Source organism: Gopherus evgoodei, chromosome 7 (genome assembly GCF_007399415.2).
Source record: "Gopherus evgoodei ecotype Sinaloan lineage chromosome 7, rGopEvg1_v1.p, whole genome shotgun sequence".
NCBI classification, from domain to species: Eukaryota; Metazoa; Chordata; order Testudines; family Testudinidae; genus Gopherus; species Gopherus evgoodei.
The window spans coordinates 67,956,760-68,027,850 of record NC_044328.1 but is presented as its reverse complement, the minus strand read 5'-3'; the positions used below and the strand labels follow the sequence as shown (position 1 = coordinate 68,027,850).

Sequence of the window (71,091 nt, the reverse complement as noted above, 5' to 3'; positions counted from 1 at the left end):
GGAACTGCCAGATCTTGTTGTGGACCAGCAAGGTGGGGGACCAGGAGACCATGGAATAACTGTGACATTGGGTATGTTGGGTTATTTTATGTTATGGAGTCAGGGCAGTGGAATAAGCACCAGATGGGGGTGGAGATGTCCCAGTGCACCAGCACAGCAGAGGTAACTGGCATGGCTTCCCACCCCATCTCTGCCAGTGGGCAGCAAGTGATGCCCTGTCACAGGCCAGCAGTGTGCTCCCCTCACGCCAGTGGCCCCAGGTCTCTCAGCAGAGAAATGCTGTCTTCTCGCAGCTCAGCTAGTACCCACTCTGCCTCTTGAAGTGAGGAGCCAGGACTCCTTCAGCTCCTATCTGGAAGGAGCTGCCGTTTCTGCATGCAGGCCAGGGCGATGCAGCCTGCAGTGACAGTCATTTCATACTTGTGCAGGACTTTCATCAGGTCAGAGCAAGGCCTTGTCCAGCTACCTGCCAACACCACAGTCGCTAGCAAGGCTCAGGCCAGTCCCTGCAGCCGCTGTCACACACTCCTGCCACAGGGCCGAAGGGGGACTCTCCAGCTGGCCTCGGTGCTGGCCCGACGCATCAGGAGATTCATCTCGGTAGCAAAGCAAATCTGATGAACCAAGCCAGCTTCCTATGCTTGTCTATGGGCACAGACCCCAGGTACTTTGCCTCAAGGGCACCAGCCGTGCTGTATGAGCGAGGAGGCCAGGCACCAGCCACGTCTGTCCATGCTGAGGGGAATGATGAGCTGTATAAGGCAGGAGTACTGCCAGTGTTCAGATGAGCATGTGCTGGGGCAGAGCCAAGCCTCACTGTGACAAGTGCTGGTTTGGTATTAAGTAGAGGGACGGTAGGCGACTGGCATATTCCCATGATCTCAGCCTGGCACAGAGCCTACAGTCACTCCACAGTGGTGGTGAATGGCCCTGCTCCCACCGCTTGCTGCTAAGTTGAGGTGAGGAGCTAGCGTGCCCCCTGCATCCTCCCTGGACTGCAGCACATGAAGTGAGAGGGTCCCAATGCATTGGCTGCACCCATCTTCTCTCTGTGCCCCTCCCCAATACTCCTGTCCCCTGTCCCCATGACTCATTATCCCAATGAGCTCTCTGAACCCCATGACTCCTTAGAACTCCCTTGCTCCCTTCTCTCTGTGCCCTCCAATGGGCAGCCACCCTATCCTGCACCCCCAGACACACACCTCCTTTCGTGGGGCATGGCAGCTTTGCAGGCCCCTGCCTGCTCCTGCTCCAAGCACATACTGAGCCGCAGCCCCAGAAGTCGTCCCCTAGCAAGGCCTGCAGAATGCTTGCTGTGGGAAACTGGGACCTAAATCTGCGGCACAGGGAACGGGGTGGAGGTGATTACTAAAGGGCCCAGAGCAGGGAGGTTCAGGTGGCACTGGGCATCACAGACCTTTGGACAAATATCCGAGCCAAACCTCCAGCTGTACAGTAGTTAGCCCTCATCCTGCCTCCCATTCTCCTGGGATGGGCACTCATTTTGGAGGGGAGGAACCTGCTTTTGAACCACTTGCTGCTGAAAGCCAAAATACCTGGCCATTTGCAAGTCTGATTACAAACAGGGCTTGATGTTCCTGTCAGTTAGGTGCTTTTGAAAATGTTCCTCTTGATCTCCTCAGAAGAGGATCCTCTCGTGCTTGGTGTCAGGGATCTGTGTCCCTTCCAGAGATTTGCATTATTTGGGGTGTCATTATTTCCACTGGGCAATGAGATGACTTTCTGGTCTCTGAGCTCATTGGCAGCTGGGCTTTTGTGGGAAAAAGAAATGATGCACAAGTAAAGATCAAGGCCCTGATCCAGCAAAGGAATGACTCCACTGTTGTTCTAACATGATGAACTCCAATTGTGTTGATGTCTTCGCTCAGCACAGCCACCTGGGGCCAGAGTTCAGAAGGTCCCAAGAGGGACATTTCTGGGCAGGGACTGCAAGAACTCGCCAACCCACATGGGATCTCGTGGTGGGTAACAACTGACCGCAGAGGACACCGCTCCAAAAATCTGTCTGCTGAATGAGTTTCCTCTTGCCTTGAGAGCCCGTCGTGGCTCAAAGTCTCACTCATAAACACCACTGTGCTGTGAAAATACCCATCAGGGGTTTGGTGGGAGATGGAAAGCTCTTAAGGGAGATGGGAAGCGCTCTCTCTTACTGTCTAGAATGGTCTAAGTACACTTAATCCTGCCTCAGGATAGAGGAGAGGACTAGGTGACCTCTTGAGTCCCTTCCAACCCTACATTTTGATGATTCCACTAGGAAGGTACCTTGCATTCGTGACTTGCTAGGGAACTCAGGTTCGCCCTACACAGAGAAAATTTCTGTTTCTTTTGGTGTCTCTTTGTGGTCTCCTATCTATCCACTGAAACCCTGGCTGCAAAGCCTGGAGTCTTCTGTAGTGCAGACTATGTGAGGAGTGCATAAAACCTAAGTGGTACCATGTCCCAGATAATGGATGGACTTGATTCTGTGCACTCCTAAAACCTTAAAGAACAGGCACCTAATAGGCTTAGAAATGGCAGTGTTAATTCTAGTGCTTAACTGATGCTGTTGGTTTTGTTTTCCTCAATCAACAAACCTCACTGCTTTGCTGAGCTGCTATTGCCTCTGTGAGTGGTGAGGAGATGTTTGCCCTGAATATTCCGGTGTTGTGGAGACAGGCTCATGTGCACGGGCTACATAATTTCACTATCTCCCAATGTCAAGCAACATGACCCACTATTACTGGGCTCCATGTCTGTGGGACTGTCATGATTTTACTCTGCACCACATGGTTACACTGGTAGGTGTCTGCTGTTTGCAGGGGCTACAGCCATTTGGTGGGGCAGGGTCAGTGCAGCCTGTTGCTGAGCACAGTCGCGCTGTGTTGTGTTTCAGAACCACATTTTCAGCTACCACAGCTATCTCTGCACCTCATACTGGTGGACTCAGCCATCTGGCTAGCAGACAATGCCATTTGTGACACAGGTACTGTAATGTCACACTGGAAACCAGTTTCTAACCAACTTTGATACTGGTATAAGAATGAGGAGGAATATTTTTGTTTAATTTGTAAGGGCTTGTCTACACTACCATGTGGGGTTGATCTAAGATGCGCAACTTCAGCTACGTGAATAGCGTAGCTGAAGTTGATGTTATTAGATTTACTTACCGTGGTGTCTTCACTGTGATAAGTTGACAGCTGACGCTCTCCCATTGACTCCGCTTGCACTTCTCATTCTGGGAAGTACCAGAGTAGATGGGAGAGTGCTCAGTGGTCATTTTATCGTGTCTATATTCGATGCAATAAATTGACCCTCCACTGGATCAATCGCTGCCTGCTGATCTGGCCGGTAGTGTAGACCAGCCCTAAATCAGGGTATGATGAGGTGGACTAGGCCCAGAGACCCCCTGCTGGAGGCCTCAGGGTCCTGCCATACCCATCCCAGGAAAGGAGCAGTAGAGGAGTCTTCCAGGCAGCCTAGAGTGGCTGTAGGGGAAGCAGCCAATCAGAGCCCAAGAGGACCATATAAAAAGGAGCCGCAGTGCAGTGCATAGGTGGTTCTTTGCTGGAGCTAGTGGAGTGCAGGTGATGCTCCTGGCTGACCAAAGGGAACTGCATTACCAGGGACAGCTCAGTTCTGGCAGGGAGTGGGGGTATGGGAAAGAAGACCTCCTGGCTGGCTGCTGGGCTTGACACATAAGAGCCCTGAGGTAAGGGAGAAACATTGAAGAAGGCTCAGGCTGTGGGGAAGTGGCTCAGGGAACTGAAATAAGTTTGTTAAAAGGACATGGTGGCACATAGTTGCTATTCTTAGGGCCCTTGGGCTGGGACCCCCATAGGCCACTGGGGAAGTGTCCTATAATTGGACAGCAATAAACCCCTAGAAGGGGATCTGAACTAATCAGTGGACCAGCTGAAGAGATGGGGCCAGAAGGGCTCAGAGAGGGCAAAACCATTGCCTCCATCGAGGAAGCCCTGGGGGGAAGGCCTGATACCAGGGCAGGGAGTGGGACTGTTTAAAGACTGCAGACACACCCAACCAGAAGAGGCACTTGCCGTTACACAGGTTCCCAGGCTGGTGTCTCTCTGGGCCAAGTACATTGATGGTTCAAGTAACACATGGGGCATGATTCTCATTTGCACCATGGCCCCTTACTGCTCTGGCTGTGTAATGGGGCCTTTCAGTAGGTGTATGTTACCTTTTCATGCACTGTAAGGCCCAGTGAAGAGGCTTCAATGTAAATGAGAATCTCCCCCACTGGATGTTAGTGGGGGGAGTAGGGAAGGTGTGTTTCTCATACATTCAGTGGGTGAGCAAGGGGCAAGGGCCAGGAAAAGCAGCTACCAGTGGGCTGTTATCCAGCAGCCATCCTGCCCACTTTCCTGGTTTGGAGAACTCCCCTCCAATTTCAGCTTCCCAGACTCTGGCATGGGCAGGATGCTGCTGCCCCTTCACACACACTGATGTGGACCTGGGACTACATTTGTGCTTTCTGCATGCAGTGCCCCTGGCTCCCCACTCTCTGCAGGACCCTCTGCAAAACTGCCTCTGGTTTCTCACTCCTCTTCATCTGCTGTTGGCCTTTGGCTAGGAAATTCTAACAGCACAGAAGCTGCCCTTGTTTGCAGTATAGTGTCAGAGGGGCTTTGTCTCACAGGACAGCAAGTGCCAACTGGCTGGCAAAGAACACTAGGCCCAAACCAAAGCGCTGTTGCTAAAAATGCTAGAGTGGATTGAAAGCTGAACCCAGATCACAACTTCACATGTGGCTCCTACCACTCCAGTGGGTGGAACCAAGCACTTGGACCTGAACCCTGGGGACATTTCATTCTGGGTTCAAACTTTGCAGCTTGCCTTCATCTACAGTGACCAGCCATCTCTAATTGGGCAGGACAGTCCCAAAATGTACATTTCAGTCCCAGTCCCAGGCTGAATGACTCCAGGGCAGCATTTGTCCTGGATTCCCTGTGGTGCTCCTCTGCATCTGCCCAAGGTGGTGCCAGCCTCTTCCTGGTGGGGGACTGAGGCAGGCCCTAGCCCCCCTCGCATGAGGCCCTACCCCATGCTCCTTCTCTTCCCCCCAAGGAAGGCCCCGCCCCTGGCCATGCCAGAAGTCACAGCCAAGCAATAGTAAGAGCCACGCAGGGAGCCTGGGCTGCTATGAGGAGCTGTGGATCCTCCACCTGCCCTGGGCAGCAAGCCCCGGGGGGCAGGGAGGTGAGTGAGGCTCATAGCTGCTCTGACGTGCTGGAGCATAGATGGTAATATTACAAGTGAATTCAGCAAGGGGGGTCTTGCCCACATGCTCAGGGTCTAGCCAATCACCATATTTGGCACTAGGAAGGAATTTCCCCCAGGTCTGACTGATAAAGACCCTGCGGGGTTTTCACCTTTCTCTGCAGCATGGCTCACTTGCGGGTTTGCACTAGAGTAAATGGTGGATTCTCTGTAACTTGAAATCTTTACATCAAGACTTCATTAACTCAGCCAGAAGTTAGAAGCCTACTAGAGGAGTGGGTGGGCAAGGTTCTGTGGCCTGTGATATGCAGGAGGTCAGACAAGATGATCATGATAGTCTCTTCTGGCCTGACAGTCTATGAGAGCAAGAACTAAGGTCATTCTGCTTCTCACAGCTGCCTTGAGCCCTGCTCGCAAGGCAGTGCAGGCAGGGGCCCTGTGACTCTCAGCACTCTCACACACGCTTGGTAATTCAGAGTGACAGAGGTGTTAAGGAGCGCATTAAGCATTCAGTGGTGCACTGCTTGCACAACATGCTTCAGCAGAAATATTTGAGCTGAACTACAAATGCACCATGGATGTCAGCATTGGCTGTGGGGCCATCAGAGCTGGAAAGGGGTGACCAATGTTGCCTTCCCACATGAACCAGGGGATGTATCAGTGTAGGATCTTATTAGGGTTTGGCACAGAGGATGTTATTATAGCCACTACATCACCTTGAGCCAGCTAGATGGAGAATGAATTGCAGATCCTCCTGAGCTATTGTGTGGGTTTGAAGGGAAGTTCCTGCAAAGCGGTGCCCATGCCTATTGCAAGCACATGGAAGGGCCGTGATCATGGAGCGCAACAGACAGAACTGAGAGGAGTTTGGTGCAGACCTACCTGGGATGTGCTGTCGACTCGCAGAAGAACAGCCAAGCCAATGCCAATGAGGAGCCTGGAAGGAGAAGGTTAATTTTGAAAAACAAATCCATTGGTGCTGCACCTGCCGTATGGCTGTGTCTGTCTGTGTGCTCCATTGGCTTCCACTAAACAGGTTCAGAAGTTCTAGGGCTATTGCTATTTCAAGCAGAGCTCCCCAGGATGGCTGGCACCAGTAATATATAACTCTCCACGTGTGTCTGGGGAGACTGCCTGTCACTAAGAGAGGTTCGCTATATGCGCAACTCCAAAGTGAAGGTTGTGTTGAGTTTCCATTTTAAACCGGGGCTGACCCTCTTTGTGTGTATAGTCTGGGAGGGAAGATGGACTCTAAATAACTTTGCCGTAACTCTAGTAAGTGAAGAGTTGCTATTCCTCTGAAATGGACCCTTTGGGAAAACTGTCCTGGTGCGTCAGCCCACTTTTGTGTCACGCTAGCTAAAAAGCATAGACATGCCCCCTCCTTCCCTTAATGTGTGAACTGCTCAGACACAGGGCCACCATCCTGAGGGAAGTTTAGCGTGAACACTCAGGGGAGCAGTTAGTGGAGAGTACCACTGGGGACAACCCAGGGGACAGAGGCAGGAGCTTAGCAGTGGCAACTGAAGGTACAACAGTGTAAAATTGTTGCTGCTGCCCCAAGGGAGGTGGGGTCAGAGGGGCAGGGTGGAGGCTGGCTGCCCTATGCAATACCACTAACCACATGGCTGGCAAGAGATCACATTGCTGCTGCTGCTGTTAAAGGCTCTGGGCCACCCAACAGCTTGACAGAGGGAGTCCGGAGGCTGAGGGAGACTCTGGCCATGAGCTCCATGCCATGGAAGGTGGCAGTTTCTAATGAGAGCTTTCTGTCTGAAAGAGGGGAGAGGAAGCCTTTGCCATGGGCGTGGCTGTGTGTGTGCTCACACCTGCCCTTTGTAACTGCAGACGCAATGGGACGCCAGTCACCAGATCAAAGTGCTAAAGCAGCTGGCTGGGTAAGGGTGGAGGCACGCCCACGGCTCAGGTATGCAGCTTCTGTCTCTGCTGTAGGAATGGCTGCAGGGCCTGCCAATGGCTGCATAGCCCGGCTGCCAGACAGGAACATTGGATGGCAAATAGCGCTTGCCAGGACCTTGCCACTGGTTGCCTTGCAGATTCAGGGACACTCATCTGGCCAGGTGCTAATGGCCCTCACCACTGTTAGGGAGATGGGCCTGAGCAGCAAAGTACCTGCAGTTCAGGGCCCCTCTCCAATTACCACCAAGGGAACCACCTGTCCATGTGCCATCAAGGCAGGCAGACTGACCATGCTGTTCCCTGCTGGGGCTGGGTGGGAGGGGTTGGGGGTGGGCAGAGAAGCACATTCCCACTGAGCCTGGCTCCAAATGCTGCATGGGACTGAGCCCGGGGGGAGGGATGGTGACACAGCAATAGAGGCTCTGAGTCTCCAGGACACCAGGCACCAGCAGCTCTGGAAATCGGCAGGTAACGAAGTGCTGCTCAGCTGTCAGTATCAGCTCATACCATCTTCCCTCCACAGATTGAGACACCTCCCCAGGGGGGCAGGTCTGGTGTGAGTGGTCTTGGCTCCCTGGGATGAGCCCCCTCCCCCCACAGGAGAGCCAAGCCCCCTGAGGGAGCAACTTCCCTGTCCCAACATGGGTCCGGTGTCACAGACCCAGAGAGGTTAGGACCAGAAGGGCCCATTCTGATCACCCTGTGTGAGCTCCTGCAAGATAGGGCTGGCTGCAGGCGTCATGGGGTGGGCTTGTGGGAGGACTGCTGTCACCCAGGCATGGTACCACCCTGTTGTGGAACCCAGCTCTAAGCAGGGCTACAGGCAAGGCAGGTGTGGAGCTGGGAGGCCCTGGATTAACTCTAGTGGAGCTGGGGGGGAAGGCACTGAATTAAGGTGGGGCTGGGAGTGCCTGGGCTGGTGGCTGGGCAGGCATGGGCACAGCTGGACTCAGGGACACCTTGACACCATCCACAGGGCTGTACCCCACTGAGTGTCAGTCGATCTCAGGTGAGGGGCTGAGATCGCATCCTCCGCTGCACGGGGGGAACTGGCGATGTTGTGACCATCACTCACACTGGGGTGGAGGGCAGGGGGTCAACAAGCAGGAGACTCCAACCTTCCTGATTTCATCATTAATAAATAAATCTCCTGATTTTGGAGTCTGGCTTGTGATTTCTGAGTACTTGGGCGGTGGGGAGGCTGCTATGGCCATGGGGGAATTATGGCTCATGGGGTCAAGACCCCCCAGACCCGGATGCCACCCAGTAAGGAAGGGAAGGGTCTTACCAGGCCATGTCTGTTTTCCCTACAGCAGCATGGGCAGAGAACTCCGGTGGCTGGGGCTGATGTGCGGTGGCCACTTCCTGCCTTTTATGGTGCTGAGGCCTGTGCAGACTGTCCAGAGTCCAGGAGCTGATTACAGACCCTGATCTGCGTGTGCTGAGCTCCCTTTCCTCCCAGGAAGGGTATGGGGGCTGGAGGTGCAGAAGCCTCTTCGCAGGCACATAGCACCTTGCAGGATCTGGCCTGCTACCTTTGCCCCTTAGGCTGGGCTCTGCATAGGGGCCCAATCTGATCCCCATGGATATTCTCCCTGCCCTACCTTCTTGACACCCTGAGCAGCTGTTCGCCCCTTCGCTCACAGCCACTCCTTTGCAGAGTCAGCAATGCAGCACAAAGCAGTCCAAGGCAAATCTCCCAGCTAGGGAGGGTAGTGGCTGGCTCCCAAGGAGGCAGCTGTCTCTTCAGAGAGCTCCAGCTGAAATGGAAGGGCCGGAAGGGCCCACTCTGACTGTCAGACCAGCCTGGGCACAGGGAGCTCCCTCCCATGCACAGCTCCCACTCAGAACAGGACACTGGCCTGGGGATCTGCTGCCTGGCTCTAAGAGCAGAGCTGGGCCTGGGCACCTGGCTATGTACGTGAAGATGGGAGGGAGATGCAGTTTTGCTTCCATTAATTTTTCCACAATTAATTTGCATCTGTTCTTGAAGAGCAATTTCTCATCTTACAAGAAGTGAAGTGTAGATTTTTCTGGCTGTCCAGTTAGCATTCCACACACTGCAGGGCAAGATGGAGCACTGGTTTGAAGGGGTAACGGTCACATTGTCATGGAATAATCTGATCCAGGGGCAGGATCTGGGGATCAGGATGGGGAGGATAGAAGATGTGTGGGAGAGGAAAGGGGGCAGAAGCAGAGGAGAAGGGGAGGGGCAGGCGCCTGGGGGAGGGGATAGCAGCAGGAGTGAGGATGGGGCACGTGCTGGGGAGATAGGAACAGAAGGGAACTGGGGCAAAAGGGAAAGAATAGCATGTGATCATATAATTACAGGCTGTTCTCATAATGCATCTGCACAAGGGGGCAGAGTTAAGGTTGCAGCGCTGAGCATGGGGCATGGCTGCTCCAGGTGATAGCATGGACTGGGACTGCGGAGGCGGGATTCGATGACCGGTCAAGGCCGCTCTTTGTTTCCTCTACTCATTTCTCCCCTCGCCCTCGCCATGTGAGCATGGCTTTGCTGGTTGACATGGGCAGTCTTGGGGGGATGATCTAACATTCTTGGGGAGGGCCTCTCGTCACCATGGGACCACACATTCAAATGGACATTAGAATCCAACAAGCTACAGAGTTGGAGATGGTAAGGCCAGAGGGGACAGTTCTGCCCATCCAATCTGAGCTCCGGCCTAGCACAGGCCAGAGAGCTCCCTGACTCTGCATGGGCGGGAATACATCACGTTTGGCCCATACATGATGCTGCTCAGCTACAGCTCTCCAAGGCGGGGAGCTTTTCAGCAGTGGCCACTAGGGGGGTGTTCCCTGTCTCTGGGCCTGTAGCCCAGTATCTCGGCCCAGGCACAAAGTGGATGCTACTGAGAACTTTGGCTTCAGTGACTTGTTGTCCAAGATCACACGGTGAGTCAGCAGGACTGAAGACTAGGGCAGGGAATCCTGGTGTCCCGGCTCTCACACTGACGTGCTCCCTGCTGTGACCGCTGCAAGGCAGCTGTCCTGTGATATTTCTGCCTGCTGGGACAAATCCTGTGCAAAAGCTCATGACATCCGGCACCACTGAACCCTGGCACCAACTCTTGTGCTGACAGCAAGTCAAATCATCACATTTAACCCTAATATGGCTACAGAGCCCTCTCCCCCTTGCCCTCCCATCTCGCCTTGTCATTCCAACACCTCAGGGTTAATTCTTGGGCACAAGTGCCCCTTGCAGGGGAGCTCCTGCAGGGTAGGGATAGCTGGCATTTGAGGAAGCAGCACTTTTCCTTATATGAAGATGACCTCACCCAAGCCTTCTCTCATAACAAGCTGCTTTTGAGATTTTCAGCCAGAGCTGGGTCAGGGACTAGAGGGTTTGGATCCAGAATGGTGGTTCTCCCCCTTATGGAGATACTGTTAGATCCATTCCAAATGTTGCTGCTAACTTCACCTGAGCCATTAGCTGCAGGCAGCATTTGCAAAGAGGTGGACTCCGGGGTGAGTTACCATGTTCAGGTTCATGTGCCCCTGGGGAGCCCCAGGCGTGGAGAGGTCAGGTGATAAGCTCAAGGTCATGTGGTGAATCAGGGTCGGAGATGGGAACTGAACGCAGAGCCCCCAGTGCCCAGCTAGCCCTATGCGGGGGCTGGAATTTCCATCCAGTGGAAAATTTCACACTTCCACATTTAGCAACAAAACATTGGCAATATGAAATTTTCCATGGAGGAGGAATTTTCGAAGAAGGCAGGTATTTTGGTCAAGCGCAGTACGGTGCGGTGGGGTGTGACAGAGCATAGTGGTGTGTAACTAGTGCGATGGAGTGCAGCGACCTGATATCGTGTATGGTATCAGAGGGTGGGATAGAGCGCAATAGGGTGTGAGAGGGTGTGATGAGGTGCACAGATTCTTGATTATTCCAACAACAGAAAGCTGCGGATCGACAGTGTTGGAGGTTTGGCCCAGCCAGCTCTTTGTTATGGATTGCTTTCTTGCTGAAAAGCCCTGGTTTTCCAGCCCAGAAGCAGAGACAAGGCAACCAATTAGACATCAAGAGAGGGAATGATGGACAATCACAGCAAGCGACTAGCCAGCTATTCCTGAGTGACTGTTAGCCTGATAGTCATCCAACTGAGCTGAATGAATGGACTGCCAGCAAATAGGCCTGGCTAGCACATGATCTGGGACCCCCAGGCCAGACAGAATCCTTCAGGTAGTTTGCTCATTTGCCAGCTCCTCTCGAGAGGCACAGGCAGAACCAACACAGCCGTTTTAGCTGGTTGTTAGCCATGCTGAGCAGGGACTGCTCAGCACTAGGAATGAGCCCTAGCTTGGGATCTGAGGCTGAGATGAACAACATCTCCGCTTTTGTGGCCTGCCTTGCTGCATGTCGCACATGTCGCATTGGGCGTTCAATGAGCTCGCCGTTTGATTGCTCTGCACTGGCTTCCTACATAGAGAGCAACACTGATTGTCAATAACATTCCCCAGCCAGGATTCCATCTTTCTAGTTACAAGATGCCCCTATGCATACTTTATGAGCTGCGCTAACCAAAGGGGATAAAGGCATTAACTTGAAAGCTCAAGAACTTGATCAAAGAATATCATATGCCTGTGACCGTACTTCAAACACGGCCTAACCCCAGGGTAGCTGCACATAAATATGTTCACAGAAATCCCAGTTCCTGTTTACTGCACATTTCAATATTTATATTTAGCTACTAACAGCCGTAACGTTTGAGGATTTAAAAATACTTTGCATTCTGGAGAGATGAATGACTGTAATAGAGTTGCAGTTATGAAATGCTATTGGTATTTTTATCTATTCTAGAGGCATCATAAGTGGCTCCATAGTTAAGGTTGAATTGAGATTTGCACTTGAAGCAGGAGATAACTGTCTTTATTTTGTGCAACAAATACAGTGTATTTCCCCCAAATTCACAGCACATAATCGGAGAGTAAAGACTACATTTTCTAAGGCTACTCAAGTGAATCTGTTAATTAGTTTCTGAGTAAAAATTAAATAAAAAGGGCCCTTTAAGACTTATTTTTGGGTTCTTTTTAACAGTCCCTAAAGAGGCAAAAATTCACCATCTATCAGGAACAGCCAGGCCAGGATTCTACAAAGATCTATGAACGCAGTTAATTTTACACTCTGTGATAGTCCCATTGATTTCAGTAGGACAGCTCATGGGGTGAAGTCCTGCCCCACTGAAGTCGCTGACAAAATTCCCGTGGTTTGTGGTGTGTAAAGTTAAGCACATGCATAAGTCTTTGCAGGAGCAGATACACAGTCATTGCTGGCACAAGCCATAAGTTTCCTTTGAAGAAAATAGGCTGTGATTAAAACTGGTTGGAAAACAACATTTGTAATGAAAAATGTTGAAATTTCACATTTATTTCCATTCCACTAGGTAGGAAGCACTTAGAGGAGAGGAAAGTGATCAGGAATAGTCAGCGTGGATTCACCAAGGACAAGTCATGCCTGACTAACCTAATTGCCTTCTATGAGGAGATAACTGGGTCTGTGGATGAGGGGAAAGCAGTGGATGTGCTATTCATTGACTTTAGCAAAGCTTTTGATACAGTCTCCCACAGTATTTTTGCCAGCAAGTTAAAGAAGTATGGGCTGGATGATTGGACTATAAGGTGGCTAGAAAGCTGGCTAGGTCGTCGGCTCAACGGGTAGTGATCAACGGCTCTATGTCTAGTTGGCAGTTGGTTTCAAGTGGAGTGCCCCAAGGTTCGGTCCTGGGGCTGGTTTTGATCAATATCTTCATTAATGATCTGGAGGATGGCGCGGACTGCACTCTCAGCAAGTTTGCAGATGACACTAAACTGGGAGGAGTGGTAGATATGCTGGAGGGTAGGGATAGGGTACAGAGGGACCTAGACAAATTAGAGAACTGGGCCAAAAGAAACCTGATGAGGTTCAACAAGGACAAGTGCAGAGTCCTGCACTTAGAACAGAAGAATCCCATTCACTGTTACAGACTAGGGACAGAATGGCTAGGAAGCAGTTCTGCAGAAAAGGACCTAGGGGTTACAGTGGACGAGAAGCTGGATATGATTCAACAGTGTGCCCTTGTTGCCAAGAAGGCTAACAGCATTTTGGGCTGTATAAGTAGGGGCATTGCCAGCAGATCAAGGGATGTGATCATTCCCCTCTATTCAACATTGATGAGACCTCATCTAGAGTACTGTGTTCAGTTTTGGGCCCCACACTACAGGAAGGACGTGGAAAAATTGGAAGGAGTCCAGCGGAGGGCAACAAAAATGATTAGGGGGCTGGAGCACATGACTTATGAGGAGAGGCTGAGGGAACTGGGATTATTTAGTCTGCAGAAGAGAAGAATGATGGGGGATTTGATAGCTGCTTTCAACTACCTGAAAGAGGTTTCCAAAGAGGATGGACCTAGACTGTTCTCAGTAGTACATGATGACAGAACAAGGAGTAATGGTCTCAAGTTGCAGTGCGGGAGGTTTAGGTTGGTTATTAGGAAAAACTTTTTCACTCAGAGAGTGGTGAAGCACTGGAACATGTTACCTAGGAAGGTGGTGGAATCTCCTTCCTTAGAGGTTTTTAAGGTCATGCTTGACAAAGCCCTGGCTGGGATGATTTAGTTAGGAATTGGTCCTGCTTTGAGCAGGGGGTTGGACTAGACGATCTCCTGAGGTCCCTTCCAACCCTGATATTCTATGAAACAGAGCTGGACTTTGTTTTTTGAAAAAATTGTAGTGAATTTTTTAATATAAAATTATTTATTGAAATAACAAAAACAACAAGGAGTCTGTGCAGCTTAAAGACAAAAGATATATTTGGGCATAAAGCTGTCATGGGGAAAAAAACCCACTTCTTCAGATGCATGGAGTGAAAATTACAGATACAGGCATAAATATTGATAATTATGATATTTTATGATAATTTATGATAAATGAGATTTATGCCTTAGCTGTAATTTCACTCCATGAAGCTAAAAAGTGGGTTTTTTTACCCACAAGAGCTTATGCCCAAATAAATCTGTTAGTCTTTAAGGTGTCACTGGACTCCTCGTTGTTTTTGTGGATACAGAACTAACATGGCTAACCCCTCTGATTATTGAAAAAAACGTTTACCGGAAAAATGTGGCTTTCAATAATAAGACATGTCAATAACCATGTAGAGAATGTTTTTGTAAAAAAATTCAATAAAAATATAATGAAAAATTATTTTTTTAAAAAGCCATTTGCAGGTAAGCAATTCCCAATAGTCTGTTGTAACCAAGCCAATCTGTGTAATGATTCTTGTATGTGGTTGTTGGATTATAATCAGGGCCAGGTCATAGTTCAGGTCATTCTTAAGCAGTGTCATTGCTTGTGACATCAGAAGTCACTCAGCCAAACCTCGCAGTTCTTCTCTAGTTAATTTACATGCTCTCCCTTTCACTCGCTTGTATGCTGCAGGGGGATGTGGGAAGGAGAAGCCCTGTGACAAACCAAAGTACCCAAAGTTCCAAACTCATCTAGGAGCTACTGAACTCACTGGCACAGGACAACAGCCCTCTCTGCAATCACTTTAATGTCAGCTACACTTTCACAGCATTGTGATCAATGTAATGATGATTTCACAGTGCAAATGGAACCAGACATCATGGGTTAAACATTCATATGCCCATTGGCATAACATGTAAAATGTGGAGCAACGAAAATGTGAAAAAAATCTGGCCTTTATGATTTTGCAGATCACTCCTCCCTCCCCACGTGTAGAGCCAGGGGCCAGCTGCAAACCAGCCACAGCAACCACCAGCTTTATCTGGCCCAAAGTCACAGCAACAGCTATGTGTTTTCAGCACACGCTCCACGGTCTCGCCTTGGCCAGTAACATTTCCAGTGTTCCTTTCACAATTCCTTAGTGCCTCTAAGGCCCACACCTATTTTTCCTATTTAACACAATTTTCCCTCTCTGTGTCTCAGCCCACTGTAATGCATGTACACGCTTATTGTTCCTGCAGACTGGGAGCATCTGATTTGACTCTGTTTGGATAAGGACAAAAAAAATGGATGAACAGAATGGAATGCTGACATTTCAATATCAGAGGCTGGCTAGCAACCCCTGTCCTTAGCTACAAGGGCCTGTCAGGGCAGTTTACTCATGCACATCTTTAGTTTAGAGTGTGCATTTGTTTCTCTTTATCATTACTTTACCCAGTGTCCTTCCATGAGAACATTTAGAACATTAACCCTTTGAGCATGTAGGAGGCCACATTACAATGACATGGAACTTCCAGTCTGAATATCATAATGACACAATGAATACCAGGTTGCTTTTCAACTCCAGCATTAATTATTTCATTTAGAATGATCAATTTTCAAATGAAATGTCTGAAATAACATCAAGCTTCCATGCACAAACTCTCCCAGTGCCTGACCTCTTGCATCAAACAACGTCCACTGCCCATGTACTAGGGGAGAGTTGGTGTCCTGCTGGGCTGTGGTCTCACCAGGTCAGCTCCCAGTGCACCATTGCATCCAACCTGGCCCCCCTAGTCCAGCCATGTTGCCTAGATATGAAGCCCCAGCTTACACATGGTGCTGATCCAGATGTGGTATTTGTCTTTTGTGCTTTCTCATCATATCTCCCAGGATGTTACTTTCCATCTGGTTTCTAGTCCTGTTTGCTTATGGCACGACTGGAAGGGTGCTCCAATATTACAGCGCTGAGGAGAATGGAGACTAGACTAGCCTGTGATAAACGGAGCATGTAGTTTTGCGAATAAACATACTGAATTTAGTTCAGATCTGGAAAGTCCCCCAAATTGTACCAAAAGTTCATTTTTTGTGTTGTTGCTCTTGCTCCTGTTTCAAACAGAATTGAGGAAGCAGATGCAATATCACGTGAGCTGGGTAACCGATTGTACGACAGCAAATCTAACGGGATACTCCAGTGTTGACCCGTTTACAAACAGTTACTGTCTGGTGAAAGTGACTGGAATGAAACTTCCTGGGGAATCCTCACAAATGATGAGGCTGGTGCAGAAACCAGGCCGTCTCCTGAATCATTTGGAGCCAAGAAAAGGACTCCTGTCAGGTGGGTTATTTTTGAAACATGTATGGGATCAGCTCCATTTCTGTGCTTCCTTTGCCTGTGGTTTGTCCATGTGTTATGCTGTGATTGTGGGGTTCACCATCCCTGTCTAGAGCTTTTGTGGTAGAGGAAAGCTGGGGTGTCCAAAAAAATTCAGTAGGAGTTGGATACCTACCTACCCCCTGACCTCCCAACAGTTCCAGATGTCAAAGGACCATCTTGCTTAGACCCTCACAGCTCCTCTGTCCCAGCTGAAGTAGAACATTTCCTGCATTCTGGCCTGGATTAACCAATCCACACTCAGTGCACTTGCACGAGGCCCATGTTTCAGGGAGCCTGCGACCACCAGATTTGGGTGGGAGGTGGTGTGATGGCCAATCCTGAGTGGTGCTGTGACCCCATATGCCAGGTCACAATGCCACTCACTCAGATTTGGTCTGGCTACCCCTCCGTCTGGGGTGGGTGATGGGAGCAAGTGGAGCTGCTGGGTCGGCCATAGAAGAAAATTATCTTGAATGTATATGTATCAGAGTTATCAATGTCTTAGAAACAACCGCCATTGATGCTGTATGCAAAGGGACCTCCATGGTGTCAATTTACAATGCTTAGTTTACATGGCTGATCAAAAGACAGGTGAATATACACCTGTTTGTTCTGTATCTGGAGATAACTTGTTACATAATATCTGTACATACCTGTCACAACATTAATGGCCAGCATGAACCCAGCTTTCATTTGAGACCTCAACCACATTCTGTGGTGAGCCAGCATGTACAGACAGAGATCAGGGCATTCCTGTAACCCCCTTGCCAGCAAGCACTGAGAGCTTCTCAGGGTCACATACAGGGACAGGTCTGAGCCAGACACACAGCCCTGAACAGCCCCAATGTTGTGTGTGTGAGAGTGGGCACAGGCATATGTGCCTGTGTATATAAGCAGGTATTTGCATAATGTGTGTGTGCTCGTGTGTGTGCTCGTATGTGGTGTGTGTGTGTAGGTGTATATCTACTCCACCAGGTCCCAACCCAGGGCCCTAACAGTGGCAGATGGTTCCACCACTGAGTCAGCGGGGATCCCACCAAACACACTGACTCGTTTTCTGGCAGCGCAACCAGACTGAAAGCCTGTTTCCCTGGGCTACCTCATCTGGGAGCAGGGCTCCTTAGTCCAAGGGTCTGCCATCTCCTTAGGGTACACTGCTGTGGCAGTCCTGGCAACTCCTCTCCATGGACAGTCTCCTCCGGGGGCAGAGTGTTGCACAGCGCAATTTTGTCTCCAGAGTTCTGCAGCAGGCTAGAGATGTCTACTTTCTTCCCATGCTCCAACTCGACTGAGCTGCAGGGCCTGCCTTTTATACTTCTTGCCATGCCCCTCTGCTTTCGCATAGGGGGGCAGGGCTGGTTTGGCTCCACCCATCAGGGGAAGTGGCATGGTCCCTCCCTGTCAGGCTCAGATGGAGGCCACTCTGCCTCACTACAAGAGGTCTTGGTTTTAAAAAAAATAGCATTTATTTTAAAGCTGAAAGTTTATTGATTAAACATAATAAAATTAAAAGAGGTTTTATACTGAAATAGAATAAAAAATCATTAATAGGTTTAATGAAATTTGTTTTGCATAATCGCTTTGTTTTATTTTGGAGGCAAAATATTAAGGTTTTTATGTTATAAAAACTTTTGTGATGAACAGAAAGAGTTAATTTTCCTGCCAGTCCTGATGTCTCTTGTTTCTAACACCCAGATTGACACAAGGTGGAAGAGAATACAGATAGAGAATGGGGGCATCAGGGCTTCCGGGGATGTTGTTGGTAGTGCTGAGCTGTTACAACAATGGACACTCTGGCTGGTGGGTCAACTACGACACCTACTGCTTGGACCCTGGTTCGTGTTCCAACCAGGGATGTTCTTGGGTTGGTTTTCTGGGTTTTTTTTAAGACAGGGCAGGACTGTGGTCCTCTAAGCTGGCTGTGCTGATGCAGTGCAGTTGATTTGAGGAGATGCTGAAAAGGCGAGAGAGTGAGAGAGAGGCTGGGAGGAAGGAAGGTGGGGGGCAGAAAGTAACCCAAGGGAAGGGAGGCAGAACAGGCTCTTAGTGTCTCTGCAGTGCTGGCACTTAGGGTCTCCCAGTGGGTGCGAACTGAATGCCATGATCATATGATGACTCTTACAGCTTGCAGGTGAAAAACCAAGTTCCTTGAAGAAGAGCAAGGCCTGTTGGCATTCCTGTCTGGAAGAAAGTCCTCTAGACTGTTGCTCCTTCTGTCTGGAGTCAAGGAAGATGAAGTGAGAGAAGATGAGCTGGGATGCACTGGGAAGGTGAGAAAAGATGTTTTTTCACAGTCTCCTTATTAAGAACCCCCAATGGGGACCAACCACATAGTTCATCCCCTGGCTAGGTCCAGTACCGCTGGTTGGAAAATGGATGTTGTTTAGTAGAACATTTTGACAAAAATGAAAAAAAAACCTGTTTGTCAAAATTGCTCATGGAAAATATTTGTCTCTCATATGGTGGGACCAACATAGCTACCTCAACCCTGCAAACAACATGGGAAACATTAGCTTTTCAGCAAAAAAATGAATACCTATGTTTTTATTTGCAAATACCACTGCAGTGGCTCATGGGAGTTGTAGTTCCTGCTTTCTCCTCTGTGGGCTAGGCTCCCCAGCCAGACTACATCTCCCATATGGCACAGTGATCTCTGCTCATGGTTTGTCACCGGAGTGCATCATGGAAGTGCGGTAGCCATGGTGCATAGTGCCATGTTCTTGTACTTCTCACTGCTCAGGTGTGTGCTGTGGCTCATGCTCAGCATTTCTGAGCTCATGCTGTGTGGCATTATGACACACTTTCCACGATACAGAACAGTCTCCTAGCACGCGATGCCTAGAGGTGCCTTGCTGTGTCTTGCACCAGCCATCCAGAATGACTCCCTAAGAGAGGGTCATTTTAGGGTTCATGGTTGAGCTGGTTTCATTCTGTTTCAGGGATGGGCAGCACTTGGGTCAGATCAAATCAGATAGGGCTAAGGAATCTGAATTAAAAACATTTATAACTGGACACTCACACTGCATGTTTTGGGGGGTGTTAGTGTGTGGGGGTGACAGGCCAGGGGTGGGAGATGAAGGTAGAGAGAAAGTACTAAGGTGGAGAGAAAATGGTCTAGTGCATGATGGGCAAAGGAGAGATTCATAGACGCTAAGGCCAGAAGGATCCATTCTGATCACTCAGGGTATGTCTACACTGCAATTACACACCCATGGCTGGCCCGTGATAGCTTACTCGGGCTTGCAGGGCTCAGGCTAAGGGGCTGTGTAGCTGTGATGCAGATGTTCTGGCTCGAGGTGGAGCCCAGGCTCTAGGACCCTGTGAGGTGGGAAGGTCCCAGAGCTCAGGCTGCAGCCCAAGCCCAAATAGCTACGCCACAATTAAATAGCCCAAGCCCTGTGAGCCAGAGTCAGCTGGAAGGGCTAGCCATGGGTGTCTAGTTGCAGTGAAGACATATCCTTAGTCTCACCTCCTGACTAGGACAGGCCAGAAGGCCCCACCCATGGACACCTGCATCCCATCCAAGCACTAATGGCTGAGCTAAAGCAGGCATTTTAGTGAGCCACCCCATCTAAGCGCTGTCAAACATATTGCTAGCTAGATGACGCTAAGGTTAGCAGCATCCATTCAGTGAGCTCTGCTGAGGGTTGGAAGCCCTCCCAGCCCTGCTCTCTGCCTTGCTTCCACCCTGAGCAGTGAGCAGGGTTACTGCTTTGGCTGAAGAGGTAGCAGTGTGTGCTGGGGTGATGAAGAGCTGGGTGTGAGCCCCTTGGATGGCACAGGGAGGGGCAGTGAGAGGGGGATGGGGCTAGGGGGCTATGGAATTTCTTGGGGATTTCAGTTTAGTTTTATTTTACAAATCTAGGAAATTCCTCCCAAAGAACTATGTTAAAAACATTGTTAAGGTTGCCAAGTCCGGCCCCAACCACTGCTTCCAGGGAGGTCTGGCTGCTCTGCAGCCCCCAGTTCAGCCCCTGATTGAGAGCCCTGGGGGGCTTCATTTGCCTCATTTCTGGCATAGGTTCAATTTTCTTATGAGCCCAGGAATAAAGGGGTGACACACAGCGTGCTGGGAAGAGACAGAGCTGTATGCCGTGGCCCCAGTCACACAGCAGGGTCAATCCCTCCATCCCAGGACCAACGAGGCCCATCTCTGTGGGCCCCAGGTGCACAGTCAGCTCCCTGGGGAGCTGCGCTGCAGCAGGACCCCAGTTCAGCAAGGCAGTGGATTGTGCACTCAGCTACCAGCAACCAGTGAGCGAGGCTGCTCCTGTGCTGAAGCCCTTTGCGAGGTCGGGGGAAGAGAAGGGGACCATGGAGCAGCATAATCACAAAGGGCCAGAGGGCACAGTGAAGGCCCCAGGTTGGTGCTGCCAGGCAGTGAGGACTCATGTTGCCACCTTCTGGAAGCATGTTGCCACCCGCAACCTCCCTGGACCCAGGCTGACCGGGTGCACAGAACTGTCATTCAGGCCCTGCAGTGCCACAGCCCAGCTCCTGCCCAGCCCTGTCCAGGAGAGGACAGGCTGCACTTGCCTGTGCCAGGGGTGCACAAGGACGAGGGTGGCGCTTTGTACCCGGTGGGAGCTGCCCGGTCATCAGTCAGAGCTACCAGAACCCTGCAGGGAAGGGCAGGAAGGTAGCATCCAGCCCTGGGGTCCCTGTACCTGCCCCTGAATGATGCAGGAGCCCAGTCACACCTGGGAGCGACAGCTGTTTGGGGCTCTCAAGGGCCCCATGCTTCAGGTCCTCAGCTGGCAGGGAGCCAGCAGGGGCTGTGAGCAGCTGTGCTCTTAAAGCGCCAGGCTGCTCCTTGAAGCTTTCGAATTCTTCCCACAGCCCTGGAATACATCACCTAGGTAACCAGTCTTAACCAGCCAGCCTGCCTTCACCCCAGCAGAGCATTTACAGGCAGAATCCTTGCAGGGAGAACAGCAGCGGTTTCCACCACGTAAGTGATTTCTGAATCCTTCCTAGCAGGCCGGCGGGGCTGGCAGGAATGGTCCCTGCAGAGCCGGGGCGCTGTGTCGGTTGCATGTTAATTACATAGATGGGGACTGGCATGGTACCCCGGCGGCTTTCTCTGTCCTTTGCCTTTGCATCTAGCTGGAGGAGACAGGAGTGGTGTATGGCTGGGTTTCAGGGCTGGGAGGGAGGCAGTGTAGATCCAGTCAGCAGCCCGGGCAGCATAGGCTCAGGGCTGGGAAATGATGATGACACATCCAAGGGTTCGGTAGGTGAAGTTTGGAGGAACTGCAGCACCATTGCCTCGCAAGGATTGAAGGGAATTGCCTTTCTCCAAAAGCAAGCTGCTTTTGCAACAACACACGGGAACATAAGCAGGTTTGGAAATAGCCCACAGCAGAATATTTGCTCTTTCTTTCTACTGTACTGGCTGGTGTTTTCACAGTGCCACTCCATGGGATTATAAACATGCTCTGTCAAACTTCTCTGTGCATGGGTGTCCTACACACTGTGCTCTCAGCCTCCGCCCTTGCAGAGCTCAGAGACACAAAGAGCTGGGGATGCTGGAAATTGATCAAATGAACCTGGATTTTCCTTCTCAGTGGCAGTCCACACTGAGACACCATCTGGCTGGTATTTCTGCTATCCATGGCAGACTGCATCTCTGAGCAGCAGCCACTTTGCTACAGACAATGAAATTGATGCTATTTGCCCCTTCTTAGCCAAAGGTTCAACCCTTCCCCCATTTAATGGTTCTGAGATGCAGGACTGCGGCATGCGCTGGTGTATGTGGCTCACTCAGGCTCTGTACGCCTAGCTGATGAAATGCAGCATGCCGACATGGGCTTTGTGTGTTTGCGCAGGAAAAGGCATTCACTTCGCTCGACTTCTACCTCTTCCCCTCTGCAATAACAACCACTGGTGCTCTGTCCCCTCACCAGAACGGCTAAGGCTAGAGAGCATTTTCATCACTTCATGTCGTTATCAGCAAACCGTGATTCCTATTTTAGGTGCTCTGCTTCCCTGCCCCTCCTTTCACTAGTGTGGTGGGTCTCAGAAATAACCCAAGCCTCTTTTGCGTCATGGGCGTGGGGCTGGGCCTTAGCTGATGTAGGACGTTCGGCTGAAGCAGCAGATCTAGCTTGTTTCCATCCAGTCACTCACAAAGGAGTCAGTATGCGAGGTGTCAAGCCCAGGCTGCCAGCCCAAAGCAAGGTTGCCAGGAACTCTATCTCTGTTCTGTTCCTTCACAGCCATCGTATTAGGTTTGGACAAGTGCTTTGGTTGCATCAACTGGGAAAAAACAAGCAAGCATTGTGCAGCCAACATTATCGCAGGTGCATGGAACTCTAGCATTATAACCGCTTCTCTCTGGATCCCCCAACAGTCGTGTTCTGTGCCCATTCTCACTGGCTCAGCATTGGAAGTAGGCTAGTGTTTCCCATGTGTTTTAGAGAGCGCTGCCTGTATGTCTTCCAGAGGACAGATGTCACATACAGGTGGATACAAACTTTTAATGTATTCATGAGATTTTGGAAAATCCTTTGGCCTGGCCGGAGGCTTCATGATCCAGGGTATGTTGGATAACGGTGCATCACTGCTCACCTCTGAGCGGCCCGCGCTGGCTGGCCAATCAGATACCTGGACACGCCAGGTCCCCTGTCACCTGGAAGCCACCACAGCCAGCATTATTCACAAGCATGTTCTATGCACAGTGACTGATGCCTGTCGTGATGGAAAGGATGCCCCTAGGCCAGGCCTTTCCTGCTGGGACAGTTAGGGAGCAGACTTGCCTGATGCCAAAGCAACTGATCACGCTGGGCTCCTTTCTAAGGAAAATTACTATTGGACCAATTTCAACTCCTTTGAAACCCACCTGTGGCTTTCCCCAGGGAGAAGGGCTTGTAGAATAGCCAAGGATATCAGCCAGGGCAGCTTTGAATTGGCTGGAAAGCATGGCAGTGCCCTAGAGAATGCCAGTTTCCTAGGGCATGTCCTCCTCTGCTCTCCCTTCCGGGGGGTTCCCAGCCCGTTGCAATCAGCTTCCTGCACTGCTGCCTTACTAATGTTGCAAGTGAGCCTTAACTGGCAAAAACCAGCAGTGGTGTGGCATTTTATCTGTAACTGCCTGGCCACTGTCACCTTTGCTCACCGCTCACGTCCCCTCGCCTGGGTGAGAGCTCTGCTGCCCTGACCCATGGACTTTGCTGCTGCTGAGCACCTGCCCCCCGAGAATCCGGTTGTGCTAGCCGAGCGGGCGAGAGATATGAAGGGAAGCAAGTAGTCTATATAAGACCACACAGCTTACATGCTACAGCCAGGGCTCCCAATCCTGCCTCTGTCGCTCACTCTGGCTTTGGCCAGATCACTGACTGCCCCCAGTTGCTCATATATAAATGAATATGCAGGGCAGGATTTCCAATTAGGTACAGTAGGCCCGTGCCTTGGGGTGCCAGCATTCTAAGGGGCGCCTAAAAGTTAAAAGTGGGTTAAAAGTTAAAAAGTGACTACATACAGCTCCCTTGCGGGCAGGTGGCCTCCTGGCATGGGCCAACTTTCTAATTGCACAAAACCAAACACCCCTGCCCCGCCCCCACCCCTTCCCTGAGGCCCTTCCCCTGCCCCGCCCCTTCTCCAAGGCCCCACCCCTGCTCATTCCATTCCCCCCTCCCTCTGTCACTCTCCCCCATCCTCACTCACTTTCACCGGGCTGGAGCAGGGAATTGGGGGGAAAGAGGGGTGAGGACACCGGCTGGGAGTGCAGCTCTGGGGTGAGACCAGGGATGTGGGGTTTGGGGTGCAGGACAGGGTTCTGGGCTGGGACAAGGGGTTTGGGAGTGTTGGGGGAGGAGGGCTCCTGCTTGGGGTGTGGGCTCTGGGGTGGGACTGGGGATGAGGGGTTTGGAATGCAGAAGGGGGCTCAGGGCTGAGGCAGAGTGTTGGGATGTTGGGGGGATGAAGGCTCTGGGAGGGAGTTTAGGTGTGGAAGGGGACTCCAGGCTGGGTCAGGGTGTTGGGGTATGGGACAGGGTGCGAGGTGCAAGGTCCCAGCAGTGCTTACTGCGGCTCCCAGGAAGCGGCAGCCAGGTCCTTGCAGCTCCTAGGCAGATGCACGGCCAGGCGGCTCTCCATGGTGCTCGCTACCCTTGCCCCCACCAGTGGGAGCTGTGGAGCCAGCACTAGGGGTGGGGGCAGCGGTCAAAGCCTCCCTACATGCCCAGGCACATAGTGGCTGCAGGGATCTGGAGGCCACTGCCAGAAGCAGTGCAGAGCCAGGGCAGGTAGGAAGCCCGCCTTAGCCTTGGTCCCTGCTGTGCTGCTGACCAGACTTTTAATGGCCCGGAGCCTGCCTCCAGGGTCCCTTTTCGACTAGGCATTCCAGTCGAAACTCTATGTCCGCCCAGTATTTGGGGCTGGAACAAGGTAAGTGTCTGAGCCAGCCCACCTGGGCGTGCTGTGAGCCATGGCTGGGTGGGGTGGCTGCTGAAGGTGTAGGGAGCATTACAGCACCTTCCCAATCTCGACCATCCCACTGCCTCCGCCCTGTGCCAGGAAGGTATGTGGCCGGAACACCATTCACTTGCATGGGCAGAGTTGGGACACAGCTGCTGTGCCAGGTTGCAGGAGGGACAGAAGACACCCGAGGACCACTCATTGTGGGGAGAGGTACAGTCTCCGCCCCTTGCACCTCACCTGGGCTGGGTGAGCTGTGCTCCAACTCGGGCTGGGAGTGCTGTGCATGGTGGAGGGTCTCGTGCCTTCCCAGGTTGGCTGTGTTTATATTTCTTTTCCTTTTATTTTTTATGGAAGACACAGAAGTCAGCTGTAGGCAGGGGGGAGCTGAAGATGCTGTGCCTAGGGGTACGTAAGGTGTAAATCCAGCCCTGCCATTATGGTACATAGCTGGCTAATAGATTGGGCCAGCTGACTTGGGCAAAGGGGCTGTTTAATTGTGGTGTAGATGTTCCAGCTAGGGCTGCAGCCTGAACTCCAGGACCCTCCCACCTGGCAGGGTCCTAGAGCCTGGATTCTAGCCTGAGCCCAAACATCTACACTGCAATTGAACAGCCCCTTAGCCCGAGTCAACTGACACAGGCCAGCTGCGGGTTGTTAATTGCAGTGTAGATGTACCTTGGAGGCCAAATTCCCAAAGGTCATTTGGGCATCTGAAGATGAAGACAGGCACCGAAACACCTGTAAAAATCGGGCCCTGGGAGCCTGCCCAGTGGTTCTGCCAGAAGTGACGGGAAAACCCACCTGGACCCTCAGACCAACTCTACTCACTGCAAACACAGAGGCTGATCCTCAGAAGTTGGAAAACACCATCGCTCCATTGAAATCAATGGGCTGTGGTCATTTCAGCAGCTGAGGACTTGGCCCATGGTTTATAACTGATCATTGGGACTAGCTATAATAAACAAGGCAGGTTCCAACAGTTCTTTCTCAGAGTCAAATCAGCACCTGAATTTCTCCCAGGTTTAGCCCAGCAATGACAGCTACTGGAGAGTTCACTGACTCAATGAACCAGAGCCCATTTCTGTCCTGACTAATGCTCTGGGGAGCCCCACTGAAGTCAGAAGTGGGTGGGTGGGATTTTGCTTTAAGTTTCACAGGGGTAAACCCAGAATAGTTCTACTGGGTTCTCTTCCTGAAAGAAATGCTCTAGCTCAACCACAAGATAGAGGCTGGATGCAGGAATCACTGGGTGAAATTCTCTGGCCTGTGCTATGCAGGAGCCCATTCAACATGACCATAAGGCTTGCTGCTGGCCTTAAATCTGCAACTTCAGTGGTGTTATTCCAGATTTGCACTAGAGAGCAAAATCTAGTGGGATGTGCATGGAGAGAAAGCATACAGCAGTGCATGCAAGTGGATGCACCCAAACTTGCTTTGAAATGGAAGGGGTGATTTCCCAATTGTACATAGCTGCTTCTCTTTGGGAGTGCTAATGAGGGGGATGAGCCATGTTCTTTGGAAATGTCAGCTAACCGTAGTCAGAGGGTAGTTGCTTGCGGGATGTCATTGCTAAGCTGCCCCAGGGACTGCACTGCCTTGTATGGTTGATAAGGAAATCAGTCTGTCCTCTCTGGCTGGGGAGGGCCAGCCACACAGGGAAGCATCATTAACAGATTGCCCTGCTCTGCACGAACAGATTAATACACCAAGATTTAGAGGTGATCGATGGGAGCCTAATGAAGTACTTTGAGTATGAGCATGGGCAGCATACAGTTAGCCCCAGTGAATGGGGAGTTGCTGCTGGAATCTTTGTAATGAGCTGTGATTTTAGCATTGGTGCCCCAAATCTGGAAACCCCAGGGAGGGAACTGCCTGGCCGTTACTTCCTTGGTGGCATTGAATGTTTTCAATCAATAATTGCGATCATCTTTAAACATAGCTCTCTGGCCTTAGTTATATATGAATCTTTCCTGATTCCCCCCAGGAGCTGGTTGCTAAAAGAGCAACGGAGGGTCACACTCATATCCTGAGACACAGGAGTGACGGGTGGAATGCATTTCAGTGGTACCGTATTCAAAGTGTGCTGGGTGCTGCACAGACTAGCGTGGTGCGCCCACTGCCAGACAGCCAGTGTGCGCCCACTGGCCCTCTCTGGGGGTGCCAGTGGAGGAGCCCCACAGGCATCAGTGGAGTGAATGCTATACATATGTGCAGAACTGAGCCCTTGGTCATGGTCTGCCACTTATGTCTGTGCCCCAGGTGATCAGGCTGGATTCTTGCAGGCAGCCCATTGCCTCAGGACTCTGGATCCTGCCCTAGGTGCCAGATTGTCTCCAGGGGCCCAGCGGCCGGGTGTCCTGTCCCCTCATCATGCCATGGCACTGGCAGTTGGCTGGTGGATCCCGGGTCTAAGCCTACAGCTGGCCTCTTCAGCAAAGTGTTCTCAGTGGTGACGGTTGCTTCCCTGTGGCACTGTGCAGTCCCCCCCACCCCAGGGATCTCTGCACAGCTCACCCCTGTTGAGTGGGGGTGGGCATGCATGAGAGCCTGAGCACAGAGGAGTAGCCTTGCAGAGGGGCTTTCGTGTGGGCCTTGGCCTAGTTGCCTCGTTTCTGGATAGTTCTTAGTAGGTTTTGTATCTGTGCCTGGACCTTTGCCTGGGCGAAGCTGAGATCAGTCCAGACAAATGAATACATAAAGAAGATCAAATGGTGCTAAGACCCCCCACAGCAGCTACTGCCCTCACTGACCAGCACCACACTATGTGACACTGTGCAGCCCTGGCTAATGCTTGTTACACGTACAGAATATTCTATTATTAGGAGCAAGGCTCTGTGTTCTCCTTCACCTTCCTGCACAGTCCTTGGCCTCAGTGGGGCAGGTGAAATCAGAATCCAGCCCCATTCAAATGCTTTTAAGACAGAACTCTGCCCGGCTTCCAGCGCTCACAGTGGAGATCCATGAGCACAGGGGAAGCAGGGTCTCAGCGCTGATTTGTGCTGTGAGGAGCTGAGGGCAGAATGTACCCACATGTCGAAGCCCTGCCCTCCAGGCGCTCCTGTCTGGGCTATCCAGCAGCAGCAGAAGGCTACCATCACTGCTAGTGCAGCTGACTAGGAAGCCAGCTCTAAGCAGGAAGGAAGGGGTGAGCGCCCCACAGGTTATGCAGTATCTTCATCAGGATCACCAGCAGGCAGTCTTCAGCCTGAGAGTGGCTCCTGCAGTGTGCCAGCCCGCCCCCTAGTGCTGGCACAGAGCTGGCTCTCACTGCCAGGAGCCAGGTCCGGGTGACTTTGTTTAAATGCGTTTGATAAATGCAGAGCATTGATCTGAACCGGATTTGCCTCCCGCTGCATTCAGACCACAGCCTGCTGCAGGGAGCTGGGAAAGCAGAGCTGTTCTCCACGTGGGCTCAGGCTCAGTGGCTGAAGCCAAGGTTCATTTCAAGAAGGTTTTTCTGGGGCAGCCTGGGAACACAATGTAGTAAAACCGCATCCCATGGGCAAGTTAGTGAGAGGAAGCTCAGGGAGGTGTCCTTAGAACAGTAAAACTCTACACAATCATCATTTCAGTGGTGTCACCCTCTGCAGTGTGGCAGAGGAAACTCGCTCCTTCCCCCCGACCTTCTGGCTCCCAGTGCCAGGTCCTCCAGTTGGTGAAAATGTTGACAATACAATGTCATTGGAAATGGGTCCAGCTGGGTATCATTTGAAAGCCCTTTCTCCCACGAACACAGTGGTACCAAACATGACATCCTAGAACAATTATGTAGATATGCATTTGAGAAAATGTTTAAAATCAACATTTATTTAATCATGCTTTAACACAGGGATGTGTTGCTTCTCAAAAAAAGACACTGTTCTTTGGTAATCCTTGAGTAATTAGCCTTGACATGTAGGACTGAAAATGTGTGTTCATCAAAGTCATCATCAGTGTTGTGTAGTCTCTGTCTAGGACACCATTGCTAGACACTCATACTGGTCCTCATCTGAGCAGAACTTGTATATTTCCATGCAAGGCAGGCTGCAGGTCAAACATTTGTAGGGTCATGAGCATCTGGTCTTTGCGCATGAGCATTTGATTAGCTGAAGGATTGATTTGGAAACCACCATATTTCACACATAACTGATGTGATCAGTCCATCCTCCAAGCACCATCCATGTCCAGTAGGGAAGGGTAGTTTGGTTGCACTCAGTCATCCCAGAGCCATTCCACTGCTTGATAATTTGCCCTCTTGAGAGCAGGTATAAATGCACCCCTTGTCTGTGGCAATTCTTTTCCATTTGTTTGTTTCTTGGAAAACATCCACCAGTTTAGCTTTGCAAGTGTCATACTGTTGATCTTCAAATGGTAAACTTGCCATAAGAACACCTCCAGTGCATTTATGATCTCATCCTTGCCTGTCCTTTCCATGCACCTTCAGAGCAAGGAGAGAGACTTTGGAGGTTGAATCAAATGCCTTTCAGTAAGATAATTTGGTCTTTCCAGCCAGCCTTCCAGTGGTGTGACATCCTGAAAGAACATGGGGACCTGGCAGTGCAGTGGCTTTTAATGTCCTAAGCGATAGGAACACATCTCGGAGGGATATACAGCAATTCTGTTCCCCAGCAGTAGGCAAAAGCAGAATTGTGCAGAAGTCTTGGGTAGCATCTCACAGAGAACTCTAGAAAACCTGTGTCTTGTGCAAAAATCCGAGGTTAGTAGCTCCTCTCTGTGTGCACTGATAGCATGCAAATAATTTTAGTGTCTGCCTCCTCATGGGAACTACAGAGAAACTCCACTGAACAGTGTATGGCAGCAGTTTCATTATAGATGCCTTCAGGCTTTTGTGGAGGAAACAGGTGTTCTCAAAATTCATGCCACGGACCTAGTATGAGGCGAGTCTCACCCACAACTGGCACTTGTCCCGGTATCTTCAACTTTTTCCTGACGCTCAATGCTCTTCCTCTCCAACTTTGCCAAATTCAGTTTATAGGTGCACTTCTTATTGCATCTAAGGTGCCACCAAGGGTTGTGTTTAACTAGGTCCTCTGAGATGGTTTTCTCCAAAGGTTCAGCTACTAGTCAGTACTCTTTGTCTCCCTATTGATGCCTGAAAATGATCAAGCGCAAAGTAAAAATAAGGATTTTGCAGTAAATTACTTGGGAATTTGCATTACAAAAGAATTAATATGTATTAACCACATGCATGCTGTTTGTGGATGGACTCCAGAAATTTCTGGCTGGATGCTGATGTTTTAACCATTTGTCTCATCACAACTCTTGGCACAATAAACAAAGCCAATAATCAATACTACTGAACCGCTTCTTTTTTGCCAATAATGGCAAATCAACTTGAAGAGCTCCTGCCTTCCATTTATGGTAATCTGTAACTTACAAAAATTAATCAGTTCTCATGTTCTGAGCATTCACTTGCTCCAGTCATCCCTGGCCAGTGGAGAGGCCCTTAGTGGCTTACTCAGAGCAGCTTTGCCATCTTAACCAAATCAGTCTGGGCTGAGAGAGAGTGGAAAAGTGGCTTAGAACTGCTCCCCCCCCATGCCTTTCTCGGGTCCTGCAGTGAGTGCAGTTTGCCTGCACCCAGCCATTAGCCGCTGACCCATTAACCACTGTCTTTTTGCAATTCCTAGCAAATGGGAGAATGGTGCACATTTTTAACAGTGAGGGGAACCCCATTGGAAGAGCTCACCCTGTGACACTGTGGATTCCGCATCACTTGGAGTCTTTCAATCAAGATTGTACATCCTTTCTAAAAATATTCTCTAGCTCACCCAGAAGTGAGGGGGTCAGTGCAGGGATTCTGGGGTGAGGTTCTCTGCTCTGTGTTATGCAGGGGCTAGGTGATCTAATGGTCACTTCTGTCCTTAGATGCAATCAAGCTCGGAATTATTCACCGCAAACATATCCTCCCTGTTTTGTTCTCAAACTGTTCATGAGCTGACCCCGATTTCTGAGGGGATGGTCACTCCTCGCAATCCTCTGCCGAAGAGCTGAACTGCACCATTTTCAGAGGGTCGTGAACTGTTCTCTTTGACTCTTTCTCATTTGTTACTCTGGGTGTGGGACTGATTACCTAAGTCACACGGTGGTGTTTCTGCACTTTGGAAACTGTAAACTCGTTTGAATGAGAGAATAATGAACAAACTTGGCAGTCTCAGTTACAAAAATGTTTGCTGATCCGTTTTTGTCATAGTAGACAAGCTTTAGAAATATATTTAGAAAATATTAGGACAGTTTGGATCTTTTCCTGATCTCTTTTGCACAAAAATAGCTTTATTTCGCTCTATATGCGGACCCCAGATTTTAAAATAGCTGGGTTCCTTCCTTGCTGGTGGACAGAGAACAAGTATGTATTTGCTTTAATAGATTTTACATTCTCTTTCCTCTTATCCCATCCCCCCAAGAAAGTGAGTGGTGGTGGGAGAGGGATAGTAAGGGTGGCCAGGAATCACTCCCAGCACAAGTACACCAGTTCACACATCAGCACGCTCATTTGCACACACATCTGATCATTCAGAAATGAAAGCTCCTTGCCAAATATCTATGCAAACAGAATGTTCACAGAAAGCAATCCAAAAGGGGCTGACAATATTCAGAGCAAATCCCTCATGGAACTGAGCAAACAGGTCTGTGACAACCCCGCCCCTCTAGTCAGCCAGCTGGAAGGTATTATCCTTCGGCTTCTTCTAGTGTGGTTTCTGTTGTTGGTTTGATCCTGCAGCCGGCTGCACCTTGTTGTTGAGCAGATGTAGAATCCTCAGGCAGGGGGTAGCTTGCAAAATTGATTTCCTCTGGTTTCGTGTGTGTTCCTTTTTGCATAAAAGCTCTGCAGTCAGTGAGCAGTTCTGCCTTCACTGAGCAAAGACTCCTGGACAGCCTGAGGGACTTGCCTCATGTTTTCTCATTTCAGAGCAATTTTAGATTTGATCTCTGCCTCCCTGTTCATACCTGTCATAACAGGACTAAAAAGCCAGGATCTACTATAAAAGGAGGGAGCTTAGTTCAGTGGTCCTCAACCTTTTCGTCTGGTGGGAGCCAGATGAAGGACTGTGGCGGCAGTGGAGCACCCACCAAGATGCTGCCGAATTTCTGCGGCATTTCGGCGGCGACACCTCTCGATGACGTCGCTTGTCGGCAGCAAGTGGCGTCATCAAGAGGCGTTGCCGCCAAATTTCTGCTGCGTTTGGCAGTGACACCTCTCGATGACATCACTTGGCAGCAAGTGGCGTCATCAAGAGCAGGTCTTCCTTCACTGAGCAAAGACTCCTGGACATCCTGAGGGACTTGCCTCATGTTTTCTCATTTCAGAGCAATTTTAGATTTGATCTCTGCCTCCCTGTTCATAACTGTCATAACAGGACTAAAAAGCCAGGATCTACTATAAAAGGAGAGAGCTTACTTCAGTGGTTCTCAACGTTTTCATCTGGTGGGTGCCAGATGAAGGACCGTGGCGGTGGTGGAGCACCTACCGAAATGCAGCCGAATTTCTGCAGCATTTTGGCGGCAACACCTCTCGATGACGTCACTTGTCAGTGGCAAGTGGTGTCATCAAGAGCCGTCACTGCCAAATTTCGGCAGCATTTCGGCGGCGACACCTCTCGATGACATCACTTGCCACTGACAAGTGACGACATACTTGCCACTGACAACTGACATCATCGATAGGCATTGCCGTCGAAATGCCGCAGAAATTCGGTGTCATTTTGGCAGATGCTCCACCGCCGGCCAGGACGCGGGCACATTTAGATGGCTTAGTTGCTTGGTTTAAGTTGCTCTCAAATAGACACATATTAACCTTTGGTGCTGAAAGACACGTCTGTGTCCAGAAGACATTTTCTACATCCAAAGGCTGCACCATTTTAACTCAAATGAAGGTTTAAATTGCTGTCTTGAAGCTGATATGACCATCAGTGCAGACACACTCAGCTCAGAAACAACCAGCTCATATCCTTGGAGCTTCACTTGTTCAGTTGGATTTCAGTGTGTCCAGGGATTCATCTGCAGCTGGTCCTGTTCCCATGGCAAGGCTGAGACACTTGCTATCAGTGCTGAGATCAGAGTCCTGCTGTGCAGATTCTTCTCTGTCCTGTTGCCACCTGTCAGTTCTGGGAACAGCTGGAGGCCTTGCAGGCTGGCTCTCTCTAGTGCAGGTTCTGCTGAGCCTCCAGCTCCATCTGAGCCTTGCTGCAGGGGTAGCCTTAGCTAAGCCTCTGGGGCAGGCAGCAGCTTCTCTCCTGGAGCCAGGCACTGTTCACGTAGGCCCAAATTCATGAACACGTGCTTCAGTCCATCCCTAAAGAACATAACATGTCTGGTTACAGCTAAGCACCTAGTACAATGCTTTGCTGAATCAGGGCCCTGGTCCTGCCCAGATACTAGGGCGACTGGTGCCAAGTAAATAAAAACACCAATGAAAGCTGTGTGGAGTGACAGTACAGGCGGCATCAGGACTTGCCCGCAAACCCCTAACAGCAGGGAAATCTTGAGGGAAGGAAAGTCTCCTTATTCCTTGACACCTTCACATCCACACCCCACTGTCAATGCTGCTCAACCCAACAACACTGTCAGTGTGCTCCCACTCCAGTCACACCCAACCACACTGTCAGTGCTCTCAGACACTCCAGTCACACCCAGCAACATTGTCAGTGCTGCCCACACTCCAGTCACACCTGGCAACACTGTTGGTGCTCTGACACTCCCTTCATGCCCTGACAACAACCTGATAATGCTGTCAGCCCACTCCAACACTCCAGTCACACCCAACAACATGGCAGGGCACTCTAACAACCCAGTTACGCCCTGACAACACTGTTAGTGCTCTGTAACACTCCATTCACACCTAACAACACTGTCTGTGCTCTGACACTCCAGTCACACCAGACAACACTGTCAGTGCTCTCTGACACTCCAGTAATGCCCCAACAGCACTGTCAGTGTTCTGTGACATTCTGGTCATACTGTTAGTGGTCTGTGATAACTTGGTCACACCCCAAGAATGCTGTCAGTGTTTTCTGATATTCCAGTCACACCACGACAACACTGTCAGTGCTCTGTGACAGTCCAGTCACACCCAGACCATACAGTGAATGCTGCCCATACTCCACTCACACCCAACAACATGGTCAGTGCTCGCTGACACTCCAGTCACACCCCAACAATGCTGAGAGTGCACTTCAACACTTCAGTCTCACCTGGCAACACACATACCCCAACTACACTTTAAGCGCTCTCTGACATTCCAGTCACACCCACAACACTATCAGTGTCTCTGATGGCATACCCCAATCATACTGTCAGTGCACTTGGACACTGCAATCACACACAGCCCACACTGTCAGTGCTCTCTGACAGTCCAGTCACACCCCACAAGGCTGTCATTGCACTCGGACAGCCCAGTCACACTCTGAGAACACTGCAGCGTACTCAGACACTCCAACCACACGCAAACCACACTGTCAGTGCACCCGGGCACTCCAGTCACACCCAGACCATACCATCAGTGCTCTCTGAAATGAAAGCTGAAACATTTTGTTTAAAAATATCACACCAAAATGTTCCAACTTTTCCAAAATATATTTTCCTCTGTTGTCACTGGGCCAAAAGTATTCATCAAATGGGACCCATGTTCACAAATAGTTTAATTTGACCAAAAAATGTATTTTTCAGGAATACTATTCACAGAAAGAAAGAAAGGAAAGAGAAAAAGAAAGAAAGAAAGAAACAGAAGAAAAGAGAAGAAAGAATAAGAAAGAAAGAACAAGAAAGAAAGAAAAGAAGAAAAAGAAAGAAAGAAGAAAGAAAAAGAAAGAAGAAAGAAAAGAAAGAAAGAAAAGAAAGAAAAGAAAGAAAGAAAGAAAAGAAAGAAAGAAAGAAAGAAAAGAAAAAGAAAGAAAAGAAAAAAGAAAGAAAGAAAGAAAGAAAGAAAGAAAGAACATTCCCCAGCTCTGGATGGCAATTAGGCCTAACTGGTGGATAAAATAATGAGGTACTAGCCAAGGACCTGGGGTTTAGAACCCCAGACTGTAGAGCCTTGGGTAATGAGGGGTCCCAGCTCCCGGTGCCCCTGTCAGTGGCTGGAATCCCAGCTGGTACATACCCAGTGCTAGGTCACAGGGAGCACACATCCAGCACTTTCCGACTCTGCAGAGGATGTGTGTGTCATAACATTTCTTCCCAGATCTGGACCTTAGCGTCCAAAATATGGGTGTTAGCATGAAAACCTCCAAGCTTAGTTACCAGCTTGGACCTGGTAATTGCTGCCACCAGCTAGGAATTATACAGTGCCTAGCTCACTGTGGTCTCCCCAAAACCTTCCCTGGGGGACTCCAAGACTCAGATTCCTTGAGTCTCACAACCAAGGGGAATAAACCATTTCCCTTCCCCCTCCTCCCCTCCAGGTGTTCCCTCCCTGGATTCCTGGAGAGATATACAGAAGCAAGCTCCGTGAATCTAAACAAAGGGATTCTACCCTCCCTGTTTCAAGTCCTGGAAACACAAGTACCGAGAGAGCTAATCTCCCTTCCTCCTCACCCAGAGGGTATGCAAAGTCAGGCTTAGTAAATCTAACACAAAGAGATTTTCCCCCTGACTTCTTCCTCCCACCAATTCCCTGGGAGCTGCAGACTCAATTCCCTGGAGTCCCCACTAAAGAAAAACTCCAACAGGTCTTAAAAAGAAAGCTTTATATAAAAAGAATGAAAAAAGGACATAAAATATCTCTGTATAACGGTGACAATATACAGGGTCGATTGCTTAAGAAAAAAAGTGAATAAACAGCCTTATTCCAAAAGAATACAATTTAACACATTCTAGCAACTACACGCATGTAAATACAAAAGAAAACAATATAAACCTATTGTCTTACTATCCTTGTACTTACAACTTGGAAACAGAAGATTAGAAAGCCAGGAGATAGAAAGATCACTCTCAGAGACGAGAAAAGGAACAGACCAAGAACAAAGGACTCACACCCAAAACTTCCCTCCACCCAGATTGAAAAAGTCTTGTTTCCTGATTGGTCCTCTGGTCAGGTGTTTGGTTCCCTGTGTTAACCCTTTACAGGTAAAAGAACATTAACCCTTAGCTATCTGTTTATGACAGTGTGACTTGTTGGGTTAGTGCTGAGCTTCATGGGTTGAAGTAGTTCTGAGTGCTGGATGTGACCCTGGATGCTAAATAGCCATCCCACCCATGCCCTTGTCCCACCTTCCTGTCTTGCTGTATACTACAGCCAGTCGCCTGGGATTCGTTATCTAACATCCCATAAGGCCTATAAGGAATCAGGAGGCAGGAGCATAAACAGATGAATGACTCTGCCTGGCACAAGCCTTCTCTTTCTCCTAGAGTGGAATCTGATTCTGGACTGACCCTGTGACACTGCCCCAATCACAAAGGAGAAGGAAATGGCAGAAAGACAGGGAGGGCCGCTGGGACCCTGTGTCAGTGGAATGAGAGGGTTGGGGGCCCTGAGCACTGCTCAGGCAGGAGAAATATATGGAAATGGCCTGTCAACAAATAACTGACAATAGCAATTATGACAGAGCTCTGAACTGGGGGCTGTTCTGTGCCCTGACCACCCCTACCTTGATCTCTTAAGCCCTTCCCAGGGAGAGAAAGTGTTCTGTGGGAGTGAGGGTCTGAGAGTGCATATTAGTAGTTTAAGGATGAACACTTCCCTGGGGACGTTACAATTATTCCTTAAATAAGAATCAGAAACCCTGAGCATTCAGAGCTAATCTTAAATGTGAAAGAATCTCAGAAGATCGGGAAATGTCCGGTGAAAGTGCTCAAACGGCCATAACTGTGCCTTGCACTGGCCTCTGGTCCTCCTTTTTTTTGTTCTTTTCTTATTTAAGCACTGACCCTATGACTGATGGTTTGTACTATTGGAGGGGGGGTGGGCAGCTTTCATTTAGGGCTTTAAGAACTTGTGAACAATGGCAGGCCACAGCCTGAGGCCAGGTGTAGCCTGGAAACTTTTGCCAGTATAGTAATGATGGTCTAGCTAGTTGGTAAAAAGCAACAAAGAGTCCCGTGGCACCTTAAAGACTAACAGATGTATTGGAGCATAAGCTTTCATGGGTGAATGCCCACTTCGTCAGATGAATGGTATAGCTACATGGCAATACCCTCTCTAGTGTAGACAAGACCTGAGTTTGGAAAAGTCCGTTTCCAAAAAGACATAGGGCATGGAGGGTTGGATAATCAGCTGAATACGAGCACAGTCCAATGCTGTGACCAAAAGGGCTAACGCGATCTTTGGATGCAAGAACAGAGGAATCTCAAGTAGGTGTAACAAGGTTATTTTACCTCCATATTTGACACAGGTGCAACTGATGCTGGAATACTGTATCCTGTTCTGGTGTCCACATTCAAGAAGGATGTTGAAAAGTTGGAGAGGGTTCAGAGAAGAGCCACGAGAATGATTAAAGGATTAAAAAGACTGCCTTATAGTGATAGACCCAGGGAGCGCAATCTATTTAGCTTAACAAAAAGGTTAGGGGTGATGCAATTACAGTAAGTACCTACATGGGGGACAAATATTAATAATGGACTCCTCAATCTAACAGAGAAAGGTATAACGTGATCCAATGGCTGGAAGTTGGAGCTCCACAAATTCAGACTGGAAATAAGGCGTACACAGGGCTGGTGCAACCATTTAGGTGACCTAGGCAGTCGGCTAGGGCGCTAGGATTTGGTGGGCGTCATTTTCACCGGCATTTAGGCAGAGGGAGCTGGGGCAAGGGGGTGCGTGGAGGGTTGCCTGCAGCAAGTAAGGGGGGAGCATGCAAGAGAACTCCTCACCCCAGCTCACCTCTGCCCCATCTCCTCCCCGAGCACGCCATGGCTGCTTCACTTCTCCTGCCTCCCAGTCTTGTGGTGCCTAAGCTGATTGGCACCGCAAGCCTGGGAGACGGGAGAAGTGAAGCAGCCACGGCGTGCTCGGGGAGGAGGCGGGGCAGGGGTGAGCTGAGGCAGGGAGTACCTCAGGGCGTAGGGTGGGGGTGGGGAGCTGCCGCAGGGGGGCACCTCAGGGCAGAGGGGGGAAGCTACCATGGGGGGGGGATGCCTCAGGGTGGGGCCGTGGGTGGGGGAGGGCGCAAGGTGGAATTTTCGCCTAGGGCACGAAACATCCTTGCACCGGCCCTGGGCGTACATTGTTAACACTGAGGATAATTAACCATTGAAACAATGTACCAAGGGTCAGGTGGATTCTCCATCACTGGCAATTTTTAAATCAAGATTGGATGTTTTTCTAAAAGATCTGCTCTAGGAATTATTTTGGGGTAGTTCTCTGGCCTGTGTCATGCAGGAGGTCAGACTAGATGGTCACTGTGGTCCCTTATAACCTTGGAATCTAGGAATAATTGTCCCATGACCCAGCCCCTCCCATCCTCATCTTCTCTTTGACACCTTTTGTCACCATGGCTCTCAGGTGTTTGCATCCTAGGGCTGAAAAAATCAGGTGTTTTGAAAGAGCTCTTTGGAGCTGATCTTCAGTCCCTTTGAGCTGCTCACATTTCTGAATGTCATAAAACCATGCTGAAAATACAGCTGACACTTGCAAAGCACAGTGCCTAAAGTCAGGCTCCGAAGCCCCCTGTTGCCTAGACCCATATCTAGCACCTGGGCCAGATTTTCAGAGTTCAGCATCTAACAACTCCTATTTAAAGCACCTAAATGGAGTAGACAGATTTTTGAAAGTGACCAACCCTCAGAAGGGTATATGAAGAATAACAGGAGAGGCTGAGCAGCCTGCAAGCCTGGCCTCTGCATTCAAGTGCTGAAGAGCTTGTGCTTACTAGACTTTTGCATATCCCATGAACTGATTGCCAATTATCACAAAATACTTAACATCTCCGTATGGGCTGGTTCTGATATAGGGGTCTGGCACTGCCCTCACAGAACCTGCTAACCTCCTGCCGAAATCCATGGACTTCCCATCCTGCCAACTTTGGGAATTTTGTCACAAGTCTTGCAGTAGTTGTTGCTTTTCGTAAAGCCCCAGCTCCTGGAGTCAGAGGAATCTCAGCTTTCATTTAAAAAAAAGTTTTAGCCCTTCTGATTGCGGAGGAAAGCATAACCCACGTGTGTCCTAAGGGCAACAAAAACAAACTCAGCATTGACTAGTAAACAAAGCTCCTGGTTTTAACCCAGTCTCCTGACTTTGGGACCTGACTGATGGGTTTTGAATACTTGGCCTTGGAGACACTGGCACATGCATGCATGAGCCCTTGCTCCAGTCAGGGTGGTTCTGAGCTGTAGTTTGTCTCTGGCTAGTTCAGGAGAACTGGGAGCTGGGCTCAGGCTGTGCTGTGTTTTTTTTATAGCTTTGAGAGAGATTTTGGGAGGCCCGGGCAGTTGACCAGTAGCACATTCTTAATGTTATGGAGAAATCACCGGAGGTACTGTTACATACAGCCTGCAATGTCTTGTTCGCCTGCCAGCTGTGTTCAGTCTTGGAAGGAAGGCTGTGTAGTCATTCCATCAGTGGTGCATTTCTTTGTAGGGGAGCTGTGCAAGCAGCAAGGGGCAGAGGGATTGCTCTGTCCCAGTCACTCCGACTAGACCCTTTCCGTTGGCCACAGTTGGTCCCCAGGCATTGGATGCAGCTAAGGGGCTGGGAAGGGGAGGCTGGCGGTAGGTAGAGTCCTCTTACTGCAATTTGGATATGCAATAGGATGACTAGATGTCCCGATTTTATAGGGACAGTCCCGATCTTGTGGACTTTGTGGTATATAGGCACCTATTATCCCCCACCCCCGTCCGAATTTTCACACTTGCAGTCTGGTCACCCTAATATGCAAACAGCTGGCAACAAGCATGGTACAAAGTCCCCGATCCACCCAATTCTGAGCCTGGTGGCACTGAGCTGAAATCTGAACATAGGGCCCAGCATCTCTCTGGGAACACTGCAGGGGAGGGGTGGCATCTACAGCTGAGAGACCAGCTGGGAGCAGAAGAGTTGAGGGTGAGGGATGGGACGGTTTAATCCATTTCTCAGTGAAGGTAGTTAGAAGGGCTACACAGTGGGATTTCCGGCGGGGAACAGCTTGCACAGGTCCCTTGGATCAGTGAAGGGGCCTTGTCAGCACCTCTCCGGGCAGTCCCAGCCACGGCCATGCCAGCGTGCACCCAACACCCCAGCAGCCCCGTCTTGGGCTCTGGGACTCATTTAGCTCAGCACAGAGGGACACTGCAGTGATCACAGCCCGAGAAAACTGGATTCGGTAACCCCCTGCTGTCTCTGGAAACCAAGCAACTGTCTGACCTATTGCCTCTCCCTCCCTCTCAACAGCATTATCTGACCATGGTGAAACTGGGCAACAATCTCCGTGAGAAGCTGGACAAGGAGCAGGGCACCGGCAGTGGTGATGACAGCTTTGACAACATCCCTTTGATAACGCCGCTGGATGTCAACCAGCTACAGCAGCCCTTCCCTGACAAGGTAATACCAGCAGTGCCCCTCGGTGGCCAACACCAAGTGCAAATCCCCTCTGCCTCTGCTGGCCCCTCACCCTGTCTGATGGCGCAGCAGTCGTGCTTTGCTGCCACATTTGCCCCTCAGGAGCTATTAACTACTTTCCGGTCTCCCAGGACCCTGTGCGGTCTGTGAAACCAGCAGCCAAGCCCAGCATGCCCCCTGTTCCCACAATCCCGCTGCTGGGGCTGGGTTTGCTGAAAGGGAACTGGACTGTGCGAGCCAGGATGGGTGTGGCAGTGCTCCAATGCGTTCAGGGGAACTCAACGATAGTGCAGCAGAATCTGCCCCTGGGCCAGGGTTTCCTTCGTGAGTGAAAATTACCTCACACTATTTTTTTCGAAAAGGAAAAAAACAATGAAGTGAATAAAATTGAGTTTCTTCTGGATTCAGTTATGTGCGGGCGTGATTAGCCAGGGCACCTCACCTTTTCCTGCAGTAGAGCCAGGCTCTCAGATGTTGTAAATTGGGGTCTTTGTGCCAGCTGGGACCCTGGCCCAGAATTGCTCTCTGGCCTGGTGTCTGTGCCTTTTTATTTGCTGGTTTGAGAACATGGACAGATGCTGTGCTTAGCCCGTAGCTAAGCTTTGAGACTAAAGCGAATGTTCAGACCTGGCAGCACACTGATAGCAGCTGCATCACCCCCTCACCACAGGCCCCTCGCTCTCCCAAGGTAGGTTCCTGCCCCTGGGGCTCACTGAGCAAACATGCCATCTGCATGCAAGTTAGTCAATGTGCAAGCCAAAGTGTGCAAATAGGTCTCTGGTTCTGTGCAACACTTCTGTTTCCCAGGAATGAGGGATGGACACTTTTGCAGAAACAAGCCAGTTCAGGGAAATCCAAACTTCTTTGTGAACAGTTGGCAAACACAACACTGGGCTAGAGCTACCAAACAAGCCATTGGTTGTGGCAGAGGTGAGCAGCCCATCTTTGCCTGGGAAATACGAGGAACAACAAGTCTTGAAGGCTCTGGGCTTGATTCTCGTTTGCACTAAGGCAGCTATAAGTTGCTGTGCCACTGTAAAGGGGCCTTACAGTGTGCACATGTACCCTGCCAGAGCAAGTGGTGGAAAGGAGCATTGGTGTGAATGAGACTCCACCTCATGTGTTTGCTGGGGCCTCGTGGAGGGCTGGAGGACAAGGCTGGAGTGAGGCAGAAAGGCAGGAAGCAGGAACAGGTGGAAAGGCAGGGTTCAGCAGTCAGGCAGGTAGGCAGGGTCCGTAGTAGCAGCTAGTCAAGATTCCTCTATTTGCTCAGACAACTTCCTGTGTCTCTTTCTGGTTTATATAGAGCTTCCCAGCCAATCAGTGGGGCTGGACATCTCCCCCAGCACAAGCTTTGTGGGTGGGTCCCTTTGTGAGGTAGAGCTTTACTAGCCCCCTTCTCCAGTCATTCAGGTGAATTGCTGGGTAGTGGCCATGGTCTGAATACTGTCTGGAGTTGCCCGGGTTCGAGGCTTGCCATGCTTCACATCATCCTCTCTCTTAGGGCACCCTTTGTGGGAGGGGCAGTTGGGAGTGGTGAGGGAATTGGTCCTGAATGTGGGTTGGAACATCCATGAGTGTCTGCCAGGAATGCATGTTAAACAGTCTTTGACCAGAATAAACCAGATGGGACTCAGGTTCCCATATCGGCCTTATCAAAATGCTCATGCAGTTGGCTTTTTCCAACCAAAAAACATTGTCGAAAAAATTGCCAACCAGCTGTTGGCTGAGCACCCTCTGCTCAATAGGCAGAGTTGGGGCCCTTGGGTTGGGGACTTGGAGCTGCCTCATGTGATGCTGTCTCTGTGGTCTCTCTCCTTAAGCCCAGTTTCTCAGCTCTGTGTTTTGGATGGAAAGTCTTTGCTTCTCTCTGCTAATATGGGGTCAGTCACTAGGGGGAAGCGAGTCTCTCTGCATTTTAGTCTCCCCTGGCCCTGGCTCCTCCATCACTCCTCTTGCTTTGTGGGCCCCATTCTCCACTGCATCAGAGCAGCGCTTGGACATAGCAGAGAGTGGGTCTGCAGAGAGCCAATGGCAGCTTCCTGCCCCTTGGCTGCCCAGCCCTGGAGAAGGTTAGATCAGAGGGGATTTACTGTAATGTCACCAGAATAAGGCTGGGCCACAACACCCTGGCCCACCCTGCCTCCCATTGATGTGGGAGAGAGTATGGAAAGTGGCTATGCCATCAGAGTCCGCAGCCTGGGGAGCTCTGCTGGAAATTTCTAGCTGCTCCATGCTGCATTAGAGGCTGTATCAGACCAGAGAATCCGACCCAGTGTCTCCAGTGTCCCACTTCTCCCTTGGTATATGGTGAGAGTTTTGCTTGGCTTTGTACACATCTCTGTTGGTGGTCCGATGCAGGCTGCCAGTTGTGGGCAGGGAACCATGGTTTGTGTTGCCTTGTCTCTGTTGGTGCCAGTCACTCATGTACTGGTCTCCAGTGTCATTGGTTCTGGAGATGGAGAGGAGGCGAGTTTTGGGTTGCAACTATACAGAAATGAATGAGGGCTCGCTCCGGAGTGAGCGTGTGTCTTTAGGTTGGGGGGTGCTGCTGGGGTGGTACCAAGGGGCTAGTGTCCTCGTGCAGTGTGGTTGGGGATCACAGCTGTTATTACCATGAGTTCAGGGCACAGACTTTGTTGGCACAGTTGCTTTTGGGAGTTTTCCCTAGTCAGGATGATCAGCTGTTACCATTGGGCCCAGACCTCGCTCCCTATCAGAGAAGGAGTTGGGTGACGCTGCAGAAGGGCATTAACTAAGAGCTGTGTTCATCCAGTGGTTTCTTTATGGCACAGGAGCTCTGTAGGTCTTCTTGGCACTGTAACAGAAAATCTGCAGCTCCTCGGCCATGTCCACACTACAAATTATGGAGACCTAACATGTCACATACAGCTACCGTGGTTATTAAATCGCTTGTGTGTGTGCAGACTCAGCTTCTTGTGTCAGCCATGTGCATTCTCACCAGGAGTGCTTGTGTCGATTGCATTGTCAGCATGGGGCATTGTGGGATGGCTGCAGGAGGCCAGTAACAATCGATGTAAGCAACACAGTGTCTACACTGACACCACGTAAACTGAATGACATTGACTGTGACTCCGTGCAGCTCAGAGAGGTGGCATTACTAAATCGGCATTGAGAGGCACTGACGTGGGCGGGAGCCAAATTGAAGTGAAGACACTTCCACAGCTAGGTCAATGAGGCACAGTACACCCACCTTACCTTGTAACGTAGATCAGGCCTCCATCCATCTGGTGAAGCGTGCATGTAGCACACATTGTGTTCAGCGGCTGGTGGGTGCCTGCTGGCAGACAGGACTTTGGTCAGGACACGGGGACCCTTCAGGGCTTGACTTTGAACTATCCTGGGATTTATTTTCCAGGTTATCCCTCGTTGGCACATTCTCCTGTGTCTGTCATGAAAGGACACTAGTGTAACCTGCTGGGGAGTGGGTGTGACAGGTCCCCACCATGCTGATCTGCAGAGGCTATGTGCCTGTTACAGCCCCAGCTACGCAGCCTTGTGCTTTTTGCCCTGGAGGTCCTCACTTCAATCCACAGGGTGCTGACTGTCACAACAGCAGGACCCATCACTAGCATCCTGCAGACTCGCTGGCTGGTGCCCAGAGTGAAGGGAGGGTAGAGTGCTCACCCCAGTTTGCGCTGGGGTTTGACCACCTCAGGCGAAGGGAAGGCTTTTGGGCTGGTTTCTAAGCTTCACTCATCCCATTTACATTGCTCCTGCAGAGCTTCAGGGGCAGAAAACTGCCCTGCCAGGCCAGCAGGCTATTTCCTTTGCACAGCGACTCCCTGGCAGGTGTGGACCTGGTGTGCCAGACGGATCTCATTTCCTCTTGTCCTTCTCGGAAATAAGGTGCATTTTTAACAGCAAGGATAATTAACCTTTGGATCAAGTGACCAAAAGCTGTGTGGATTCTCCATCACTGTCAATTTTTAAATCAGACTTGGATGTTTTCCTACACGATCTGCTCTAGGGGCAGGGGCAGGTCTCCAGCCTGTGCTGCACAAGTGGTCAGACTAGATGATCACAGTGATCCCTTCTGGCCTTGGGATCTATGACACTGTGAAAATGAATCCCCTGGTTGTGACGCAGTGCCCAGGGCTGTCAGCCTATGCAGGCTGTGCTGTGCCTCTGCAAGCTAGCGATGGGCACGCTCCAGCCACTGAGCCCTCCAAACGTCCTCTGGAGTGTCCAGCCTCTGGTCCACTGGACACTCACAGTATTCACAGATACACTGCTCCCAAAGGAACAGTGACTCCAGCCTACCAGTTCCATCCAGATCACAGTTCTGCTTAACACACACCGCCTAGATCTGACTATTGTGAAAACAAGTACAAGTGTATTGAACAAGGTGTAGAGAGTCAAGCAGCAGCGAGCCAAAGTATTGGAAATAAATGGTTACATGTAAAATCAAATCAAAATGCACCTCTAGAGTTCAGATTGAATTAACAAGATGCTGTCCTATCTAATTCATTGTACCTCACACAGTCTTTGTAGCATTTTCCAGCCAGGCTGGCTCTCCCCCACTCCACTTTCTAGATGGAAGATGCTGAGGGTTTGGCTCCTTGGCAAAGGACACTGGCTGTACCTCAGTACTCCCAGTTACACCCCAAGAATCCATTGTCTTTGCTTGTTAACAGGTCACCCCCTGCTGGTTTTGTATTTTCCTGCAGCGTTCCTCTCATAGGTTTTGCACTCTTTTGATTAGCATCAGGCTCGGTAATGCAGGGAGGCCTCCATGTGATACATACAATGCATGGGACACACTTGACCAGCCAGAGAGATAAGTGTCTTTTGTCCCTGAAACAGAATCTGTCCAAGCCCTGTCACTTCCTGGTGGCCTGCTTTTAATGTCGAGGCTTTAAGGACATAATTCCCACTATAAATGTATAACTTCTTAACTATTACCCATATGTGCATTTCACTATGACTAGGAGGACCAGTGGGCTATTGGCTCTCTGAAGAGACCTCACATGCCACTCTTGGTGAATTATTAGGGATGTATCTCACCAGGGGATCCCTGTAAAGCTCCATGCATCCCCTCTGCCAGCTGGCATCAAGAGGCGCCTGGGTCACTCTTGGTTAGGGAACATCCACCATTAAACTCTTCTGTTGGTGTCTCGCTACTTGCATCATATCCTAGTATTTTTGAAGTGGGTGGGAGAGGCATGGGACCTTGTGCTCCAGTCATCACCACCCAATGGCATGGTCCCCAGGAGGCTGTTACCACTGTGTAAATAGCAATCACAGGGCTCTCTAATTTATGCTGTGCTCCTGGCTACCCCTAGAGTAAAGGGGGATGGCTTAGAGCTGCCTTTGCTCCATTCCCTCCTGTTCTGAGCCAAGCACAGCTCAGCCAGACCTGAGGTTCTGGCCCCTTAAATTTGAGTTGTTTAGCAGGGGCCCAGGCAGAGGAATCTGTTCCATGAGGGTCAGTCAGCTCTCAGTGTACGTAGTGGAAGGAGCAGGGCTGAGGTTAGCTCCCTGACTGGTGTGCATGGTTTGTGTTTGCACTATACCATTCTGAATCGGTTCATGAATTTAATCATCTCGTATGTTTTCCCACAGATTCAATGTTGTAGTGATTTAAGATTCAGGTTTTGGTGCTGGAATGACTCCTTCCTGCTGGAGCAGGGTGCTGTGTTGTAATGAGCCTATCCAGTGGTTCTCCCTGCTGGAAGGTTCCAAGGTTTTCTTCATCTGTGGCAGTGTCTAAACAATCATTTTACCGTTCAAAGCATGATCCTTCCTCATTGGCTGTGTGGCTGGGGATTCCCTGGCTGCTCTGCTGGGGACTCTGTGTTGCTGTAAGGTGCCTTGTGCCCTAGTGTGCATTCAGAAAGATCTTTTGGGTTCCCAGTTTTAGATGTGAATTGCTACCCCTCCATGCCACGGGCTGCAGTCATGGCTGTGAGGGACTCCCTACCCCCTGCTCCCCACAGAACTACCCCTTGCACTGGGGCCTTGCAGAGAAGGGGGATAGGGCATTCAGTTGTTACTTCTGGTGCAGTGGTGCGTCAACATCAAGAGATTGTACTCACAGCTGGCAGGCCCATTGTGTTCCCACTGGCGCTGCTCGCTAACCATCCCTCTCCATTGATGATTTCCAGGTCATTCTCGCTCAGCTGGCAAGTACAGAAAGGATGGTCCAAGATTGCACAGGTGACTAGTCACTCTGAGTGCATCCTTCTGGGACCTGGAGATGCCTTGCAGAAACCTGATTTCCGGAGAGCTACTGCTCAGAATTTGCTGAAAACCAGCCCCTCTGAAAGGGCCTCAAGTCAGGCTCCCCAAGTCATCTGTGACAATAATGACCATGGTTTCTGTGTCCTGCTAGCCCCAGCTCAGCCTGACTTCTGATGGCCACGGTGTTTCTCTGCACCACACACCATGTCTGCAGCCAACCACAGCTCGCACTGTGGAATCTGAACGTAGGCCGGCATTGGCAAACATAGGGACCAGAATTTAGGCTCCTAAGTCCATATCCAGTCATGTGAGTCAGAGATTGTCAGCAACACTGAATAACTGCTCCTGCAGGCTTATTCGGTAGGAGCAGGGGGTACGCAGCACCTCTGACAACCAGATGGCTTATGGAGTTGGGTGCCTAGCTTTAGGCATACATGCTAGCAAATGGTGACTTGCCCTTTATTGCTGCATGAATCTGGCTGGAGGTCAGGTTGCTTTTTGGCTATCAGCCTCACTAGCAAATGAGCAGGACTCTTGTGAGGCAACTTATTGCAGTGTCACTGGGAGCAGAACCCTCTTCTGAAATATGCTGAGCCCTCCTGGCATTGCCAGCAGCTCTGGCCTGGGGGGATTAGGGCAAGAGGAGGCTACAGGTTGCTCTCTCTTGGTAAGAGCTTTGTTGCCTCACTACTTTTTCTGCCCTCGGCTCCCAAGCAGCTGTGATGATCCATTAAGAAAGCCCCAAACATGGTGTTGGTGAGTCGTTGCTTGCGAGTGGCCCAGGCCCATTCTAGGGTGACCAGATGTCCTGATTTTATAGGGACAGTCCCGATTTTGGGTCTTTTCTCATATAGGCTCCTATTACCCCTCCACCCTCCGTCCCGATTTTCACATTTGCTGTCTGGTCACCCTAGACCATTCCCCCAGGCCCTGGGAGCTCAAATACCAGGCATTCCAGCAAAGAGTCTGCTCTGCTTTTGCCTATCTGAGCAGTTGTTCCACGCAACCTTCTCTGGCTGTATACAGGTCACCGCTCACTGATTCCTCTCCTCACAGGATCGTCAAGACCAGAACAGAGTACCAGCTCCAGCAGAAGAAAAGAAAGTTACATGTCCCTGGAATTAAAAAGCTGAACATAAACCTATACGATGAAGTATCAGAAAAGGTCAAGGTAAAGCATTCTCCTGCCCACACCCACCTGCCTCAGCAGGATTGTGGTTTTGGGGATAGTCTCTCACATTGACACTGAAACAGGGAAAGTAAATAATCCAGATAAACTCAGACCAGGCCTGTTTTAGCCAGGAGAGGGGTCAGCATGTCACCTCCTGCTCTCTGCCCTCAGAGGAGAAGTCAGCAGCCCGAAACCAGAGCAAGTCAATTTACATTCCTTTCAGAACAGTGCATGGGCCGGTTTGTGCTCTCCACAAGCAGGAGGCTGGTGGAGATGCCGCCTCTCTCAAGGCTGGTGTGAGGGAGAAAGGGCAGAAGAGAAGGAGAGGTAACGGGGGGTTGAGGCTGTAGAACGGTCTGTGCCTGGGGATTCCTCTGCTGGAGAGTGGAAAGGGTTAACAGTCCTACAGACAGGCCAGGAGGAGGTGGCTGGCATGGGATTCCCTGGGGATGACCAGGAGGCCCTGGTGCTGACCAGCCCCCCAGGAGGTCACTGCAGTGAGTGTGTCAGGAAGGTGCCCTAGTCCAACAGCACAGGTGGAGTGGGAGGGCTGCTCCCTGGAACAGGATCTGGTTTTCTTCAGGAGAAGCTACCCCTCTGCATCCCACGGAGGCTCAGGTGGCAATGGAAGAGGGAGAGGGAAATGGGGCCTGCTGAGAAAGGGCTTGTTCGAGGGACGGCAGGGGAGTGGGGCTGTGGATGAAGGGCAGACTCAGACAAGCTGGGTTTGAATTTTCAGTGCTTGGCCGAACCAAGGGCCAAAGCTGGGGCATTTGCCCTTCCCTTGTGCCCCTCCACCTTGGGGTCCTTGGGCATATGGCAGTGCCATGAGCCTGGACACCACGGATCCCTGTAGTTCATTCACCTTCGGCTCAGAGGAGAGACAGGATGGAGCCTGGGGATGAGGGGTTTGTAGCCATTTCAGCACAAGGGCGTGGCTATTTGGTAACTGCTGCTGTTCCCACCCCACAGGCTTACACACCCCCTAGCTCTGACATGCACTTGGCAGGGACATCTGCAGTGGACACCATGTGGACTGAGCAGTGACAGGAGACTCCTTTCCACATGGCTGACAAGGATTGGCATAATACGCCCATATGAACCAGTCTCACTGCTACTGGGTTAACTGGCTGTCTGGTGTCTTCTGCCTCCAGACATGCAGATTGTTTGGGGGGCCCAAGGCCAAACGTTCAGCAGGGTCCCGATTTTCCTGGTGCGCTTTGTCTCCAGTCCCTTGAGAAGTCACACTGGCTGTTTCTTGTTCCTCTGATTTTCCTGGGTCATTGTCCTTAGCTGCACGTTCTTTAGGGCCCATTTTAGGACTAATGTGCATAAATGTAGGGTGACTGCACAGCATCTCTGCAGAGCCGAGTTAAGGTTGTTTGGATGCTTTTCCATGTCCTATTACAATGGTAGGATTTCTGTTAAGTTAAATTTTCCCTCTGAATTTCCTGGGTTTATAACACTTATTTGGGGGATAATTGCACCATCCCTATAATGTTTTTACCCCAAATTACTGATGTACTCTTAGACTTAACTCCATCTTGGGGTATCTTTTGGTCTGCAAAAATCACAACAATTCGATACATAGCAATAACTGTGTTTAATTATAACCTAATTTCTTCAAATGGTGGCTATGCACTAGATTTCAGTGAGTTTTACCTACATGGGAAGTCTGAAGAGGCGGGCTGTTCTAATAAGGCCATTTGGGACAAGAACATGTCTGATGCAGTATGTGCTCCATTTCCTAAAGGATTCATTTGTAGTTTAATTTTAACTTCTAAACTAATGAATGGGCACACTTGTAAATTCCCAGGCAATCCATTCGATGCTCAAAGGCTGAGTGCTGAGGATATGGTGTGCTCTTCCAAAGAGGATATTCCCTGGTATGAGTGCAAATCTCAACTCAGCCTTAACTCTGGTGTCCTCACCAGCATCTCTGTGGTGTACTGGTGTATTCTCTGTCCATTGGCCTGGTTCCAGAGGCCCAGTTCTCCTCCAGGGTCCCGGGGATATGGAAACTCCCTCTGGCACTGTAAAACCAGGACCGTGATGTAGTCCCTCTTCCCCTTCTCTTTGAAAAGTCATGTACCTAAGTGCAGCAGGTGCTGGTAGTGGGGAATTCCTGCTTCCCGCACAGAGCTCTGCAACACATCTCAGCATCAAGGCGAAATAAACAGCATGGGATCCATGAAGCACTCACCTAGCATTACCTAGGAATCACAATGAAGGGAGGGGGTTGTCTGACCGCTCCCTGGAGAGACAGAAGGGTTTGGGTTAGAATCCATTGTGTCTTCCGGAGAAGCAAGAGAAGCTGGGTCTATTAGGGAGTGGTGGGAGTAGGGGAAGCCCAAATCTTCTTCAGAAGTGTGACCCTCACAAAGTTTCCCCTAGCTCTGAGCTCCAGCTGTGAGTTCCTCATACATCTGGGAGCTGCAGCACATCCCTCGCTCAGAGCAGGGACGGGGGGTCGGTCCCAGAGCTGGGTGAAAATTTCTGGCCAGAATTATTTTACTGAAAAAGGCAGATTTAGATCAACCAAAACATTCTGTGAAAATGAAACAAAACATTTAGTTGGACTCAATACCATTTTGGGGGAACATTTTGGTTAGGGCAGCGAACTGGAAAATCAGGTGTTTGCAGAGCCCTGACCATGCCTCCATCTACACTGTACAACCCCTGTGGGATCAGGGAGTTTGCACTCATGCAGGTGATAGAGAGGCCAGAGGCTGAGCCGCCCACAGAGGCTGGCTCTGCACAAGTGACACATTCTGGAATAGGCAGAGATGACCCAAGAGATCCCTGTCTTTGCTGTCTGACTCACACCTGGGCCCTGGTGCTTTAATGCAGCTGTAAATAGCAGCTCTCACACTATGAGTCACAGCCAAAAATAGAACTTCAGAACCAACAACCACCCCCCCCACCCGCCCCGGAGCTTTCTGTTGGAGGAAGCCAGGAGAGCTCTTTGCAGCCACTGGGTATAAGAGAAATAACATCAGACCTTGTGCCACCCAGAGCCAGCCAGGCAAGGTCTGGAAGTGAAAATGAGCCTTCCCTTGCTGACTTTCTTTCTTCATGTCCATGCAAACTGAGTACCTGGCCTTAGCCGGTGTGCCTGAGCTAGGCACCATGACACTGCCCATGCTCTGCAGCACCAGCGGGCATTTCCATCCCACGCTGTGGAAGGAGAAGTGGCTTTATTGAGCGATTTATAAATGATGTCCACATGTTCTGTCAGGGCCAGTTCCTGGGGCCCGTTTCTCTCCCACCAGGGTAGATGTCACTCTATCTACTTATCTTGGGCCTACACGTATTCCCCGCCTCACAGCTGCAGCTGCAATGGCCATTTGCTTCCCTCTGGAATCCATAGAGTCATAGAAGCCAGCAGGACAGTTCCAGCCATCCAGTCTGTCCTCCTGCCCATTACAGGTAGTGAGCCCCCCACCCACCAGTGACTCCTGCAGGCAGCCCAGAACATACAGTGGAGTTAGAGCAAATCCCTTAGAAAGAGATATTCTTTCCAGACTCCAAGTGACGGAGAACCCTCCATGTCTCTTGGCGAGCTGTTCCAGGGGCTAACTAACCTCCATTTAAAATGTGCTCCTTATTTCAAGTTTGTCCAGCATTAGCTTCCACCCGCTGGATCCTGTTCTGCCCTTTTCTGCAAGATTAAACAACCATCTATTATTGGAAATTTTGGCCCCAAGGAGATGCTTGTAGACCATGATCAAGCCACTTCTTAACCTTCTCCTAGATAAATGAAACAGACTGAGTTTTTTTAGTCTCTCACCACAAGGCAGGTTTCCAGACCTGAATCATTCATATCACTCTCTTCCAAATCCTTTCCAGTTGGTCCAGTAGATTAGAAATGCAGACACCAGACCTGGACGTGGTATCCAGTGATGGTCCCACCATGCCATACACAGAGGTAACACCGCCCCTCTCATTGTAAGGTCTGTGTGGACACCTGGCCTGGATACGGTGACGGTCTCATCAAGGCACGGTACCCTCTCTTATTGTTTGTCGATGTCTTCAGGATTTTGCGAAAAACACACAAAATGTCTTCATCTGGGCTTATGCCAGTTGTTCTGTTTTGTTCCTTTCCTTTCAGCTGACGGGGTTGATTCTCATCACAATGGCCTTCCTGGCCTGCCTGCTCATGCTGGTCATGTACAAGGCACTGTGGTACGACCAGCTAAGCTGCCCTGAGGGCTTTGTGTTTAAGGTAAGATGACCCCGTCTCCCTCCAGCCTGTCTGTTATCGCCTTACTGATGGTGGTGCTGGGAAAGGAAGGACGCTGCCATCTCCTCAGTGTCAAATGTTTGCATTATGCTGTGCCCTGGCTTGCATTGGTGGAGCCGGGCCCCGGTACCCTCAATATTGCTGCAGCCAGGAGGAGGAGTCAGAGAGGTAGAGAATGCTCCATTTTCTTGCCAGTACACTACTGCACCTTTTCTTACCGGTGTTCTGTACCTGCCCGTACTGGCTTTCTTTCATCCCTGGTCACAGCCCTGATTATTGGCAGTGCTGGGTGCCTCGGCTGCAGTGAACAACCATATGCCTGTTACAAACAAAGGAATTGAGAGCTTGCTGGAAAGGCTCCCCGACAAGTGACAGCACTGTTGGGGCAGAGGCGAGGCAGAAGGTCCCCCCATCCTTTCTTCAACTTATAGCCCCCCTTCCCTTCCCTCATCTACCACCCAGACCATGTTGCCTCCCACGCTGACATCGTTGAAACTAATAATCTAAGTTTACCCATTCAGCCAGGCAGGATTTGGCCCATCTAGCACATTAAGGACATCTGAGGTCTTTCCCCATTAGGATAAAAGGCAAGTTTTAAAGACATGCTCCCTAGCAGACTTAACTAATATGTTCTCACACCCTAGGGCAGCTGGGGTAGGCTGCAGTTAGGATTAGCTGGTCAAGGTGAACCCTAGCGGGGAGATACCAGCAGACATGGGTTAAGATACAATTTGCCCTGTCTGCACAAGGGTTTTAAGGGTTTGTTCAAAGGGGCTAGCTGCTGTGTTTAAGCATACACTTGCCCTCCTAGCATGGAAAGGCCCTATCTGATGTAGGACAACAGCCGGGATCCTGCTACTAAATCATTTAGAGGCTTTTGAAATTCCCCACCCTGCACCTTCCCAGGGTGGGCCCAGCCTTTCTCTTGTCCTAACTGTGTGTGCTTCCTGTGGGAAGAGCAGCCCCACAAGACTGGCGACCCTTCAGCAGCTGGAACCAGATCTGCATGAGATGTTTGCGTTAAACCCAAAACTCAGGGGAAATAACCTGGCTTCAGGAATTTGGGATAGTCAAAAATTCTCAGTTGAAATGATTTTTGACAGAAAATGGGGGTTTGGGCTTTTCATGAAAAGTGCCTGTTTTCTGTGAAAAAACCAGATACTCCCAAAATGAATATTTCAATCTGGCGATCCTGATGCAGGGCCTCATGAGAGTTGTAGGTCAGATGCCTCAGGTTCCGACTGCTTCATGTCCTCTATGGGCCAGGCTTCCTGACCAGAAGATATCTCCCATAATACAATGCAGCCACAAACTCCCATGATGTGGCTGCCTCCCAGCACAAAGAGGGGAGCATGGGGGATGTAGGCAGGCCAGGGAACCCAGCACATATAGAGGAATGGTCACTGAGGCAGAACTCGAAGCCCCTGTTTCCCAGCTTGGACAATTGGACAGGGAGCAGAATTCTGCTTCCTGATGCGAATCCATAGGAATCCGTGTTGTCAGTGGAGTTATGTCAGTGTAAAGAGACACCGCCCCAGGGTGGATCAGCAGGCACTGCAGGGGGTTGAGTTATCTGCATCCTTTCTCTTGCCACATGGAAGAGCATGACCCAGCACAGTTATTGGTTACAAGGGAGCTTGGGGCCCAGCCAGTGTCACTACTCCCTCTGCTTTTTAACCAAGGCCTGTGTCACGGAGTCACCGGGCGATGCTCTGGAACTGCTCCCCACCAAGCCAGTCAGGACTTTGGGGAGCCTCTCTCCCTTGGAGCAGACTTGTTCAGGGCAAGAAGCTCACACAGCTTCACCTCCTGGGTCTCTCCTTGGAGCATTCAGCATCCTCTGCCCCTCCGTGCGCTTCCCACAGCGAGTCCGCCCTGGCGGGGTCCTGGGGAAGCCACCGGGTTCTGCACCCTCACTTTGCAGTCAGACGTGACTCTCAGCCAGCCAGTAACACAGAGGTTTATTCGATGACAGGAACAGGGTCTAAAACAGAGCTTGTAGATACAGCAAACCGGACCCCTCGCCCTGGTCCATTCTGGGGGGCAGTGAGCCAGACCCCCAGGTCTGCCCTCCACCCTTGACCCCAGCCAGCTCCAGACTAATAACCCCTCCCAGCCCCTCCTCTCTCCTCAGCCCCTTTCCCGGGCCAGGAGGTCACCTGATCCCTTTGTCTCCAACACCTTCAGCTGGCACCTTTGCAGGGGAGGGGCCCAGGCCATCAGTTGCTAGGAGACAGAGTGTCAGGCATTTAGGTGCACTGGCCCTTTGCTCTGCCAGATACTTAAGAACTGGCATGGGGACACTGAGGCATTAAGAGAAAACATTAAGAAGTTTCCCAGTTCGTCACATCACTCCCCCCTTCGAGACCGAACTGAGCGAGGTCACTTCAGCCAGTGACCTGGGGAAGTTCGAACCCACCAAGGTTCCCATGGATGCCCCAGCATCTCTCCCATCCCTTGGTGTGAGTTACACCAGGACAGTCCAGTCTTACGCCCTCTCTTAGGTCGGGTGTGCTTGATGGCACTTGCAGGCCGCATGTGGGAAGGTTTATGGAGCCCACACCCTTTGCCACCCACCTACCCCTGGGCTTCAAGCTGGGATTGGGTCTTTTCCCAGCACTCTGGTCTGTGATTCGGGCTCCCTTGGTTAAGAGCCCCCATCTTGGCCTTTGCCAGCTCTGGGCTTGGGCAGCCGCTTCCCACTTTGTGGCCCAGACACAACACCTCTGCTGTCCCCCCTTGCACTTTCCAGCTTTTACCGTCAGTCCCACCTCCTTGAGGCAGCCCAGCTCCCTCTTCACCTGGGACACCTGTTCCTCCCAGGTCTGGCTAAAGATGCACATGTTATCAGTGTCTGCCAGGGCCAAGTTCTCCATCCCTCTCAGCTTGTCTAGAATCTCCCAGGCCTAGGCATGGGGTCGGCATCGGACACTGTGATGGCTTTAAGCTTCTGATAGCCCCCATAAAACCAGATCATCCTGTCCCGCTTGGGGATCAGCCCCACGGGTGAGGACCATGGGCTGTAAAATGGCTGGATCCCATCTAAAGCCAGCATGTCCCTGACCTCTCTCTCCAGGTTCTGGGCTGCTTTCCCAGTGACTCTGAACGGGGAACACCTGATGGGAGATTGTCTCCCACCTCAGGGAAGAGATCCCCCTGGGGGTCTTCCCCCTTCTTCATCCAATCCTCCCTCTCCAGGTTCAGGGGTCCCCTCACTCTCCTCCCATCCAGCAGCTCGAAAGGGAAGAACCCTGTGGATTCCTGGGGCACCACCAGCTGTCTCCCGATTCCCCCCAGTTCTACTTCCCCTTGGGGAGCCCATTTCCGGTACAGGAATCCCTCCTCCTGCAGGACTCTGTCCCGCAGCCTTCCCCAAGGGGTTTGCAGCGCTATGGCCAGCAAGTTCTCTCAGCTTCTCCAAGGAGGGATCCCTCCGCAGCTCAGTCTGGGATTCAGCAGCTGGGGCAGGGAGTGGCACCTGCTCCCTCTCGCTGGCTGGGCCTGGGGTCACAGCCCCCGTGAGCCCTGTCCCTGGTAGCTCCCTCCCTGCTGTGTAATCACTTCCCAGCAGCACGTCTGGACCAGGCAAACCTGTTTGGCAGCTGACCTGTCCTGCCTGGGTGTCCCTCCACTCAGCTGGGATCTCAGCTCCCCCCCGTGCTCAGCACTGCCCTTGCTGTCCCAGTGGGGACAGGCAGCGAGCTCTCTTCTCTGGTCACAGCATCAGAGCCAGTGTGAGCCCCCTCTCCGGTGTGCAGGGGGGCGGGGAGCATCTCTCCCTCCCACTCAGCTCCAGGGGGCTGGTTATAGGTAGGCAGGTATCCTGAGCCCAGCAGCCCCTCCCCCTGCCAGCCAGGTTATTTGCATTTTCACTAACCATTTCCATCCTAGCCAATTGGTTCCCTGGATTTGAATTCAAACCCTCGGCCGTTACAGGAGCGGGGCCTGGATCCTGTCCCATGGGGAGACAGTCACCCCCCCAACAGGGCCTCCCAGCCGATATCCTGGAGAACCCCAACTACCAGCCAGCCCGACCCCTTCTGGGTCTGCACAGGGATCTGGGCCATAAGCAAGGCGATGGGCTTCACCCCAGGGAACTTCACCCAGGTTCCACAGTCCCTCAGCATCTGGGGCTGCACCACCACAGTTCTCTCTGTCCCAGGGTCTCGCCCCTGCAGGCGTGTTTCCCCACTGACCCCTGGGCAGCCCCCTATGTTTCTCTGCTCCACCATCACCAATCCACGCTGCTGCTGCTTCTCCTGCAGCTTTTCCTCGGGCTCTTCCTTTCTCTCATGGTCCTCTCGCTCTCTCGGGCTTTGCTCCCATCCCAGCAGTCTCCAATCTCCTGATGGGGAACCCAATTGTGAAGACCCTCGACTGATTGGGGACCAGACTCCCAGGGATGCCTGGTTGATGCTCCAGCTGCTCTCAGATCCTCTTGTAGCCCCATCTGGGCCAGGAATCTGCTCCTCAGAGCGGTGCTTCTCCTTCAACTGCACGGTTAACTGTGCCTTGGTGAATTTCCCCATGCGTAACCCTCTCTTTGTGCACAGGATCACAATGTCCTTCTCAAGGAGATGGTGATAGGCCATCACTTCACCGTTCCCAAGTGGCTCTGGACTCACAGGCCTATGTGCTCTTGGCTCCCCCATGGTTTCCAGGAAGAACCCCGCGTGTGCCAGCCCTTCTCGTGATCACCACCTCTTTGCCAGGGTCAAGCTGCAGACTCCTCCGCCCCTGGAACTGCTCCTGCAATCCCCAGGGGAATCCTGCTACTGCAAAATCCTTCTCTCTCCCAGGGTCGAGCGGCAAGCTCCTCCGCCCCTGAGACTGCTCGCTGCAGTCCTCAGGGGGACCCCGTTACTCCAACAGTCCTTCTGGCTAGTCACACCTCCCAGAGGTTAACCGCCCCCTGAAACCGTCCCACTCTGAGCCTTCAGCACGCCTGGTCCTCATTATCCCTCCTTTGTTTTACTGCTCCCCAGTCACTTACTGCAAGCAGCACCATTCACGGGGTGCAGTACGTCCTGCCGCTGCCACCAATTGTCACGGAGTCACCAGGTGATGCTCTGGAACTGCTCCCCACCAAGCCAGTCAGGACTTTGGGGAGCCTCCTCTCCCTTGGAGCAGACTTGTTCAGGGCAAGAAGCTCACACAGCTTCACCTCCTGGGTCTCTCCTTGGAGCATTCAGCATCCTCCGCCCCTCTGTGCGCTTCCCACAGCGAGTCCACCCCAGCGGGGTCCTGGGGAAGCCACCGGTTCTGCACTCCCACTTTGCAGTCAGATGTGACTCTCAGCCAGCCAGTAACACAGAGGTTTATTCGATGACAGGAACAGGGTCTAAAACAGAGCTTGTAGATACAGCGAACCGGACCCCCTCGGCTGGGTCCATTCTGGGGGGCAGTGAGCCAGACCCCCAGGTCTGCCCTCCACCCTTGACCCCAGCCAGCTCCAGACTAATAACCCCTCCCAGCCCCTCCTCTCTCCTCAGCCCCTTTCCCGGGCCAGGAGGTCACCTGATCCCTTTGTCTCCAACACCTTCAGCTGGCACCTTTGCAGGGGAGGGGCCCAGGCCATCAGTTGCTAGGAGACAGAGTGTCAGGCATTTAGGTGCACTGGCCCTTTGCTCTGCCAGATACTTAAGAACTGCCATAGGACACTGAGGCACCAATACAGTATTCAGAGAAAACATTAAGAACTTTCCCAGTTCGTCACAGCCTGCAGGTCTCTTTTGCTCATGGTGTTTTCTGTTCTTTTCCCCAGCACAAGCACTGCACTCCCTCCGCACTGGAGATGTACTATTCAGAGCAGGAAGTGGGACCCCAAGGAAGTCTCTACACAGCCATTAACCACTTAAATCAAGGCAAGAAAACCATCCCTGAACTGCCTTCCCCTTGGTTACCGGTCATTAATGCCTTGAAGAAATCTGAGAAAGGCAAAGAAGATCTGGCTGGCATTCAGCAGTAAGGGACAGGAGTCAGACATAACCTGGACTGTGGTTCCAGGAGTGCGTGTATTAACTTCAAGGAGAGTATTAACCCATTCAAAGCTAGTTTTGTGTCCCAAATCAACCAAAAAAAAGACAATGCTGAAAGGGCACCTAGAGCAGGAACAAATTGTTTTCTTTTTAGCACAGAGAAAATATTTTGCTCCATTCTGAGAGATGCCCCTCTCCCCAATCTCTTGAACATAAAAACGTCCAGCGGTGATTCTTTGCTTTTCTTTATTTCTGTATTTATAATGGGGGCTGCTGGGGGAATCTGTTGGCGTGGCAGCCAAGTAGCCATTAGAACGCTGTGCCACGCCAGGGCTGAGATAGTGTTTCTCTGCACTTCCATGGATAATTTGAGATGGACTGAAGTAATATTCTTCATGCTATACAGGGGTTAGCTTTTGTCTGCGCACATTGCATTAACCCCAGAAGGACCTTTTGGTCCCTGTCCAGTAGTGTTTCATTAATGGTTTTTCGACACGTGGTTGCTGAGTGCCCATGACCTTCTTCATGTCAGGAGGGAAGAAAATAGGCTATGGGCAGACCACAAAAATAGCAACCTTTTAGAGCAGCTAAGTGCTTCAGTGTTGCTATCCAGTGCTGTATGGAGGCAAATGTTAACATGCATTGCACTTTAATTTGAGTAAGCTTTTAAATGTCATTTATGCTTTGCTAGTCTTGGTTGCAATTTGATTGCTAATTACCAGGCTAAATCTGACACCATTTAATTACATTGCTGCTGGCTAGGGTACCTTTTTTGTTTGGTCATTAACATCTTCAAGTCTGTAGGATCTGGTTGGTGTGAAATCACTGTGCCACTCTCATTTGCACCTTGTGTTTTTGTGTGTGTGTGTGTGTGTGTGTGTGTGTGTGTGTGTGTGTGGTGTGTGTGTGTGTGTGTGTGTACTGCTTTTAGGCCCTCGCGTTGTGGAACATCATTGGCAATTTTACACCACTTTGTACATTTTTATAGAGATTGTGATTTGTCACCTTGCAGCAAAGCACTTCCAAGTGTCTCCAAGTGCCAAAATGAATGTGGTGATCAGCAGCTTTTCTGTAAGTAAAAATAAATGTACATCTTCACTATGGCTTATTCATTCTTCTCCCGGTTGTAATTGGTTATGGGTTTTTTTTTTGAGTCTTTCTTTGCAAGAGCTCAGCAATGCTGACAGCTGTGCCAAGTCCAGCCACTTAACACCGAAGTGTAAAAAGTGATAATCAAATTCACCGTCACTGGAGCACGGTCCTGCATCAGGAGCCCAATGCAGTAATAGCTCCGGCATGGGGAAAAGTGCCATGGAATTTAATAGCTTTAGAGCATCCTAGATGTTAAGGCCAGATGGGACCATTCTGATCACTCAGACTGACCTCCTGTATAGTACAAGGCAGAGAGCCTCACCCAGCAACTCTTGCAGCCAGCCCAGAACTCCTGGTTGAGCTAGGGCATGTCTGATTTCAAGGAATTCCCCACACAATTGGCCTCCCTCTTGAAACATCTGTGCTGTTAAATATTTTATTTGCATCCACAGCTCTAAGCTCGCCCCCAGGATCTTGGTTTTGGGTTCGAAACAAATCTGAAAAGGGCCAATTTTGCTCATTTGGAGTCTGAATCCAGACTCTGTCCAGACTGAGCCTCAAGATCGGAGCCTAGACCTTGGCCTAATCTAGATTCAAACACTTCCTCACTCCCTTTCTGCTGTGGGAGTTGCTTGTAAAACAGAGTGGTTGGGAAAAGGCCCAAAGAGAACCAACCTCCCCAGCCTTTCTGCAATAACAACAGGCTCTTGGCACCTCTGAGGCTGCCAGGCACCATAGAGAAGGTTCACAATACTGCAGGGTTGTCAAGGTTTTGCAGTGTGTGCCACCGTGTGGGCTGTCTCTCTCACTAACCTCTGGCTTCGTTCGTTATTTTCCACATTTGGCACTAGGACAAAAGTCATCCGTGACTGCGACATACTCCTGGCTCTGATGCTGCACAGCACTGTGCAAAGGAGCCCAGTATTGTCACCCTGTTTCACAGAGAGGGAATGTGGCAGAGTTAGAACTCAAACCCACGTCTCCTGCCTTAGCCACTGGCCCATATGCTGCCGGTGTTATCTGGCTGTTCCCTGAGCAATGGAGAACCCCTAGCTCCATGGCGCTGACTTATGTAACAGTTAATGCAATAACATAAGACCTTTCCAATCATCAGTGTGCCTTCTCAGGCCTAGTACAGTACGGCAGGGAAAGAACAAACACTCCCTCAGCCTGCCGCTAAAGTCACTTCCTGCACCTTTGGAGTTTGTCAGTGGGTTCTCCGTCTGGTTTTCTTCCTTTGCCAAAGACGACAGACCAATCAATTGCAATCTCTCCCCCCGTGCACAGACGGAAAGGCTTTGAGCTGTACTTGGCAGGGAGACTTTCCGAGTCTTGGTAAAAGAGCCCAGCTTCTTGAATCTGCTTTTGATTTTGCATGTTTTCACTGGCACCTCCATATGGTAACCTAGAAGAGAGTCCCTCATCATCTTGCCCTGGGCTTGCAGCCAGGGAGAGCTCACTCTGGGCCTGTCATTCACCTGGTGGGGAGACACTCTCGCTCTACAGTGATGAGTGAAGATCAGGATTCCCTGAGAGGCTCTCTGGTCTGCCAGCTGCCTTGGATGTCCCTCCTCAACATGGTTTGGTATCATTCATGTTTACATGGATAACCCTGCTCCCAGCATCTGCTGAACTCCTTGTCCCCAAAGCAGAGTTCAGCGTGCTTGTGCCAAATGCTGGTCGAGCTGGAACAGTCATAGCAGAAGCTGGGAGCAGGGGGGTTTCAGGCAGGTGGGAGATATGCACAGCTTGCAGAATCTCCACTTCGTACTCTCTGAAGAGCACCAGGCAGGTGCCGTGAGAAGGGTTGTGACTAGGAAGTTGGCTCCCCTTCTGGAGTTCCAGGCACAATCCACATGGGTCTGTGCTCTGTCCTCTGGGCTGGCTGGTGAATGAGGAGTAGAGAGCTTTGTTTTCTGCACTGGATACAGATTAGAACCTTGCTGAACCTCAGGGCTGGTGGAGAAACCAAGAAGTGATGTATGCTGGCTAGCTGCATTTTTGTCCTGTATGCACAGATTATAGCTACAATTCTCCCAGCAATCTCCCCTTCTTTTTCTCTTCTGCAGAAGTTCCATGAACTTGCACAAATATTCAGATCTTCATAATAAATAATTCCCAGTGGAGAGAGCTAACTAGCAGAGTCCCCCCAGGATCTGTACTGGGACCAGGGCTGTTCAACATATTCATAAGTGCTCTGGAAAAAGGGTAAACAGTGACGTGGCAAAGTTTGTAGATGTCCAAAGCAGTCTGTGAAGAGTTACAAAGGGGTCTTACAAAACTCGGTGACTAGACAACAAAGTGGCAGATAAATCACTTGATAAATTGCCCTGTTCTGTTCACTCCCTCTGAAGCCTCTGGCACCAGCCACTATCAGAAGGCAGAATACTGGGCTAGATGGACCATTGGTCTGACCCAGTCTGGCTGTTCTTATGTTCCTATTTCTTTCTATGTACAGTTACATTTACATGTAAATAGACAGGAAATGGCAATAGGTACCTGATACTCCATGTAATGACATGAGTGCAGTAAGAAACCAATTTGAAGTACTCTGCTCAGAAATATTCACTAACAGAATACAATTATAGATGTGAGTACACGGCTCAGTCAGGAATTAGACAGGAGCAAAGGTTCACTTTCAACTGCTGTACATTTCCAAGGGGGCCTTGTAACACTTAAACATCAGGCCTTTTCCCAGGACTTGTTTCTCTATCTGTGCCCAGGACCACGTCTATACAAAGGAAATTGAAGTATCTGCCTGGGAATTCCATGTCAGTCTAGGAGAGTGTGGTGGGAGGGTGATTAACAGGCACTGGCTGCCATGAACCAAGTTAAGCCACAGGGTCAAACTTTGCTTTGTAGGATTTTGCAGTAAATTCATGTATCAAAAAGAATAACTCAGCAGTAATTACCCTTTCGCTGCCATGTAGATAATGTACCAGAGTTTTTACAAATATGTGTTCAATATGAGATCAAAGGGGTAACATTAAGTAATTCAGGCATTAAAGTGACATTTCTTGTTATGTGCAATAGCGTTAATTACAAGTATCAAAATTAGAACCACTCTGAATTACAAAGAACTGTACTGTGATCAGTGTCCCTGTATTTCATGGAGCTAAATAATAAAGTCACTGCTCCAAAGAGCTTAGAGCACTGGGGTTACAGGCGTTATTATTCACCTTGTACTCAGATATCTACTGATTCTTTTCTTTGGGAAAATGCTGGGTTTTAAGAAGAAATCATTCTCGGAACAAAGTAGATCCAGTCCCTGTAGCTGAAGAGCCATGCACTGCAGCTGAGCTCTCCATCATGCAGTTCCTGCACTTCCTTCTCTCTCCAGAAAACAGGGACGTTAACACAGAACAGTATTCACTTTTCGAGTATGGGGCTCTTCCTCTCTGAGCATCACCCTGATATACACAGGCTCTGTCCCACCCACCCACAGAATGTTGTAAGAATGGGGATCACCTGCAAAAGCCTTCCAGCTGCATATGCATATAGTCCATGCTTCCATGAGCTGTCTCTAGGGTTGCCAAGCGAATGGAACACCCGGTCGAAAAGGGACTCTGGTCAGCACTGCCGACTGGCCGTTAAAAGTCCGGCTGGTGGCACAGCGAGGCTAAGGCAGAGTCCCAACCTATCCTGGCATCACACTGCGCCTTGAAGCAGCCAGCAGGTCTGGCTCCTAAGTGGGGGAGGGGGAGGCAGGGTGCTCTGCGCGCTGCTTCCACCCCGAACACCAGCTCCACTCTCCCATTGGCCAGGAACCGCGGCCAATAGGAGCTGGGGAGGGGTGCCTGTGGGTGAAAGCAGCGAGCAGAGCCTCCTAGCCACCCCTTGCCTAGGAGCTGGATCTGCTGGCTGCTTCTGGGGCAGAGCCAGGATAGGCAGGGACCCTGCCTTAGCCACACTGTGCTGCCTGACCAGGAGCCACTCTAGATAAGCCCTACGACCAAGCCCCTGCCCCAGCCATGAGATCCCCCCCAACCCAGAGCCCCCTCCTGCACTCCAAAACCCTCATCCCTGGCCCCACCCCAGAGCCTGCACACCCAGATGGAGCCTTCACTCCCCTGTACCCCAACCCCCTACCCCGCCCAGAGCCTCCTCCCACACCCTGAAACGCCCATCCCCAGCCCAGAACCTGTACCCCCTCCTGCACCCTAACCCCCTGCCTCAACCTGAAGCCCCCTCCTGCACTCCAAATCCCTTGGCTCCACCCCCCAGCCTGGAGCTTCCTCCTGCACCCCAAATCTTTCATTCCAACCCTACCCCAGAGCCTGCACCCCAGCCCAGAGCCTGTACCCTTCCACACCCAACCCTTGCCTCAACCCGCAGCCCCATCCCACACCCTGACCCGTACTTTCCTGGCCCCACCCCAGATCCCGCACCCACAGTTAGCCCTCACCCCCCTCCAGCACCCCAACCCCTATCCCAGCCCAGTGAAAGTGAGTGAGGGTGAAGGAGAGCCAGCCACCAAGGGAGGGGGGAATGTAGAGGTGGGGCTTCTGGGGTGTAGCAGGGGCAGGGCCTTAGGCTAGGGGGGGCAGGGCTAGGGGGTTCAGTTTTGTGTGGTTAGAAAGTTGGCAACCTTAGCTTCCCCACGATGCCAATGAAATGAGGCCTGGCAGAGTAAGGGGGTGCAGGTCAGGCACAAGAGTTGATCTAAAAGTTCACTGGTGAATCAGTTAAAGTGTAGGCTGCATAGCAGAATAACAGAACCTTTCAAGTGCTGAGGAGAACTCACTTCACCGTGTGCATCACATAGCCATGCTGGACTGAGTTAGAGGGGAATGCTCAAGGGCTCTGCCTCAGCATGGTGTGTAGATATTCCAAGAGGTGGAGATCAATGCTGCTGAGGAGGTAGGCTGTTAGATTTACATGCAAGGAAGGGGCCAAGGCATGGCCACAGGAAAAATCAATTTGAATGGTTGCATCTGCAATACAAGCAAACATTGGCTACTCTTTGAACTACTGCTGAAGGAGGCCACAAAAAAAAAGCTCTGACTTTGGCACATCTGGCTTGGCTACACCAGCCCACCTTTATTGGTTAATCCTAGGGTTCATATGACTGAGAGGTGAACAATCAGTGCACAGGTCAGCTGTTTAAATATTTAATTTAACACTGTCCAAACATCAGGAAGCCTCTGGCCATTTCACATAGACCCCTCATTGTTCCTATATCATCAGATGGAAAACCAACCACACCTTCACAGCTTCTGTTGTCTGAGATTTCCAAGGCCAGGTCTACACTACAAAGGTATTTTCATCATGGCTATCTCAGTCAGGGTTTGGAAAAAACACACACCCCTAGCCATTATATCTATGCCATCAAAAACTCCCACATAGATACAGCTGTGCCAACAGAAAAGGGCTTCTGTCAACATAGCATATGTCATAAGAATGGTGTTATTATGCTCGGCAAAACCACCTCCTGTTGGCATAAGCTGTCGCTACACTAGAGGGCTCTGCCAGTACAGGCTTTAGTACAGATAGTATAGATGATAGCTGGACTGGCAAAAGAATTTGTTGTAGACAAGGCCTGAGATTCTAGCTGCATCAGGTCTTGAAACACATTCATAGAGCTTCCTGGAAAGCAGGAATTTTTCCCATGGGGATTTTTGAATCCCCTTTCAAGATTTTCTGATCGTGAGTTTCCAAGTCTTACACAGGAGAATTTCAGACATTAGGAATGGCAATATACAAAAACCTGTAGGAGAGCACTTCAACCTCCCTGGCCACACTATAGCAGACCTTAAGGTGGCCATCCTGCAGCAAAAAAACTTCAGGACCAGACTTCAAAGAGAAACTGCTGAGCTTCAGTTCATCTGCAAATTTGACACCATCAGCTCAGGATTGAACAAAGACTGTGAATGGCTTGCCAATTACAGAACCAGTTTCTCCTCTCTTGGTTTTCACACCTCAACTGCTAGAACCAGGGCCTCATCCTCCCTGATTGAACTGACCTCGTTATCTCTAGCTTGCTTGCTAGCACACATATATATATACCTGCCCCTGGATATTTCCATTACATGCATCTGAGGAAGTGGATATTCACCCACGAAAGCTCATGCTCCAAAATGTCTGTTAGTCTATAAGGTGCCACAGGATTCTTTGCTGCTTTTACAGGAGAATTTGAAAAAGTAAGAAAGAGGAATCAAACCTACATTTTCTTACCGCTTTGCAACCGTAACCAGTTGGAAATCAGTCAGAATGTGGAAGAAAATGGGTTGCCCACACTTTCTCTCACCGGGGAACTTTCCTGCTGAAATTCCAATTTTTCCATGGGAAACTGTGTTTTTGATGAAACCATATTTTACATCAGAAACATTTTCTGCACAGAAAATTCTGACCAGTACTCCAAATTAGGGGTAGGAGCAGATGACTAAAGAGGCCAGTGACCTAATGCTAATGGAATCAGAGTAAATGCTCTAAGGTATGTCTACACAGCAAAGAAAAACCGGCCGCTGACCCGGCGCAGTGAACTCACACTCACAGGGCTTTGGCAGCAGGACTATTTCATTTCTGTGCAGATGTCAGGGCTCGGGTTGGAGCTTAAGCTCTGGGAGCCTCCCACCCCTGCAGTGTCCTAGAGCCCTGTCTCCAGCCTGAGCCTGTGAAGTCTACCCTAACAGCCCTTCATGCCCAAGCCCCCGCAAGCCCAAGTCAGCTGCCATTGACCCGGGTTTTTCTTTGCTGTGTAGACATACCATAAAGGTCCACATTTTCAAAAGAGCCTCAATTCTGCTGCTTCTATGACTGCACCTGCAATTTTGCACAAGTAACTATTTATGGCTGTGATTTGCACATACAGTCACATATGCAAATGACGAATGCAGAGAAGAGATTTACAAAGCTGCCTAAGGGTAGGAATTAATAGAAACTGGGCACCTAAATCCCCTAGGTGTCTTTGAAATCCCAGCCAGGATGTCTAGCTAGCTGGTATAAAGGAGCAATTAGTAATTAGAAGCCTCACTTTGAATATTTGCACCTGCCTTCAAATGACCATGCCTGCAAAAATTGCCACCAGCAGCCACTGTTGAAGTGCAGCTGCAGGAGCAATCTTAGAGGATGTCTTTGGGAAATGGCTCTCTCTAGGCCTTTTCCCACTACTAACTTTGATGATTCTAGGACACTTTACTAACAGTAAAAGAATGGACCATCCACAGCCAAGTGAGTCAATAAATATGAACCGGGACAATACGAAAGCAATGCTTGTGGAAACTCAGGGCCTGACAGAGTGTGACTATACTGCATGGTAAGTCTGATGCATCTATGTGCTGGGAAATTAGCTCAGGCTTCAGACTCATTCAGACTCAGGGATGTCCTTCTTGACATCCCCCTGACAGCAGTGGAAGTTCACACTGAAGAGAGAGAAGCAAATGCTGCCTAGAATGGTGAGGTGGGACACAGCCAATCAGAGCAGCTGCAGGTATGCAGCCAGTCTGGGCCCGGCAGGCCCTATAAAAGGAGCTGCAGAAGAGTGGGTGGTGTGCTGGCTGGCTGAGGGAGCTATAGGACCTGAGAGAGAGCAGTGCTGGCAGAGGCCAGGGAGGGACTTGAAGGCGCTCTGGCTGACTGCTGGGACTCAACCAGGACAAGGCCCTGAGGTAAGGATGAAAACGTGCTGGGCCATGGGGAAGTGGCCCAGGGAATTGTAGCAGTGATGCTGTTTATTTAAAGACACATAGTGGGTGGTTGCTATCTATAGGGTTCCTGGGCTGGGACCCGGAGTAGAGGGCAGGCCTCGGTCCTCCCCACTGGCAAAGTGACCTGGAATTTGAAGCACCCCAGAAGGGGAATTGAACTCTTTAGTGGCCTAGCTGAAGAGCTGAGGCCAAAAAAGGCCCAAACAGGTGAGAGTTTCCAGGGAGGGAGCTGTGGCGGATGTAGCCCCACACCAGGGCTGGGACTGCTTGCAGAGCAGGGACAATTTGAGAGATACCAGAATGGGCTGAGAAACAGTTCAGACCAGGATACTGTGATAGGTCCTGCTGGACTGATTGAGAGGTGAGCCCAGAGATAGGGCTGAAGATTGAGGGATTTTATAGAAGGTGCTGAAATAGGCCCCCTATTGGATGTATATCCTGGAAGGGCTTTGATTTTTATTTCACATTCAGACTGTGTGACTCATCTGGAGGGCTGAGTCATCAAAGACCCACACAAAGAGAGAGAGAGAGAGAGAGTGTGTAGTATGCAGGTGCACACACTGAGATGGATGCTTGTGAGAGGGGAGTGTACCCCATTACACCACCTAGGTATGTATTATGATAGTCACTCTTCTTGTCCTATAATTGCATAAGTGTTAATGGGCCACTCTACCTGGAATGGTCCCTTACAATGTGTGCTAACTAGTTATGCTAAACAATTTGTTCCACCTTGTACTCCTGGGGGAACTCTGCACACAATATTTGAAATTCTGCAAATTTTATTTGTCAAAATAACACTATATAATCACACCAGTTTCAATTATTTTGGTAATTTGTTTCAAAATACCTGTTAGCAAGTATGTCTGTAGCAATACAGCCACACAAATTCCCTGCACAAGTAGAGTTAAAGAAAGTCCTATGACAACCCAATTCCTGTTTCTCTGCTCCCCCTTACTTCTCCAAGCCCAGCCAGGGGGCCAGACACCTGCCCCCCTCCCTGCCAGAGCCCAGCCACAGGGGACCCCCAGCCAATGCACCCCCTCCTGCCCCAGAGACCAGGGATCCAGACAAAGAAACAGCCTGATGCTCGGTCCCAGGCTTGCATGGAGTTTCCTGCATGCCGCCCTCTCCTTCCCTCAGGGAATGCTGGGAACTGCAGTGACCAGGAACCCTAGCTCCCTCCCCTTCCCCACTCCCCACGGTCGGCAGTGTCTTCTATGTGTGAGCTGGGATCTGCTGGGTCCAGTGGCCCCTAGTGGTGGCCAGCAACATTGCAGCCCATTTCTGTGGGGGAAGGAAATTCTGCATGCACAACATTAATTTCTGCAAAATTCTGCACTGCACAGTGGAGCAGAATTCCCCCAGGAGTAACCTTGCTTTTTGCAGAGAAGCTAGGTGTTCCTTTCCCAGACCCAAAGAAGAGCTATGTGATTAGAAAGCTTGTCTCTCTCACCAACAGAAGCTGGTCCAATAAAAGATATTACCTCACCCACCTTGTCTCTTTCATACCTTGGGACTAACATGGTTACAACTACACTGCATACAACAATCACATACTGTTTTTTTTCCATGGGACCCCTGCTTCATTCAGTGCACAGGGTGGATGGTGCTCACTTATTGAACAGCTATTCAACATTTTGTTCTATTCTTATTGTTCAGTGTAAGATTCTAGGCCATATTTACTGCTCACTATTCAAACCTGCTCTGAAGACAGATTTATTAATTTCTTCATGATAGTCTATTTAGTAGGAAGACATTTTACATTAGAAATTGATTGTCTGCCCATTTTGGGCCTCTATCATTGACCTGCTGAGTGTGAGGCTGCAGTGATGGATTATTCAGTTATAAAATATGCATAAATATGCTGGTGCAAAAGGCCAAGCAAACGAGACCAGATTATAGTGCTTGAGCACAGCTGTAGTATACTATGTTAACTCAGCTACCCTATGAAAGTGCAGAACTAGGGCTGCCTCGCAAGCTATTCTTCCAGAGCAGACTCTACTGTACAACTAGCTTGGACTGTGAGGAATAATTCAGTAAAACCTCTAAACAAGGGAAAATGCTTCCAGCTTTTTCAAAGGTTCAGTGTTTTTCTTGGTTCATTTCCTGGCTCAAGCTGTTAGCGTTTTCATAATCCCCAGGAGCTATCTTCCTGCAGGCCAGATAACGAACAGGCCTCTGTGCACTACGAAAGATGATGATTGTGTGAAATGCTTTAGCACCCCTACAATTTACAGAGCTGCACTGTTACGTATATGGATTTCAGAACTCAAAAGATGAATCATTTACTTCATCTTCTGGCTCTCCTGAGGAGATCCACGCTTTGCTGGCAGCCTCTCTGTTCTGTACAAATGCTACCTTTAGGTTTCCTAAGTATAATGCCTCATTTTAAGGTGAAAGGTTTTGAATGCTGAGCTTTATAAATCTGTCTCACAGCATGGACCTCTGCAGTGGAGAGAGCTACAGTTCTCATCTGTTACAAATGGCAGAATATTTGTCCCTGGATTGCCGTTGCTATTACTTGGGTTGCTGCTCTTTGAAAGAGACCGGAACAACCCTTGCCCAGCCAGTATTTATGGAGCATGTCACAAGCCAAGGATTTCAGACAAACGATGCCCAGAAAATTCAGGGCCAGGCGCTGGAGCAGAAGAAATGAGCGGCTGTCAGGAAGCCAGTCACAGGCGAGCTCTGCCTGGTCTCAGCCCCATGTGTAGGTGAAAGCAGCCTGATATTCACTTGTTAACCCACTTGACATTTAACATAGAATAAGATGCAGACAGGAACAGCTGGCCTAAGGGGTGCATGGGGCTGATCCCCTTCCCCCACCTGCCTGAAACATCCCAGCTGTGTAGAGGCCTGATCTACTGCAGGGTGCACTGCTACCTGCTGCCCCAGGGCAGGAGTGGGAGCTCTCAGACTGCAGCAGAGAGAGGAAGCACAGGGCAGCGAATGCCACTCTAATGGCTGATTCAGGGCATGGGGCACTCTGTTCCCCTAAACCCTCCCAGCCACCTGTGTTTCTATTTCAGATCTAGCACCCAGGCACGGAGAGGCTCTGCAAGAGGGAGGGGTGTGTGCAAAGTGGGGTGTCCTGGGCAGCTGGTTGGATCAGGGTCCAGAGCTGGGCTTACCTGCAGCCCCACCAGTGCTTTTTGGCTCAGCTATTGCTGGAGGCAAAAAGCGGTCCCCCAAGAACCTCAGGGTCACATGCCCTAACCTATATGCATGGGCCATTGACTGGAGTCACAACCCAGGACTGACTGTTCCAGGTTGGGGTCAGATCCCACATGGGATGCAGCTCGCAGAAAGAACCAATCAGATCTGATCAATCCCACCATGGCAGCTAGTCAGTGAGGGTTCCCGTCCCCCCCCGCCCCCCCCCACAGTCATCGTGGCAGGGCCAATGACTGCTGCCAGCTGCTTCCAGGATAACATCATCCAATCCAGATGGAGCCTACTTCTTGGCCTAAAGTCAATGCTCATGCAGAGACCTCAGGAGGAGAGTCAGGGGCTGCCTGCAGGCTCCACAGCAGAGGGGGCCTGTTCTGGAGAGGGATCCAGTATGCCGTGACTGCAGAGGGAGGCACAAAGGGGGCTGGTAGTTGGGACACCAGCTCCAATGGAAATCAAATGCTGCCTTGTCATAGATCCGTCCCCCAACAGGAGCTTGGAATGGAGGACTGAGCACTAGAACTAGAGATTTGCAGAAATCAGGGCAGATTGGCAGACAAATTGTGAACAGAAAATTGGCTTGAATTTATAATCAATATTGGGCCTGACTCATCTCTATGTTACTCACTAAATTTCAGTGCAGTTGCATAGGTGTAAAAGTGAAGTAACACACAGTGGTGAATCACAATGAATAATTAACCCACCCCCCCACCCAATATATTCTCATTGTCTGTCTATTGCCACCCCCCACACACAATCAGCAGAATTTCTATGCCATAGTAACAGATGATTTAAATATCTTAATATAGCCTTAAAATTACTAAAAAGTTGGAGGACTGGACTAATCCCACAGTTTGGATTAGTTCATGTAACTTTGGTATTGTGATTGTATTTACATACACATTTGAATCAAACATGTTAGTCTAAGTGTCTTAACCAGTCAATAGCTGAGGGAAGGGTATTGTGCAAATCATGAAGGAATCTTCCCGATATGTGCAGCCTGCAAGAATGTGGACTATATCTTCTAACCAGGCACAGCAACAAAGGGGAGAATCACGAAAGTCCCACTTAGAGTCATTTGTCATACTTATGATCACTTCACATCTGAAGTGATTGATCTTTGTTCACAGATGGCGTGCAAAGTCAAAACCTGGGGGCTGGACTATCGGGCCTGTCCGAGATAGGCATTGGCTATGTTTGAAGCTTGTTTTTGCCACCTAGTACACCATCTGGAGGTGATCTGAAAACTCTTTACAGGAATTACCCAAATGGAGTGTCTTGCGCTAAGATGGTAGATCAGTGGGTTAGACACATCTATTAACTAGGGTACATGTGGCATGTCCTGGACCTTAAGGAACAGATTCTGCAAGGTTACTTGTCACCTGATGTGAGAAGGGGCGATGTTAGGCAGGACTAGCAGCCAGGCCAGGTTCATCAGTCTCTTGGTAAC

At 50.3% G+C, this 71,091-nt stretch overlaps 1 protein-coding gene across 2 annotated transcripts; it reads left to right on the top strand.

The window, feature by feature from the left end:
- The first annotated feature begins 20,935 nt into the window (after nucleotides 1-20,935).
- CALY (calcyon neuron specific vesicular protein) lies at nucleotides 20,936-58,609 on the top strand. Of its 2 annotated transcripts, none has more exons than XM_030571019.1 (5): nucleotides 20,936-21,200; nucleotides 39,969-40,120; nucleotides 47,397-47,511; nucleotides 51,623-51,736; nucleotides 57,519-58,609. In XM_030571019.1, exons 2-5 carry the CDS (start codon nucleotides 39,981-39,983, stop codon nucleotides 57,720-57,722), a joined length of 573 nt encoding a protein of 190 aa, XP_030426879.1. In that variant the 5' UTR covers nucleotides 20,936-21,200; nucleotides 39,969-39,980; the 3' UTR covers nucleotides 57,723-58,609. The 2 variants fall into 2 exon arrangements, with proteins under 2 accessions (XP_030426879.1, XP_030426878.1); XM_030571018.1 differs by having other exon boundaries at nucleotides 39,966-40,120.
- Nucleotides 58,610-71,091: the final 12,482 nt, after the last annotated feature.

Excerpts from the sequence above, each read along its gene's own strand:
- CALY (XM_030571019.1), top strand. The coding sequence starts at position 39,981 with ATGGTGAAACTGGGCAACAATCTCCGTGAGAAGCTGGACAAGGAGCAG. Across the intron at positions 40,121-47,396 it reads CAGCCCTTCCCTGACAAGGT|GATCGTCAAGACCAGAACAG; the intron begins AATACCAGCAGT and ends CTCTCCTCACAG. Across the intron at positions 47,512-51,622 it reads AAGTATCAGAAAAGGTCAAG|CTGACGGGGTTGATTCTCAT; the intron begins GTAAAGCATTCT and ends CTTTCCTTTCAG.